The sequence below is a fragment of the Xenopus tropicalis genome, chromosome 6 (genome assembly GCF_000004195.4).
Source record: "Xenopus tropicalis strain Nigerian chromosome 6, UCB_Xtro_10.0, whole genome shotgun sequence".
Taxonomy (NCBI): Eukaryota; Metazoa; Chordata; class Amphibia; order Anura; family Pipidae; genus Xenopus; species Xenopus tropicalis.
Window position 1 is genome coordinate 147,115,840 of NC_030682.2, and position 72,089 is coordinate 147,187,928.

The window sequence follows — 72,089 nt, forward strand, 5'->3', positions numbered from 1 at the left end:
GAGACGGGTTGGCTAGGGGCCAGTGGCAGGCTGGTTAGGGGCCAGAGGCAGGTTGGTTAGGGGCCAGACACGGGCTGGTTTGGGGCCAGTGACGGGCTGGTTAGGGGCCAGTGACGGGCTGGTAAGGGGCCAGTGATGGGCTGGTAAGGGGCCAGAGGCAGGTTGGTTAGGGGCCAGAGGCAGGTTGGTTAGGGGCCAGACACGGGCTGGTAAGGGGCCAGAGACGGGCTGGTTAGGGGCCAGAGACGGGCTGGTTAGGGGCCAGACACGGGCTGGTTAGGGGCCAGAGACGGGCTGGTTAGGGGCCAGACACGGGCTGGTAAGGGGCCAGAGACGCGCTGGATAGGGGCCAGTGATGCGCTGGATAGGGGACAGTGACGGGCTGGTTAGGGGCCAGAGACGGGCTGGTTAGGGGCCAGAGACGGGCTGGTTAGGGGCCAGAGACGGGCTGGTTAGGGGCCAGACACGGGCTGGTAAGGGGCCAGAGACGCGCTGGATAGGGGCCAGTGATGCGCTGGATAGGGGACAGTGACGGGCTGGTTAGGGGCCAGAGACGGGCTGGTTAGGGGCCAGACACGGGCTGGTTAGGGGCCAGAGACGGGCTGGTTAGGGGCCAGACACGGGCTGGTAAGGGGCCAGAGACGCGCTGGATAGGGGCCAGTGATGCGCTGGATAGGGGACAGTGACGGGCTGGTTAGGGGCCAGAGACGGGCTGGTTAGGGGCCAGAGACGCGCTGGTTAGGGGCCAGAGACAGGCTGGTTTGGGGCCAGTGACAGGCTGGTTAGGGGCCAGAGACGCGCTGGATAGGGGACAGTGACGGGCTTGTTAGGGGCCAGAGACGGGCTGTTTGGGGCCAGTGACAGGCTGGACCTACCCATTAGAACCCAATATTCTGTTCAGGCTCCTTTTGGCAGTTGGCGATACCAACAGATGGAGCAGCCGGGGTTACGCTCACATTTATCCTGTTACACAATCAGTAAGGGCCCCTGCCCCTCAGACCCCCCCAAACTCCTGAGATTTCAGCAAGCAACGTGACCAATAAATGGGCCTAGAACATCATCAAGGGACCAGGTAGCCACTTGGGACCCCTTTTCTTTCTCTTTATAGGCCGCCGGTAAGATCCATTGCCAGAGACCAGTATTGCCTTGCCAATGGGCAGGGGAGGAGCCTATTAGGCAAAGGCGGAGTTAAAAACACAGTATACCTATAGCAGTAGAAGGCAGCTATGGACTCAGGGAATGGCGGCCTCTGACATATCCTCCCATAAACATGGAGGGGGTAAGGAATTTGTGACCCCAATTGAGAGAATATTCCTGCAATTGAACCATTTACACATCTGATTTCAACATTCTTCTGGGCCCATTAAACCCATTTCCCCAAACGATTTCCCTGTTGTTAAAGTCGGAACCCCGGCACCGCTGTCCCCGCTCCCCCCCAATATAAACAGAGGCACTAAGAACAGCAGGAGATAGGGATTATATAAATATCAGCGACTCCCGGGGCCCCCCCTTTGGCCGCCCCATTCCCTAGAAAGAGAAATTCCTCGGAAGCTTAGAAAGGAGGTTTCATGAGAGCAGACAATGGCGCCCATTGAGCCGCCAGCGGCCGTATTATTGCTCAGAAATCCTCATTTCCAGGAAGGATTGACCTCAGAAATTTACATTAACGCCTGCATAACTCTCCCCCCTCGGTAAGTGTGAGCCCTTGGGGTGGGGGGCAACATGAAAGGGGCAGATGAAGGCTATAGAGAGGCTGCTATATGGGGCTAATCTCGCCCGTAACGCTCACTTACATGGGAAAGAATGCGACTAAAGATTAAAAACGGGGCAAATCCATGTGATTTATGATTTTATATAAATATTTGATCCCACTTAGTACATCCCCCCGAGGGGCCCCCCAGGGGGTACGGCAAATGCTTGGTACCTGAGTTACACTGTATAGAAAGGCACAGCCGAGATGGAAAGGAGCCGGCACTCAATAGGAACATGGCAACTAACTATGGGGCCGGGCACTGTGGGTATTCGCCAATATACAGGCGCACTGCCAGCGGCACCCCCTTATGTGGGTTCTACTATCAATTATTGTGCCTATTCCCAACCTGGAACTCTCAAACCAATATCATCTCTCTGTACAGGCTATGAGCAAACTTAGGGGGCTGTTCCTGCTGAATTGTACTTAGTACAGGGGAATCCCTATGTGCCATAGTTTTATGGTATCTCTCTGTACAGGCTATGAGCAAACTTAGGGGGCTGTTCCTGCTGAATTGTGCTTAGTACAGGGGAATCCCTATGTGCCATAGTTTTATGGTATCTCTCTGTACAGGCTATGAGCAAACTTAGGGGGCTGTTCCTGCTGAATTGTGCTTAGTACAGGGGAATCCCCATGCTGCCATAGTTTTATGGTATCTCTCTGTACAGGCTATGAGCAAACTTAGGGGGCTGTTCCTGCTGAATTGTGCTTAGTACAGGGGAATCCCTATGTGCCATAGTTTTATGGTATCTCTCTGTACAGGCTATGAGCAAACTTAGGGGGCTGTTCCTGCTGAATTGTGCTTAGTACAGGGGAATCCCTATGTGCCATAGTTTTATGGTATCTCTCTGTACAGGCTATGAGCAAACTTAGGGGGCTGTTCCTGCTGAATTGTGCTTAGTACAGAGGAATCCCTATGTGCCATAGTTTTATGGTATCTCTCTGTACAGGCTATGAGCAAACTTAGGGGGCTGTTCCTGCTGAATTGTGCTTAGTACAGGTGAATCCCTATATGCCATAGTTTTCTGGTATCTCTCTGTAGAGACTATGAGCAAACTTAGGGGGCTGTTCCTGCTGAATTGTGCTTAGTACAGGTGAATCCCTATATGCCATAGTTTTATGGTATCTCTCTGTACAGGCTATGAGCAAACTTAGGGGGCTGTTCCTGCTGAATTGTGCTTAGTACAGGGGAATCCCTATGTGCCATAGTTTTATGGTATCTCTCTGTACAGGCTATGGGCAAACTTAGGGGGCTGTTCCTGCTGAATTATGCTTAGTACAGGGGAATCCCTATGTGCCATAGTTTTATGGTATCTCTCTGAACAAACTATGAGCAAACTTAGGGGGCTGTTCCTGCTGAATTATGCTTAGTACAGGGGAATCCCTATGTGCCATAGTTTTATGGTATCTCTCTGTACAGACTATGAGCAAACTTAGGGGGCTGTTCCTGCTGAATTATGACTAATACAGGGAATACCTATTGCCAGAATGTATCTGTGCAGGCTATGAACAAATTCATGGGGTTGTTCTAGATAAAGCTGTACTTTAAGGCACTGCCCGCCTGCAGTTACATTTGTCAAAACTATTAGCGCTCATTTTTGTACGCCACCAATTTTAGCAAACGTCAATCTTAAGTAATATAATAGTCTGAATGGACCTGATTGGGCTGAACTTGAGACTTCAAAATGGCAGCTTAGTCCATTGGAGAGGGGGTCGGGGACAAATCAATATTATTCAAATGGTCAAATGGTACAGGCAGGAACGTACCACTTACATCAGTTTAGCCCATAGCCTAAGGAGATAATAGCATAAATCAGACCCCTGCCCCTTATCTTCCCCTTTACAAAAAGAAAATAGATGTACCCCCCCCCATCCTTTGTATTTTCACAGTTATATTCCCCTGTTTAAAAAACACCCCCTAACATACAGGGTATATTTATCAAGCTGTGTAAAAAGTGGGGTGAAGCATTACCGGTGACGTTGCCCAGGGCAACCAATCAGCAATTAGATTTCGACCATTAGAAAACCAAAGCGAAGCATCCGATTGGCTGCTATGAGCAACATCACCGGTAATGTTTTACTCCCCCCTTATTGTATTTACTCTGCTGTACCCCCCCTCAAAGCCAAGAGAACATGACACCCCACTTATGTGACAATCACTCGTGTAAGAGACACCCTCGTTAGTAAGGCATAAGCAGACACTTTATTGGTTAGCTGGTTCTGCAATCCTAAAAAAAAAAAAAAAACAAAGGCTACGGTCGTAGAGCACATTGGTCTGACATTCGTACAGATTCCGTGCGCGATTCTTCACAACGTTGCGACTGACGGGGGCTGCGTAACCCTCTGCAGCGAGAGGTAGATCGGACCTGTTAGAGGCAAGTGCTTGACGCAGGTTCTACAGAATTCGGGCTACGTAGCCGCCATCAGGATATAAAATACAAAATAAGTAACCGGATTTCCCTTCAAGCCCACGCAGTCACCTAATGTGTAACGGAGAGGATTCAGCATGGAGAAATGATTTCTACAGTAGATCCCAGCGAGAGACACCAGGGGGGGCAATAACGTGCATTAATGGGGTTGTTTACCCTTTAAAATAACTTTTAGCAGGTTGGAGAGAGGAATCTTTGCAATTGGTCTTCATTTTTTTATTATTATTTGTGGTTTCTGAATTATTCAGCTTTTAGTTCAGCACCTCTGCAGTTTGGAATTCCAGCAGTTATCTGGTTGCTAGGGTGCAAATTACCTTAGTAACCAGGGAGCGGTTTGAGAGAGTGACTGATATATGAATAATAAAGGGGCTGAGTAGAAAGAGAAGGACTAAAAAGTAACAATAACAATAAAACTGGAGCCTCACAGAGCAATAGGTTTTGGCTGCCGGGGTCAGTGACCCCCATTTGAAAGCTGGAAACAGTCAGAGGAAGAAGGAAAATAATTCAAAAACTATAAATGATAAAAAATGAAGCCCAATTGACAAGCTGCTTAGAAATGGCCATTCTATAACATATTAACCTTTAGTTTTTGAATAATTTCAATTTTCGCTCAGCAGCTCTTCAGTTTGGAATTCCAGCAGCTATCTGGTTGCTAGGGTGCAAATTACCTTAGTAACCAGGGAGCAGTTTGAGAGACTGACCAATATATGAATAATAAAGGGGCTGAATAGAAAGATAAGGAATAAAAAGTAACAATAACAATAAAACTGGAGCCTCACAGAGCAATAGGGTTTGGCTGCCGGGGTCAGTGACCCCCATTTGAAAGCTGCAATGAGGCAGAAGAAGGGAAATAGTTCAAAAACTATAAACGATAAAAAATGACCAATTGAAAAGTTGCTTAGAATATTATATTAAAGGCTAACCTTTAGTTTTTGATTTATTTTAATTTTTGTTCAGCTGCTACCTGGTTGCTAGGGTCCAATTTAACCTAGCAACCAGGCATTTGCTTGAAAGAGAGACCGGGATTTAAGTAGATAGCAGCATTAACAATACAATTGCAGCCTCACAGAGGTCAGTGACCCCCATTTGAAAGCTGGAAAGAGTCAGAAGAGGAAAGCAAATAATATAAAAAATGAAGACCAATTGAAAAGTTGCTTAAAGTAGGTCATTATATAACACATTAAAAGTTACCCTGAAGGTAAACCACCCCTTTAATTAAAGGCATTGTTCATGCATCGTTATCACAGTCTCTCTCGCACAGGGCGGTACCGACGGTGCAGCTTTCACTGCGCAGTCACATGACTATATTGCATTATGACACACAAAGTCCCATTCTTTTCTGAAACCAGATACCTGGAAATCCCAGTTTGGGCTCCTCCGGGTGAAACCGTACGGCGCTGGGGCGCGAGCCCAGGGTTTGTCCCTTCTGCCTCTTTGTTACAATGCAATGAAAGCAAGCGGATCATTGGCTGGGGGGGGACATATAATAATGTTACACGCGGCACCGTCCGGCGCGGCTAATACGTTTCACCACTAGGAAATACACTTGATCCTGACTCCGCAAAAACACGTAACGAAGATTTCGAGAGAAAAAAAATCTTTAGAAAGAAAAGTGTGTATATATTTATAGAAAAAGGGAGTTATTTCCCCTCCTTTCGGCTCAATTTGGGTTCTTCTTCACTCGCCGCGTGGACGTCCAAACTGTTCCGTAGCAACACCGTTAGTAGAAAAACAGAAGGAACCTGATATAAATGGGGGGGTGCAGTGGGGGGGGAGTTGTGTAAAAAACAGAAGGTTTGAGCGGACAGACGCAGTCCTGCGCTTTATTTGTACGACATTGGTGAGACGGAGCCGGCAGTTTGTAGTTTCACCCAGTCCAACGACTTCATAGTAAAAACCCTGTGTTTGGAAGGAGGAAGAGGAGGAGGAGGAGTGGTGCCCGGGGTGCTGTGGCGCTTACATGATGCAGCATTTGTTCTTGTGATTGTGCGGATCCTTGAATCGTAGCCTCTGCTTCGGCCGGTATTTCTCCAGGTACGTCAGCTGCTTGCTGTTAATGGCCCCCCGGCGCTTCCTGCCAATGGAACAGAGAGACGGGGGGGTTACTGGGGTTCTGCACCAGGACCGGACGGGGGGCATTGGGGAATATTATATATACATACAGGTATGGGACCCATTATGCAGAATGCTTGGGACCTGGGGTTTTTTTCCGTAATTCGGATCTCCTACCTAAAGTCTGCTAAAAACATTATTTAAACGGTAATTCAACCCAATAGGACTGTTCTGCCCCAATAAGGGGTAATTATATCTTAGTTGGGATCAAGTACAGGTACTGTTTTATTATTACAGAGAAAAGGGAATCATTTAACCATGAAATAAACCCAATAGGGCTGTTCTGCCCCAATAAGGGGTAATTATATCTTAGTTGGGATCAAGTACAGGTACTGTTTTATTATTACAGAGAAAAGGGAATCATTTAACCATTAAATAAACCCAATAGGACTGTTCTGCCCCCAATAAGGGGTAATTATATCATAGTTGGGATCAAGTACAGGTACTGTTTTATTATTACAGAGAAAAGGGAATAATTTAACCATTAAATAAACCCAATAGGACTGTTCTGCCCCCAATAAGGGGTAATTATATCATAGTTGGGATCAAGTACAGGTACTGTTTTATTATTACAGAGAAAAGGGAATCATTTAACCATGAAATAAACCCAATAGGGCTGTTCTGCCCCCAATAAGGGGTAATTATATCTTAGTTGGGATCAAGTACAGGTACGGTTTTATCACTACAGAGAAAAAGGAAACTTGGATATTGGATCCGATACCTGTATGTATGTGGGGTATAGGTGGGGAGCAGGGATGTATATACAAGTGGGCAGGGGGGCACATATGCAACCAGATAGCACAGATACAAAATCATGCATAAAGTGAAAATGTCACTTTCAGTGCTGTATTTATTATTGGGGAGGGGAAGCCCTCGGGTGCCTATATTTACCGGACTCTACCACGATACTTACTGTCTGATGAACTGAATGGCATCTTCATATTTCATCCCACTCTCGATAAGTGCAAGAGCGACCAGGACCGGCGCCCTGGGGAGAAAGAGAAGCGTCAGCCCGCACTCCGGTAACACCGAATCCCAACATACGGACGGGAGAAACATTTCTACTTCACATTAAAGGGCAAGTAAAGCCGCAAAACAGCTGTGACATGATACCCTGGATACAGCGGAGGGAACTTACCTTCCCAAACCGGCCACACAATGAACAGCTACGCAGCAGCCAGGATCTTCACAGAATTTCGTCTTCAGTAAATTCAACCAATCATCGACAATTTTATTGGGAGGTGGAGCCCCATCATCGAACGGCCAGTCCTATAGGGACACAGGCAAAAATACCAATAAGGACACCGTCTGTAGATGAGAATGTTCAATGTACATTATTTGCAGCAAACTATCAGCATTTCCAGGTGCTTTTCCTACTAAACGGTCATTTTATTGGAAAGGAACCCCCCCCCGATAAATCATTTTCCAGCTTTTTAACATTCGCAGTGTAACCCCCACAGGCCTAAAATATTATGGAAAATGTTACTGTGCCACAAAAACAACTGGAAGACCCTCAGGTATTCCAGCACGGAGCATTATAACTTAGTAGTGAAACCTCTGCCAGGAAAAGTTCATGTCCCATGTGGAGATCTGCTCTATAGCCGGGGCGGCAGGGTACATTGAGCAATACAAACGCCAGGAGCGGCACAGTTGTTAAAAAGATAAATACCTCCCAATTCAGCAGGAACAGCCCTTTAAGTTTGCTCATAGCCTGTACAGAGAGATACCATAAAACTATGGCACATAGGGATTCCCCTGTACTAAGCACAATTCAGCAGGAAAAGCCCCCTAAGATTGCCCATAGCCTGTACAGAGAGATACCATAAAACTATGGCACATAGGGATTCCCCTGTACTAAGCACAATTCAGCAGGAACAGCCCCCTAAGTTTGCTCATAGCCTGTACAGAGAGATACCATAAAACTATGGCACATAGGGATTCCCCTGTACTAAGCACAATTCAGCAGGAACAGCCCCCTAAGTTTGCTCATAGCCTGTACAGAGAGATACCATAAAACTATGGCACATAGGGATTCCCCTGTACTAAGCACAATTCAGTAGGAACAGCCCCCTAAGTTTGCTCATAGCCTGTACAGAGAGATACCATAAAACTATGGCACATAGGGATTCCCCTGTACTAAGCACAATTCAGCAGGAACAGCCCCCTAAGTTTGCTCATAGCCTGTACAGAGAGATACCATAAAACTATGGCACATAGGGATTCCCCTGTACTAAGCACAATTCAGTAGGAACAGCCCCCTAAGTTTGCTCATAGCCTGTACAGAGAGATACCATAAAACTATGGCACATAGGGATTCCCCTGTACTAAGCACAATTCAGCAGGAACAGCCCCCTAAGTTTGCTCATAGCCTGTAGAGAGATACCATGCAATGATGGCACTATATGTAATCCCCCGTACTAAGCACAATTCAACGGAAATTAACCGATTAGCAGGCGGTTATTAATACACTGAGAAATGATATGTGACCCTGAAAGCTTCATCCTGCTAAAGCCTAAAAATGCAAACCGCATTTTAAAAAAAAAATGTATTTATGTATCAGTTACATTTGCTGAATGTTCTTGGCTGGTTTTCCAGAGGATTCCTCGGCTGAATAGATGCCATTTAGAGAGAGGGGGGGGGGGGGGGGGGCGCCTTCTCAGCGCTATAGTACATTGGCACAGAGAACAAGATTCCCCGTGAATTCCCGCTGCCCGTGGGTGTAAATAAATGGCAGCGTGTTTGCAGGCACTTTCTGTCATCTGAACCATGCTGGCGGCCAGGGCTGGCAGATACTTCCAGAGCGTACGGGCACCACCGCGCGAGGAGGATGGGAAAGGAGCCTCCTGATAGGAGCAGCTGAGGGATGGGTAGTCTGCGCCCCCCGCTGTATATATAGTGAATAGTAACCCCCTATTGTAACATATAGGGATATTATAAGTCACAGAGGAGTTCCTTATAATATATAGTGAATAAAGTGCCCCCTATTGTAACATATAGGGATATTATAAGCCCCCGAGGAGTTTCTTATAATATATAGAGAATAAAGTGCCCCCTATTGTAACATATAGGGATATTATAAGCCCCCGAGGAGTTCCTTATAATATATAGAGAATAAAGTGCCCCCTATTGTAACATATAGAGATATTATAAGTCCCCGAGGAGTTCCTTATAATATATAGTGAATAAAGTGCCCCCTATTGTAACATATAGGGATATTATAAGTCCCCGAGGAGTTCCTTATAATATATAGTGAATAAAGTGCCCCCTATTGTAACATATAGGGATATTATAAGTCCCCGAGGAGTTCCTTATAATATATAGTGAATAAAGTGCCCCCTATTGTAACATATAGGGATATTATAAGTCCCCGAGGAGTTCCTTACAATAGGGGGCACTTTATTCACTATATATTATAAGGAACTCCTCGGGGACTTATAATATCCCTATATGTTACAATAGGGGGCACTTTATTCACTATATATTATAAGGAACTCCTCGGGGGCTTATAATATCCCTATATGTTACAATAGGGGGCACTTTATTCACTATATATTATAACATATAGGGATATTATAAGTCCCCGAGGAGTTCCTTATAATATATAGTGAATAAAGTACCCCCTATTGTAACATATAGGGATATTATAATGCACCGAATCCACTATTCTGGGATTGGCCCGAACCGAATCCTGGATTTGTTGCATCCCTAATAATAAGTCACAGAGGAGTCCTATGAGCATATACAGGTCAAGGGAACTCCGAGGCGACTTCTAATATCCTCATATTTCACAACAGGGGGTCCTTTCTTTATTATACGTTTTAGTGAGTCACGTGACACGACACGACAATTATAACTGATCACTAAGCACCGTTTATAAGGATATAATTTACAGTTCCGTCCCATAAGGAAATGATCCAACTGTATATTATACATAAATAACAGTAACACTGGATACAGCCGTATCCCCACCCAGCAGGGCACTTCAAGGTGAAGGACGATTTTAATTAAAAATGTCTATTATTCCTGTTTAAAGAGGTGGCCCCTTGTCCTTGGTTACATGCCCCCCCCCCCAACCTTGTACTTATCAGCACTGAACCTCATTTGCCACTGTGTTGACCTTATAAAAAAAAATGGCTCTTAAATGTCAGCTCTTGGACCCGGGGTGCCAGGACATGCCGCTGGCAGCGTTCCTCCCCCTATTCAGAGAAGGCAATGCGCGGAGGCTCCAATTAGAAGGGATAAATATAGGGAATGTACTGAAGGCTACCAAGGACGGCTATATTTAGGGGAATGTAAACACAGCACCCGGCGGGGGGGGCGGGGGGGTGGTAAGGACGGAGCATTTCAAGCTCACGTTGGCAGCGGCTTCTCTGAACATTATTTTCTGAACTATATTTAAGAATCGACGGCTAAAATTAACACCAATCAGTCCATAAAGGGCAAGGCAAGGGGTAGAATATAGTTTGTGGGCACGCTAGCACCCAGCGCTACAGTATTGCCTGTATCTACCTTTACCCCTGCCAACTGCCACCGCCCCCGCGTCGTCCATGGAACGTCGGTGGTATCAGCGCCTGTTATCTGTGTTCCTTTAGCACAAGATCAAATACCCCTGAGCGGGCGAATCCCAGGGGCAGCGGATGTGCAGATCCTAAAATTTCCCTTCTGGCTCCGCGTGGGATATTCTAGATGTGTTTACAAAGCCGCTTGTTAAAGGTTAAAGGTCTACAACGAGCCACGAAACCGATATTAAAGGGATATCTCACGCAATTCAGTTTTCTTTAGGAGCTTTAAAGGTGTTTGTGAGAGCGGCTGTGATTGGACGCATTTATGGGTTTTAAAAGAGCAATGGATTTGTTTGCTCTGCTCAGGCCAAACTTTCTTATCCCTTCCCACTCAGTCAGTCACAGGCCTCTCCAGAAAGCAGCACATTGCATCTCTCTACCATTCTCTTTGATAAACCAGAGATATTTCCTGTACTGCTGCCTGGAGTTGGCCCTTAGATCTCACTAAGCAGCAGTGCAGTAAATGACCCTACTAAAAAACATAAGCAAGCCATTTGTAAGAGGAACGCTAGGGCCGAGGGGAAGAGGAACGCTAGGGCCGAGGGGAAGAGGAACGCTAGGGCCGAGGGGAAGAGGAACGCTAGGGCCGAGGGGAAGAGGAACGCTAGGGCCGAGGGGAAGAGGAACGCTAGGGCCGAGGGGAAGAGGAACGCTAGGGCCGAGGGGAAGAGGAACGCTAGGGCCGAGGGGAAGAGGAACGCTAGGGCCGAGGGGAAGAGGAACGCTAGGGCCGAGGGGAAGAGGAACGCTAGGGCCGAGGGGAAGAGGAACGCTAGGGCCGAGGGGAAGAGGAACGCTAGGGCCGAGGGGAAGAGGAACGCTAGGGCCGAGGGGAAGAGGAACGCTAGGGCCGAGGGGAAGAGGAACGCTAGGGCCGAGGGGAAGAGGAACGCTAGGGCCGAGGGGAAGAGGAACGCTAGGGCCGAGGGGAAGAGGAACGCTAGGGCCGAGGGGAAGAGGAACGCTAGGGCCGAGGGGAAGAGGAACGCTAGGGCCGAGGGGAAGAGGAACGCTAGGGCCGAGGGGAAGAGGAACGCTAGGGCCGAGGGGAAGAGGAACGCTAGGGCCGAGGGGAAGAGGAACGCTAGGGTTGAGGGAATAGGTGAACATGGGGGGGGGAGGTAAATACACACGGGTACTACAGTTTCCTCCCACACTGCCAACACACACAGGCAGGTTGGTTAAACTTAGCGTTGCTAGGCAAATGTGATTGGTTAATTACATAGTTACATAGGGTTGAAAAAAGACCAGTGTCCATCAAGTTCAACCCATCCAAGTAAACCCAGCACACCTAACGCACACCTACCAATCTATACACTCACATACATAAACTATAAATACAACCACTAGTACTAACTGTAGATATTAGTATCACAATAGCCTTGGATATTCTGATTGATCAAGAACTCATCCAGGCCCCTCTTAAAGGCATTAACAGAATCTGCCATTACCCCATCACTAGGAAGGGCATTCCCCAACCTCACTGCCCTCAATGTGAAAAACCACCTACGCTGCTTCAAATGGAAGCTCCTTTCCTCTAATCTATAGGGGGGACCTCTGGTGCGTTGATTGTTTTTATGGGAAAAAAGAACACCCCCCAACTGCCTATAATCCCCTCTAATGTACTTGTACAGAGTAATCATGTCCCCTCGCAAGCACCTCTTTTCCAGAGAAAACAACCCCAACCTCGACAGTCTCACCTCATAGCTTAAATCTTCCATCGCCTTAACCAGTTTAGTTGCAGTCTCTGCACTTTCTCCAGCTCAATTAGAATGTAAGCTCCATGGTAGCACAGACTGACACGAATGATTATTAATCTCTAAAGTGTTGTATAAACATCCCAGCACAATTTAAATAGATATCAGCTGATGGAACTGATGGGGGCCGGGGGGGCTCACCATTACAGTGATGCCGTCCTTCTCTAGGGGCGTCTTGTCGTACGTAATCTCGCACACCCTCACCACCGTGGTGGCGCCATATTTCTTCAGATCCTGGATGGAAAGAAGAAAAAAAAACAGTAAATAAAAACAAGATACTGGAGAAGCACAAATACAAAGAGAGAGATACCATAAAACTATGGCACATAGGGATTCCCCTGTACTAAGCACAATTCAGCAGGAACAGCCCCCTAAGTTTGCTCATAGCCTGTACAGAGAGATACCATAAAACTATGGCACATAGGGATTCCCCTGTACTAAGCACAATTCAGCAGGAACAGCCCCCTAAGTTTGCTCATAGCCTGTACAGAGAGATACCATAAAACTATGGCAGCATAGGGATAATATTTTAGACAACGACTCAATTAGATTTATAGGCAAAAGGCGACTCCATCTTTTGTGGTTTGAGGGATGACCCCCATTCCTGCACCCACCGGGTTTTCCTGTTCTGGTCTACCAACTGCGGTGGGATGACCCCCAAGTGTCCCTGGGCAGTCACTACCCTAACACCATGTCACGGGGCAGGACACTACAATAAATCAGATCACGTGATGCCCGGGGTGTAAACACATTTCTTAAATGTCTGAGTTGTGACTTGATGCTGCTTTATAAAGACACCAACAGCCATAAAGCATGGCAGGAATGCTGTTTTCTTTATACAAATAAAAGGAAGTAGAAAGAGCCTCAGGATTACCAGGAAACACATCTTTCCATACTCGCAGTATGTGCCCTTTTGCCCCGGTACCAAAGAATGCTTTCAGGCACAAACAAGTCTTGGGTTTGAGACACAATATCTGATGAGTGGGGCTTTAATGGGGTAAATCCCAATACAAACGCCTTAGTTTTGCCCGAAAACAATGTGCCGTATTGTGCAGCGTAGCGCTGAGCTGGGAAAAACACACTGAGCGTTACAGCTGGAAGGGTTATTAGCAGGTTAATGCTAGCGTGGAGGAAGCCATTTTTTAAGAGTCATGTGACTATTTATATCTGCATTCTGGAAAGCAGAAGCCCCATCTTTAGTGATACTCAGAGTTCCCTGTATAACTCAGCCTGCAGCCTTGTGCCTTTATATGGGCACAGAACCCCTCAGTGACTGCTAATATCCTTATCATTTACAGTAGGGGGTACAGTATCCCTTATAATACATGAGTGATACTCAGAGTTCCCTGTATAACTCAGCCTGCAGCCTTGTGCCTTTATATGGGCACAGAACCCCTCAGTGACTGCTAATATCCTTATCATTTACAGTAGGGGGTACAGTATCCCTTATAATACATGAGTGATACTCAGAGTTCCCTATATAACTCAGCCTGCAGCCTTGTGCCTTTATATGGGCACAGAACCCCTCAGTGACTGCTAATATCCTTATCATTTACAGTAGGGGGTACAGTATCCCTTATAATACATGAGTGATACTCAGAGTTCCCTGTATAACTCAGCCTGCAGCCTTGTGCCTTTATATGGGGGGCACAGAACCCCTCAGTGACTGCTAATATCCTTATCATTTACAGTAGGGGGTACAGTATCCCTTATAATACATGAGTGATACTCAGAGTTCCCTGTATAACTCAGCCTGCAGCCTTGTGCCTTTATATGGGCACAGAACCCCTCAGTGACTGCTAATATCCTTATCATTTACAGTAGGGGGTACATTATCCCTTATAATACATGAGTGATACTCAGAGTTCCCTGTATAACTCAGCCTGCAGCCTTGTGCCTTTATATGGGGGGCACAGAACCCCTCAGTGACTGCTAATATCCTTATCATTTACAGTAGGGGGTACAGTATCCCTTATAATACATGAGTGATACTCAGAGTTCCCTGTATAACTCAGCCTGCAGCCTTGTGCCTTTATATGGGGGGCACAGAACCCCTCAGTGACTGCTAATATCCTTATCATTTACAGTAGGGGGTACAGTATCCCTTATAATACATGAGTGATACTCAGAGTTCCCTGTATAACTCAGCCTGCAGCCTTGTGCCTTTATATGGGGGGCACAGAACCCCTCAGTGACTGCTAATATCCTTATCATTTACAGTAGGGGGTACATTATCCCTTATAATACAAGGAATAAAAACGCAGCTCTTACCTCTATGAAGGTATTCATTGTTGCATTGGTGGGATTGTGGGTGATCAGGAAGCGCATGTTCTTGTAACAAACCTCCACTGGAGCAGGACGATTGATGCGAGCCATGATCACACAGTAACAATAAAAAAGGTGAATATATATAAAAAAAAAAAACCCAAAAACACAAATATTGTGCAAAAATGATGTAAAGGGTCTGTACAGTATCAGCTCTCTGAAAACAGCAAAAGCGCAAAAAAATAAGTAAAAAATAATAGTGAACCACCACGTGTGCGTGAAACAAAAAATGCACTTCTTAGTAGTGAACGTTTTTTTCTTCGTAAATGTGTGCAAGTGGAGCAAAGGCCTTTGTCTTTAGCAACTTCCCACGCGCCGAGGGTCCTCCTTTGCTTTACATGGGGACGGGGGCACCCTGCAGGAGTTCCAATGACACAAAGGCAATGCTGGGGGGGCCCAATCACGTTACCCCATCAGGATAATCTATGGAGATTACAGCAGGGACGGAAAGGCAAAAAGAGCCAATGCTGGGCAGGCAGAACAGCGTCTGGGCGTAGATCCGGCCGCGGAGGGTTTTAATGATGGTGTGGCCTGGCGGAGATGCGGATCGTACGCCTCGGGCAGAGCACGTCCTTCATGCGCGGCGGCAGTGTTGAGCGTGGCAATATTCAAAGATGTTCTTCAGCAGCTCCATATGTCTGAGCAGTGACTGCTGCAACCAATGGGAAAACAGAAAGGTTAAACAAACGAGCCAATCACAGGGCATACATGCAAGGGCAGTACTGTACAGCTATACGGGTTACTTTGCCTTGAACAGTCCAATAAACATTTATTCAAAAAATATCAATGGTTTTAAAGTTATTGAGAGACGCATCACTTTCTGTTCTCTGGTTCTGACTCTTGAAACAATGTAGCCCACGTCATTCCTGCTCCAGATGGCTTCTGCTACAATGTTTCCCGACATCCAGGGCATGGAATAGAAAGGGAAAGGCATGTACTGCTCCTAATAGTAATTATATTTATAATTAATAATGAAAAAAAAACATAAAAATGCATAATAAATGTATATTGGAAAGTTGCCAGGAAGTGCAATGTCTTTAATTAGACAAAGTGTTATGTCGGGGGGTTTATATCCCCTTTAACTTATTGGATTTAAGTTTCCATGATGAGAACCATCCCACCCTCCTTGAAAAGAAGGGCCCCAACCAATATCTGAATCGGACAAACAGAAATCGGAGCGTTCCTAGGATTAAATTAAATGAGCACAGAAATAAATTGGGTTTTGCATTTAATAAAGAGAGAAGAAATGAGGAAAGACCTGGGCAATGACACCCCCTTAAGGTGGCCATACACGACGCAATCCAATTTAATTGGACCGTTTGGCCCTAGGGTGGGTATATTTGCTGTCGGATCAAGGGCCGCACCAATGAGCCGATGTGGTGCCCAATCCAACGGAAAACCAACCCTTCCTCGATCGAGATCTGGTCAATCTTAGGCCGGATATTGGCCCATCGGGGGTCCCATACACGCGCAGATAAGCTGCTGAATTGGTCTAAAGGACTGGAATCTAGGGATGCCCCGAATCCATGGTCAGAAACGTGGATTGGCCCCAATCCCAAAGCAGTGGATTTGGTGCTTCCCTACGGAATCTGCCCGTGTATGGGCACCGTCACAAGCGGAACGTGGCTCTGCGCCACTAAATAAAGCTGCTTATTATCACTCACGTGAAGGCACTGGGTGCTCCAAATGACAAGTACATAAAGGAATGAATGCTCTTCCCCTAACAATGGGAGGGTGCCCCCGGGGCACAGGGCACAGGAATGCGCCACACACCCAGCTATTTATAGGGACAGATACAATGGCACCGAGCGCTAATCAGTCATGTAATGGCACCCATCCCATCATTCCCTGTCCCTCAGCTTTGTTTTCAAACACACAGGATCATCGTCCCAAGTGTCAGCTGGAGAGAAAAAGCTATTTTCTGCCACTTGCTTTGTGCCAATCCCACTACAGCTCTGTTAAATCATATGACTGCTGCTACATTGTTGCAAGAGTGAGAACCAGGAGTGATGCCGAGACCAGATGTTGCTCTCAACAGCAATAACATTGGCCAATAACAATCCTGCATTGTAATCTGTTTTTCCCATGGGGCTAGCCATATTCTTCATTTCCCAGGGTGACACAGCCATGTGACCTGTGCTCTGATAAACTTCACTCACACTTTACTGCTGCGCTGCAAGTTGGAGTGATATCCCCCCCTCCTCCCAGCAGCCGATCAGCAGAACAATGGGAAGGGAGCAAGATAGCAGCTCCCAGTAGGTATCAGAATAGCACTCAATAGTAAGAAATCCAAGTCCGGCTTGGGACTCCTCCAGTTACATGGGAGTAGGAGAAACAATAGGTTAGCTGAAAGCAGTTCTAGTGTGTAGCGCTACCCTTCGGCACCCAATATTGCAGTTAGTTTTTGTGCAAGCCATTGGATATAAATTAAATTAAATAAAATGGAGCCACTTATTAATCTACAGCACTCACGGTGCTGCTTTTAATAAATAAATAAACTTGCTAAAAATAAATAGGATTTTAAATTAAAGGCATCCAAAGTAGTTGGTTTTTAGCCCCGGAATGATTCCCAAAGAATGGCAGCCTGTTTTAGGTTGCGACTGCCCAGACACATGTTTAGCATCTGACAGTCAGATGATGGAACACGGAAAGGTTATTACTGAGCAACATGGGCTTGTTTAGGTATTTTCCAATGGTAACAAGGCCAAACCTGACAAAACAGAGCACAGACCAATAACAAGACCTTCCTGTCTGACTGATAGAAGAACTTGCCAAGACCGTGGCCTTTATGCTGCAAACACAATGACCTCTGACTAACGCTCTGTACATAACCGGGCAGGGAGAGCTGGCTGGGCACACGTGGCTATTTCATCATCTGGGCATGGGCCAAACCTACCAAAACTATGGTCGCTCCATTTGGTGTCCGACCAGGGACCATTGTTACCCATCTCAATGGCTCCAATTTGCCAAAGGGTGAGGCCACTATGGGCTGTAGGTGTCCAACTTGGCCAGTCTACCTGGGCATAGGCCAAAACTACCAAAAATATGGTGTCTCCATTTGGTGTCCAATCAGGGACCATTGTTACCCATCTCAATGACTCCAATTTGCCAAAGGGTGAGGCCACTATGGGCTGTAGGTGTCCAACTTGGCTGGTCTACCTGGGCATGGGCCAAAACTACCAAAACTATGGTTGCTCCATTTGGTGTCCAATCAGGGACCATTGTTACCCATCTCAATGGCTCCAATTTGCCACAAGGTGAGGCCACTATAGGCTGTAGGTGTCCAACTTGGCCAGTCTACAAAGGCACCTCACCATATGAGCTATCCATATTCAACCATAGTCATGTAGAATGATCCATTCTCGATTTCCCAGTCAGTTCAAATGTGTATTTATTTGAACAAACATAGCAATTCAAAGCCTACAAATCATATAGTTAAAATATAATGCCCCCCAGCACTTATTGGCTTTACTGCGAGGCACATGATCCAAATTGGCTGGTACTGTGCCCTGCTACACACTGGCACTGCCCGTGACTGCAGGGATCTGGCTTGGTAAATAATAATACAGCACGATCCATGTCGGGCGGAAGTATATCGGTATTTCCCCCCCAGTGTAGACAAGCCATTAAAGAAAATACCTTAAAGTTTCAAGATTTTTTTAGAAAAAGAATGTGATTATAATCCCAGATATGTTACCAAAGTATTATGTTACTCAACACCAACAAAATATGCCATTAAGCCTGACTTCTCCCAGTGCCCAGAGCGGGGCAGTGATATGGGGAAGCAGGTAAATGGTTTAGGACAAGATCTCTGGAAACACAAGCACCTTGCACTGGTTTTAAGTTAAAAAAGGTATTTAACAAGGTTACAGGTATATAGAAATATTGGGGTAACAGTCACCCTGCTATAGTTCCAGGGGTACCCAGGGCACAAATAAACACTCACCCCAAATCCCCCCCTAACTGGCCTTCAGGCTGGGCCCCCTTAGCCCATAACAAGGTTACAGATATATAGAAACATTGGGGTAACAGTCACCCTGCTATAGTTCCAGGGGTACCCAGGGCACAAATAAACACTCACCCCAAATCCCCCCCTAACTGGCCTTCAGGCTGGGCCCCCTTAGCCCATAACAAGGTTACAGATATATAGAAACATTGGGGTAACAGTCCCTCTGCTATAGTTCCAGGGGTACCCAGGGCACAAATAAGCACTCACCCCAAATACCCCCCTAACTGGCCCTCAGGCTGGGCCCCCTTAGCCCATAACAAGGTTACAGATATATAGAAACATTGGGGTAACAGTCAACCCGCTATAGTTCCAGGGGTACCCAGGGCACAAATAAGCACTCACCCCAAATCCCCCCCTAACTGGCCTTCAGGCTGGGCCCCCTTAGCCCATAACAAGGTTACAGATATATAGAAACATTGGGGTAACAGTCACCCTGCTATAGTTCCAGGGGTACCCAGGGCACAAATAAACACTCACCCCAAATCCCCCCTAACTGGCCTTCAGGCTGGGCCCCCTTAGCCCATAACAAGGTTACAGATATATAGAAACATTGGGGTAACAGTCACCCCGCAATAGTTCCAGGGGTACCCAGGGCACAAATAAACACTCACCCCAAATCCCCCCTAACTGGCCTTCAGGCTGGGCCCCCTTAGCCCATAACAAGGTTACAGATATATAGAAACATTGGGGTAACAGTCACCCTGCAATAGTTCCAGGGGTACCCAGGGCACAAATAAGCACTCACCCCAAATCTCCCCCTAACTGGCCTTCAGGCTGGGCCCCCTTAGCCCATAACAAGGTTACAGATATATAGAAACATTGGGGTAACAGTCACCCCGCTATAGTTCCAGGGGTACCCAGGGCACAAATAAACACTCACCCCAAATCCCCCCCTAACTGGCCCTCAGGCTGGGCCCCCTTAGCCCATAACAAGGTTACAGATATATAGAAACATTGGGGTAACAGTCACCCTGCTATAGTTCCAGGGGTACCCAGGGCACAAATAAGCACTCACCCCAAATCTCCCCCTAACTGGCCTTCAGGCTGGGCCCCCTTAGCCCATAACAAGGTTACAGATATATAGAAACATTGGGGTAACAGTCACCCTGCTATAGTTCCAGGGGTACCCAGGGCACAAATAAGCACTCACCCCAAATCTCCCCCTAACTGGCCTTCAGGCTGGGCCCCCTTAGCCCATAACAAGGTTACAGATATATAGAAACATTGGGGTAACAGTCACCCCGCTATAGTTCCAGGGGTACCCAGGGCACAAATAAACACTCACCCCAAATTCCCCCCTAACTGGCCCTCAGGCTGGGCCCCCTTAGCTTAGTTTAAAGCCAATAGCAAGCCAACACTGCCACAGCAGCTACACAGAGGAGCGGATTTGCTTATTCGCTGTGCCTTACAGGCTAATCCCTATCACATACACATAATAGGGTTAATTGAATCAGGAGCCAATGAACCCCTTGGCATCTCGGAACCCCTGTGCCACCCATCTATTTCTCCTCTCACTGTAACTAGTTCCTATTATGTGAATGGGGTTCAATCTACAACACTGAATATATATAAGCTTTCCCATCACCCTCGCTTACCTTCCCACGGTGCCTCGTTAGCCGAGAGGAGCCCAGAGCGAATGGCAGCGGATTCCTGACCCCAATAATACCCTCCACTTGGAACCAGTCACGGCTGCTTTCCCTGAGCACATGATACAGGCAACACCGGCTGCTAATGGCACAAACAATTCCCTTCTAATACTCTTAGGGTAACTAAGCCGTATACAAATAAGATTTTCTTCCTCCTCCTCGGAGCTGATCCAGGTTTGTGGCCGGGGCGGCTGTGAGTCAGAGAGAATTGTGCCGACAGCAGCAGGCTCGCGGCGTGACAGAAAGCGCATTCATATGGCCGGTATGCACCATAGTACCAGAGGAATGACAACTATTTGTATTGTGTTTGGAAACTTCCATAGAAATTAAAGGGAATTTCCTACTGCACAAGAGCAGAAATAAATATTAAGCCTTCATCGGGTACAGTAGGTGCGGCAAGGAAGGGTCGGGGAAAAACTTTTTTGGGGAGCTTCTAAACAATGTAGCAGCCCTCCAGCTTGGAGTTTCAGCAGCTATTTGGTTGCTAGGATCCAAATTACCTTAGTAACCAGGGTGTGGTTTGAATGAAAGACCGATATACGAATAGGAGATGAGCGGAACTGAAAAATAAGTTATATATAAAGTAGCAATAACAATTAAACTGTAGTTTGGCAGAGCAATAGTTTTTTGGCTCAGGGGTCAGTGACCCCCGCTTAAAAGCTGCATAGATATAAGCTGGCCAGACACGGGGTGATTCTAGCTGCTGATAAGGGTTCTTTAGACTGATCCGACAGCTTATCTGCCTGTGTATGGGCACGAACGACAGACCTGCCAACTGACATCTGCCCGGGCAGGTTTGATTTTTCTGTTGGATCGGAGACCACATCGGTTCGTCTGAACCAACGGCCCTTATCCCTGCCATTCTAATTAGATCAAATTAGCCTGATATTGGCCACCCATAGGTGGGGATATCGGGAGAAAATCCGCTCACTTGGCGACTTTGACAAGCGAGAGGATCTTATTGTGTATGGCCAGCTTTAGGAGAAGTAGGCAAATAATTCAAAAACTATGACAAACAAATAATGAAGACTAATTGAAATGTTGCTTAGAATTGGCCTGGTCAGATGGTCACACCATTTACCCAGGGTGCATGAATCAGTTAGGCACAGGGCTCGCCTGGTGGCCTTTAGTGGCCGCACCTATGGAATGCGCCGAGCCGCACCTCACACAGCTGTGAATATACCCCCGGGTACCTAACCTGAGGTATTTAGCATTACTGTCAGCCCAATGTGGCATAACAGCAACAGAAGCCTCTTATACTAGTGTGCAGGCAAAGATGTACAGGGCTGGGGGGCAATACTAGTGGGGTTCAGTACCTTAAGGGACAATCTAGTGGGATGCAGGAGCCAGAATGTAGGCGCCACAACCCACTAGATAGACCCCTTAGCCTTAATGTACTGAGCACCACTAGGTTGCCCCCCAGCCACATTCTGGCTGCTGCATCCCACTAGATATACCCCTTAGCCGTAAGGTACTGAGCACCACTAGGTTGCCCCCCAGCCACATTCTGGCTGCTGCATCCCACTAGATATACCCCTTAGCCGTAAGGTACTGAGCACCACTAGGTTGCCCCCCAGCCACATTCTGGCTGCTGCATCCCACTAGATATACCCCTTTGGCCTTAAGGTACTGAGCACCACTAGGTTGCCCCCCAGCCTCATTCTGGCTGCTGCATCCCACTAGATATTCCCCTTAGCCGTAAGGTACTGAGCACCACTAGGTTGCCCCCCAGTGACATTCTGGCTGCTGCATCCCACTAGATATACCCCTTTGGCCTTAAGGTACTGAGCACCACTAGGTTGCCCCCCAGCCACATTCTGGCTGCTGCATCCCACTAGATATACCCCTTAGCCGTAAGGTACTGAGCACCACTAGGTTGCCCCCCAGCCACATTCTGGCTGCTGCATCCCACTAGATATACCCCTTTGGCCTTAAGGTACTGAGCACCACTAGGTTGCCCCCCAGCCTCATTCTGGCTGCTGCATCCCACTAGATATTCCCCTTAGCCGTAAGGTACTGAGCACCACTAGGTTGCCCCCAGTGACATTCTGGCTGCTGCATCCCACTAGATATACCCCTTTGGCCTTAAGGTACTGAGCACCACTAGGTTGCCCCCCAGCCACATTCTGGCTGCTGCATCCCACTAGATATACCCCTTAGCCGTAAGGTACTGAGCACCACTAGGTTGCCCCCAGTGACATTCTGGCTGCTGCATCCCACTAGATATACCCTGTAGCCGTAAGGTACTGAGCACCACTAGGTTGCCCCCGAGCCTCATTCTGGCTGCTACATCCCACTAGATATTCCCCTTAGCCTTAAGGTACTGAGCACCACTAGGTTGCCCCCCAGTGACATTCTGGCTGCTACATCCCACTAGATATACCCCTTTGGCCTTAAGGTACTGAGCACCACTAGGTTGCCCCCCAGTGACATTCTGGCTGCTGCATCCCACTAGATATACCCCTTTGGCCTTAAGGTACTGAGCACCACTAGGTTGCCCCCAGTGACATTCTGGCTGCTGCATCCCACTAGATATACCCCTTTGGCCTTAAGGTACTGAGCACCACTAGGTTGCCCCCCAGTGACATTCTGGCTGCTGCATCCCACTAGATATACCCCTTAGCCGTAAGGTACTGAGCACCACTAGGTTGCCCCCCAGTGACATTCTGGCTGCTGCATCCCACTAGATATACCCCTTAGCCTTAAGGTACTGAGCACCACTAGGTTGCCCCCCAGTGACATTCTGGCTGCTGCATCCCACTAGATATACCCCTTTGGCCTTAAGGTACTGAGCACCACTAGGTTGCCCCCCAGTGACATTCTGGCTGCTGCATCCCACTAGATATACCCCTTAGCCGTAAGGTACTGAGCACCACTAGGTTGCCCCCCAGTGACATTCTGGCTGCTGCATCCCACTAGATATACCCCTTAGCCTTAAGGTACTGAGCACCACTAGGTTGCCCCCCAGTGACATTCTGGCTGCTGCATCCCACTAGATATTCCCCTTAGCCTTAAGGTACTGAGCACCACTAGGTTGCCCCCCCAGTGACATTGTGGCTGCTGCATCCCACTAGATATACCCCTTGCCCTTAAGGTACTGACCACCACTAGGTTGCCCCCCAGCCACAATGTGACTAGGAGGAGGAAACTAGTGGGATTCTGTAGACTGATTATGGCTAAAGGTGGCCATACATGGGCAGACTTTAGCTGCTGATTTGGGTCCCCCCAACAGGCCTACCGAAGTGATATCTGGCCTAAAATTGCCCAGATAAGGCAGGTTTTCCATCGGCTATTGATGTGGTCCTTGGTCTAATGGGCAAAAGGGGCATTTGCTCAGGGCCCAGCAGGATAGGGGGCCCACTAGCTCAATTTTGTCTTTTTGCTGCTCCCAGAGCTGTTGCCCCAGAGCGGCACACCTTCAGATCAGGTCTATTTTATTAAGGGCAGACAATTTCTTCACTGCCTCCCTATATTGAACTTCAAGTGAGTGAGGGTTATTCTGGAAAAAATGACTTGGGGCAGCGGGGGCCCAACAATCAAATATTGCCCAGTGCCTTCTGGTACCTTACAGTGGCCCTGAGGGGTCGAATCAGGAAGATGCAGCTCGGGGGGAGCAATCTAGTGGGTTTCAGCCCCCAGAAGCAGCACCCATAATGTGGCTAAGGGGGCAATCAAGTGGTGTGCAGCACCCAGAATGTGGCTAACGGAGCGATCCAGTGGGGTGCAGCACCCAGAATGTGGCTAAGGGAGCGATCCAGTGGGGTGCAGCACCCATAATGTGGCTAAGGGGGCAATCAAGTGGTGTGCAGCACCCAGAATGTGGCTAACGGAGCGATCCAGTGGGGTGCAGCACCCAGAATGTGACTAAGGGAGCGATCCAGTGGGGTGCAGCACCCAGAATGTGGCTAAGGGAGCAATCCAGTGGGATGCAGCACCCAGAATGTGGCTAAGGGAGCAATCCAGTGGGGTGCAGCACCCAGAATGTGGCTAAGGGAGCAATCCAGTGGGGTGCAGCACCCAGAATGTGGCTAAGGGAGCAATCCAGTGGGGTGCAGCACCCAGAATGTGGCTAGGAGGAGCAAGCTATTGGGATGCAGCATCTAGATTTTGGCTAAGGGGGCAGTTTAGTAGGATGTGGCACTTGGATCATGGCTATGGAGTTATCTACCCCCCACAGATAGGGCAACCCCCACTACTACAGTTGCCCACAAACATGTCCGACATGAACTAACAAAAACTGACCCTGACCAGTAACCCTTAGCAACCAATCATCTAGAGACCTGCATGGGCCTGGATTGGACGATATGTGCCCAACATGAAAGACTGATATTATAAGACCACCAAATGGCAAGGTCAGGAAATGGCAGCCTTTAGGGGCCCCGCTTACCCAAACCTCTCTATACTCTGGGCAAAGAGCTGGCGGTGCCAGGTTAAACAGGTCTTCAGGCGCAGCACATCTGCGGCCCCCCAGCTGTATATGGGGAAACACTGGCCCCACGCCCTGCCAGTACCCTATATCCATGCACAGCGGAGGCAGCACGGGGCTCGCCAAGAGTTAATTGTGCAGAGAGGCCACCGCTTACCCGCTCCATCATATCCCACGGCACATGGTGTCAACAGCGCTCAGGTTGCTATGGCACTAGTAACCATGTTTTGGTTTATTAAAGTTTGCTTGCTTGTTGTTTCTCCAAAAGTACAAGCCAATTAGTTGGTATCAAGTTCCAGAGCTGGAGGGAAGAAACATTCACAGGTGGAGTAAACAATAACAACAACAACGACAAGGTGGCTGAACTTCAGCCCTCACCTCCCGACCCGCAGCGATTGTGCCCGGCACCGACTGCAACACAGATATGGGCACAATCCTGTATAGGCTCATACCGGGGAATAGCCTGCCAGCCTGGGCCAGTGAGGGTGTAGGGTACCGCTGGGCACTAGGTGCATTATTATTATTGATATAAGCCTAAACAATATTATGAGATTCTACCTGTATAACAGAGCATTCTGTCACAGTGGCACAGATCCTATCTGATCCCCCCATTGTAAGCAGCAGTCCTGCCCTGCTTTATGGCTGAGATTCTAGCTATCTGTATAACAGAGCATTCTGTCACAGTGGCACAGATCCTATCTGATCCCCCCATTGTAAGCAGCAGTCCTGCCCTGCTTTATGGCTGAGATTCTAGCTACCTGTATAACAGAGCATTCTGTCACAGTGGCACAGATCCTATCTGATCCCCCCCATTGTAAGCAGCAGTCCTGCCCTGCTTTATGGCTGAGATTCTAGCTATCTGTATAACAGAGCATTCTGTCACAGTGGCACAGATCCTATCTGATCCCCCCATTGTAAGCAGCAGTCCTGCCCTGCTTTATGGCTGAGATTCTAGCTATCTGTATAACAGAGCATTCTGTCACAGTGGCACAGATCCTATCTGATCCCCCCATTGTAAGCAGCAGTCCTGCCCTGCTTTATGGCTGAGATTCTAGCTATCTGTATAACAGAGCATTCTGTCACAGTGGCACAGATCCTATCTGATCCCCCCATTGTAAGCAGCAGTCCTGCCCTGCTTTATGGCTGAGATTCTAGCTATCTGTATAACAGAGCATTCTGTCACAGTGGCACAGATCCTATCTGATCCCCCCATTGTAAGCAGCAGTCCTGCCCTGCTTTATGGCTGAGATTCTAGCTATCTGTATAACAGAGCATTCTGTCACAGTGGCACAGATCCTATCTGATCCCCCCATTGTTAGCAGCAGTCCTGCCCTGCTTTATGCCTGAGATTCTAGCTATCTGTATAACAGAGCATTCTGTCACAGTGGCACAGATCCTATCTGATCCCCCCATTGTAAGCAGCAGTCCTGCCCTGCTTTATGGCTGAGATTCTAGCTATCTGTATAACAGAGCATTCTGTCACAGTGGCACAGATCCTATCTGATCCCCCCATTGTAAGCAGCAGTCCTGCCCTGCTTTATGGCTGAGATTCTAGCTATCTGTATAACAGAGCATTCTGTCACAGTGGCACAGATCCTATCTGATCCCCCCATTGTAAGCAGCAGTCCTGCCCTGCTTTATGGCTGAGATTCTAGCTATCTGTATAAAACTTTACAGTCATACACTGGTCTAGTTAGAAGGGGCAATGATATATAAAGCAGCAGAAACAACAAGGTAGTGTTTAAATATGATGGATAAGCAAACGGGACAACAATTGTAACCAATCATCTAGAATAAAGGGTAAGTGGAAGGACCGGTACCAAGTTATTTACACGCAGCAGTCTCATACCTGTGGAGTTCAGCCTTTAGTTTGCATGTCACATGGTATGACAGAACTGGGCTAGGCCCAACAGAAGCAGTTTGCAGGTGTTCCAGAGGGCCAGACTGATTAAGGGTAATGTCCCACGGAGAGATAAGTCGCAGCGATAAATCTCAGCTACTACGGGCGACTAATCTCCCCAAAAAGCAATTACACCGGCAATAAAAGGGACCGCCAGTGGAAAGGCCTACACGTTACTTTTTGCGGTTTTGCAACAAAAAAATGGCACATGGCACAACATTAGTGTATTAAGGACCTCGAACGCCCGGGATGATTTACATTTACATTGGCCAGGGCCCCTTAAGGGGGCCCCAGGGCCCGATTCTCTTATTGCCCCAGTATCTCTGCCTCCTCCCTTTTCAGTGGAATCCAACAGAACTCCTGAAACTGACATTCCTACTATTGCACTTATATTCCCTCCCATAAAGTCACTATTGTGCCCTCTATAGATAAATATGTGTAGTTGCACTGGGAAGTGCGTATTTCATAAAATAAACAAATATGTTATTTTCTCTTTTCCTTTCATTTTCCTAACCTCTAGTTACTAGGAAGGTATAACGACACTGCTTATAATTAGAACTTTATTTAAACCCCCACTTTAAAGAGAGATACCATAAAGCTATGGCAGCATAGGGGTTTCCCTGTACTAAGCACAATTCAGCAGGAACAGCCCCCTAAGTTTGCTCATAGCCTGTACAGAGAGATACCATAAAACTATGGCACATAGGGATTCCCCTGTACTAAGCACAATTCAGCAGGAACAGCCCCCTAAGTTTGCTCATAGCCTGTACAGAGAGATACCATAAAACTATGGCACATAGGGATTCCCCTGTACTAAGCACAATTCAGCAGGAACAGCCCCCTAAGTTTGCTCATAGCCTGTACAGAGAGATACCATAAAACTATGGCACATAGGGATTCCCCTGTACTAAGCACAATTCAGCAGGAACAGCCCCCTAAGTTTGCTCATAGCCTGTACAGAGAGATACCATAAAACTATGGCACATAGGGATTCCCCTGTACTAAGCACAATTCAGCAGGAACAGCCCCCTAAGTTTGCTCATAGCCTGTACAGAGAGATACCATAAAACTATGGCAGCAAAGGGATTCCCCTGTACTAAGCACAATTCAGCAGGAACAGCCCCCTAAAATTAGTTTTCCCTTTAAACATCCAACATGTGAGCATCGCTGTGCTTCTCCCACACACATTCCTGGGCATTGCTACACGGAGTGCAGAGTAGGTGAGAGAGCAGACAGCAGGTAGGTCGCCCTAATGAAAGGGACCCTAATCGGTCAGGGCTGTGAATGTCAATATGGCAGCTTCAGATCTGATTTGTTATCTGACAGCGTGGGAAGGGGAGGTCAGGTTCAAGGAGAGACTGGCAGGTCAGTAGCAAATAAACCCCGTGTTTCCCAGAAAGCACTCTGCTCTCTTTCCCTGAAATCCCCCAATCATGTGGCTTGGTGCTACCGTGTCCCCTGTACGGTGCCCACATTTGTCCCTAAAGGGGAGACAATCCCTATTTATAAAAATAGGAGTTATATTGATTGGTCCTTATTTACTATGTGTGTAAGTGGGGGCTGCCATGGTCGCTCCTTCCCTTAAGCCCCTATTGAACCAGCGACCTCTGATGGAAATGAGCTAATTACTTGGCTTTCCCAAGCTGGAAGCCTGCCCCCCGTACAGCGGGATGGGAAACATATGCCTAGTAATCATGCTCAGAATTAAATGGGGGGGAAAAAGTGCTGGAAGAGTTCCCCTTTAATGAAGGCCACACCCCTCCCCAAGTCCACTAAATACCAAAGCAAAAAGAATAGTTACTAGCTGTAGTTTTAATGATTATATATATCTATATCTATATATCTATCTCTCTAGCTATATCTATATCATCAATATATCTATATCTCTATCCATCTATCTATCTATATCATCTATATATCTATATCTCTCTATCTATATCTCTATATATCCATCTATCCCTCTCTCTATCTCTCTATATCATCTATATATCTATATCTATCTATATCTCTCTATCCATCTATCTATATATATCTATATATATCTATATATATAGATAGATAGATAGTAGTGCTGGGCGGTATCACCAAAAATTTATATCACGGTATTTTTCAAAATTATATCGGTATCACGGTATTTGACGGTATTTTTTTTTCCCCATGCATGATTAGGTCACCACCCCAAACACCCCCCCATCCGCACGCAGCCCCCCCACCCCCCCATCCGCACGCACCCCCCACCCCAAACACCCCCCATCCGCACACACCCCCCAACCCCACCCAAACACCCCCCCATCCGCACACACCACGCCACCCCAAACACCCCCCCATCCGCACACCCCCCCAACCCCACCCCAAACACCCCCCCATCCGCACACTCCCCCCCAACCCACCCCAAACACCCACCATCCGCACACACCCCCCCACCCCAAACACCCCCCCATCCGCACACCCCCCCCACCCCACCCCAAACAGCCCCCATCCCCTTCACATAAATATAACCCCCCACCCCACCCCATCACAACCCCCCAAACACAACCCCATCCCCTTCACATAAGTATAACCCCCCCATCCCCTTCACATAAATAACACCCCCCATCCCCTTCACATAAAATATAATTACTTGCCAGGCACCCCCACCCCCGACAGCTCACATTGGTATCCGACTCTGAATGCGATGGCGCTTTTGTAGAGTGTGCGCGCTGACGTCACGTGCGCACCCGGAAGTATTCAAGCACACCGGTATGGGGGTATGTCAAAAAAAACACCGGTGATCGGTTTTTACCGGTATACCGCCCAGCACTAATAGATAGATATAGATATAGATATATATATATATATATATATATATATATATATATATAGATATATATATATATATCTATATCTATCTATATGATAGATAGACAGATATATATAGATTTTAATTAAATGATCCATACCTGTTATAAATGTATTTAAAAATCTGAGCTGTCAATCATATTGCCTGCCCTGCCTCTATGCCGCAGGCATAGAGGCGGGGCAGGCAATATGATTGACAGCTCAGATTTTTAATAACAATTACTTAACTTTCCATTCGGCACTTCCTAGATATCACCTAGATGCCAAATGCATAAGATTTGGGGGGGATACAAAGCTTTGCCTTAATAACAGTAGTTACAAAATGGCGCCGGCCTGCTGGCTGCGACTGTAAACTCCAAAACTGAAGGGAAACAAATATAAATACTTTATACAGCGTAAGTAAAGTTTATTTTGCTCATCTAACATGATAGAAAAGGATTTGGAATTATTTCTTATGGTGACAGTTTCCCCTTTAATAAAAGAATACCTGATAGGTGCCCACGGTAGCCGCACATACCCTCCATCCAATGGCAGCTCGCAGCCACAATACTTTCCTCGAATCCCGCTGCCGCAGTTTTGCCGGAGCCGGAGTGGGACCCTGACTGTAGAAGTCGCATCCCCCCCCCATCGCTCCTTTTTGGCTGGGGATCTGGGATTCCCTTCCTATCAGCAGCTGGGAACTTTCAAACGTTTTACTAACGTCAAGAGGCTTTTTTTTGGACTTGGATTCGGAGAAGAATCAATAAATCTTCCCGAGGGAAGGCAAATAAATAAATAGGCGCAGCTGTGAGAATCCCTAAATACGAAAACACACAGCGCTCGCTCCTCGCCTCCTGCTCTCATGTTCCACAAGATCTGCCCTGATGGGTTCCAGGCCCAGACGGAGCGTAACCCCTTGAGTCTAGGCCGACCGCACTTCCCCTCTCTGCCGGACGCTTGTGACATACACAGACAGTCCTACCGAATTGTTCCCATGCTGCCCTGCTACATGCATGCTTCCACTGTCTGAAACAAAGGCCAAGTAACCCCAAGCTGCATTTTTACATGCTATGACTTTTCAATACACATTAAAGGAAAAGTAACACCAAATAATGAAAATATAGTACTGCCTTATACTTTATATAAATACCCCGCTGTGTAGCCCCGGGGGCAGCCGTTCCTGCACTGGTACAGCTGGGGTGTTTGCTACAGAAACCCTACTATAGTTTATATAAATACCCCGCTGTGTAGCCCCGGGGGCAGCCATTCCTGCACTGGTACAGCTGGGGTGTTTGCTACAGAAACCCTACTATAGTTTATATAAATACCCCGCTGTGTAGCCCCGGGGCAGCCATTCCTGCACTGGTACAGCTGGGGTGTTTGCTACAGAAACCCTACTATAGTTTATATAAATACCCCGCTGTGTAGCCCCGGGGGCAGCCATTCCTGCACTGGTACAGCTGGGGTGTTTGCTACAGAAACCCTACTATAGTTTATATAAATACCCCGCTGTGTAGCCCCGGGGGCAGCCATTCCTGCACTGGTACAGCTGGGGTGTTTGCTACAGAAACCCTACTATAGTTTATATAAATACCCCGCTGTGTAGCCCCGGGGGCAGCCATTCCTGCACTGGTACAGCATGGATACGGCCGAATCCCGAACCAAATCCTGGATTTGGTGCATCTAGTTATTACTAGTTTTTATTAATTGTATTTCAATTAAGCCCCTCTCCTGTTGAAATCCTAGTCTCTCACTCAAACCACTGCCTGGTTGCTAAGGTAAACAAGACCCTAGCAACCAAATAGCTGCTGAAATTCCAAACCGGAAAGCTGCTGAACAAAAAGCTAAATAACTGAAAAACCACAAACAATAAAAAATGAAAACCAATTGCAAATTGTCTCAGAATATCATTGTCTACATCATACTAAATAAATGTAAAGGTCAACTACCCCTTTAACAGCCAGGGGGGCTCTTTTCGATTCAGTGAATGCCGACTCGGCCACACCGTTCTGCTGCGAAATATCCAAAATGACAAAGCCAAGCGCTTGGGAGCAGAACGAGGGAAAACCAAAAGCATTTCCGGATGATACTCATGAAGCCGCCTGGATTTAATTAGCCGGTTTCAGTGCCAGCGCCGAGGGAAGAGATTATGTCCAGTGGGGAAAGGATGATATAACAGCCGGACAGCTGCTCCGCGAGCTCAAATGGAACCTACAAGGGAGAATGGCAACCCACGGCTACAAGGGGAAGTAACCCGGCTAGCTACAGAAACCTGGGGGGAAGTTAAGAGGAGGAAGTCGGCTTGCCATTAGTTTAAATGGATACAGTTACTAAAATGCTCTATTTCCTATACTGAACTGACTACACTAGCCCAAAGGTTCAACTGCCCTTTAACAGTAATGCCTCATAGCAGCCCCCCATCTTGGATCTTGTTAGGCCAACTTGTGTGTGTCAGTGGCACTGCACGTGCTCAGTAGGTTCTGGACGAATCCCTAATCTAAAGGTGCCTGTACACCTTACGATCCGCTCGCTAGGTGATGTCGCCAAGCGAACGGCTCTTCTCCCGAAATCCCCCACCTACGGGTGGGCCATATCGGGAGAATCCATGCTAATTCGATCGAATTACAATGACAGGCATAGGCAAAGTCGGTCCGGGGACTGCATCCCCAATCCGACTAGATTTTTAAACGTGCCCGATTTCAGGCCATATATCGGTCGGGCAGGCCCGTCGGTAGAGCCCATACACGGGCCGATTAGCTGCCAAATCCATCTAAGGGACCCATATCGGCAGCTAGAATCGGCCTGTGTATGGGGGCCTTTAGGGGTCACTGGAAACCATCAAAACCCAAAGTAATGTTATGGCTATCACAGAAGCTGATGCTACAGGGATGGTTATTCATCAATTTGATGTGGACTGCATTGGTTTCTAAACTGCCATGTAATGTGAATCTGAATGAATGACTTATCAGCCTTGTATTGTGAATATTATATACAGTAGGTTATGGATCAGTCGGAAGGCTGAGGTGACAGGAGCAGAGCATGTGCTGGGAATCAGCAGAAAAGATGATGGGAAACTACTGGGGGGTCTTTGATCTTCCTACATAATGATTGAGCCGGGACACTTCTCATTATTTTGATGCTTAGGGTATCAAAATGGCTGCCTGAACCAGCAGCTCCCTCGCAGTGTGGTGGGTACAGTGCTCGGTAGGATTCAGTTCGGTTGAATCCTTTCCGAAGGGTTCGGCCGAATCCAAAAAAAGTGGATTCGGTGCATCCCTACAAGCAATAACCATTTTCTGTGCTCACAGATTTCCTTCCCGCTTGCGAGCATAATTATAATTAGGGAGGCACCAAATCCACTATTTTTGGATTCGGCCGAACCCCAAATCCTTTGTAAAAGATTTGGCCGAATACCGAACCCTAAGATTTTTAACTTCTGTGTTTATGTGCCAAAAAGTCATTTGGATTCAGTTGGGACAGGAGCATGGATTTGGCTGAAACAGGCCGAATCCCAAACCGATTAAGGGCCCCCAATAAACGTGCCCTTAAACTTCCAGCCCACACACTCCGGGCAAAGCCCCAGGTATTACGGTACCTGCGTCGCCGTTCCGTACCCGAAGCACAAATCGAAAGAACGTGTTGCTTCTCCTGGCACGGAGAGACGGCAATGTCAGCATGAGAGCGCATTAATTAAACCTATCTGTACAGAGACTTATTGTTGTGCTTGTGCGGAAAAGCAGTTTTTAATCACCGGACCACCCGGCAGAACTGCCTGGCCCGGGATCAGGGCGCATAACTGACGAATGTCCTTCCAGCAAGTCGGAAAAAAACAAAAAAAAACAAGAACGGAAAGATGAAGCAGCCACTGGCAAGGCTTAAATCTCCTTTGTTAATGAAGCAGAGCCTGGGAGGGTATTACCAACGGCTACGTAGCACAATGCACAAAGAATTCCATCTGCCGACTTTCATGTCTGCTATGGGGGGGCAGCTTTGGTGCGGGCAAAAAGGGGCATTTTATTGGACTCCCCTCAAACTTAAGGGGGCCATACACTGTAAGATCTGTTCTTTTGGCGAGGTTGCTAAGTGAGCGGATCTTCTCCCGATAGCCCGATATCTCCCACCCGTAGGTGGGCCTAAAGGTCCTCATACACAGGCCGATAGTACCTGCCGATATGGGTCCCTTAGACAGATTCGGCAGCTAATCAGCCCATGTATGGGCACTCCTGACAGGCCTGCCCGACCGATATCTGGCCTGAAATCGGGCAGATCTCGATCGGGCAGGTTAGAAAATCTAGTCGGATCGGGGACCACATCGGCTCATTGATGCAGTCCCCAGACCGACTTTGCCTATACCCATCCTTATAATTCGATCGTTTGGCCCCAGGGCCATCAAATTACCCTGGATTCTCCCGATGTCGCCAAACGAGCGGATCTTATGGTGTATGGGGACCTTAAGTTGGTAGTTTGGACCTTCCCAATCCAGATCTGCCCAATTTCAGACCAGATATTGGTCGGGGAGGCCCATCTGTGTTCCCCATACACGGGCAGATAAGCCACCAAATTGGTCTAAAGGACTGATATCGGCAGCTAAAATTGTCCCATGTATGGCCACCTTAACTTCGTGCCAGTTGCACCAACTCACTCAATCACAGACCCACAACGGCCCATTACCATTGTAGAAAAATAATTGGGACGATAATTCGGAGCCCCCACATGGCCCCAAAATTGGACTTTTGCATTTCAATGCTTCCATGGGCACCGGAAAAGTTTTATTGTGCAATATTGCTTTAAAAATACAACCCCGGTGTTTCTGGACTACATCTCCCAGCATGCCTCTCTACTTCCACTACCAATGACCCATTTACAGATAAACTGCAGACAAATACATTTCAAAATGGCAGATATCTGGAGCAGACTGATTGGGCAAGGCTCCGCTCTTGCGGGAAATGGAAGCCTGGGCTGTCGGCCCTGCAGAACTCTTCTGACTTAAGGTTTATATTCCCTTTACTGTAAATAAAATTGGCTTATAATATCCACTTGAAAACATATGCCAACAGCAGTTGGGAAATGGTGGGTTCTGCTCTAGTGATCTGACCCGTGCAGAACCTTTGCTTACATCACTGAAGGTCTAGTTCACACACAGGCCCTGGGATAGGGGTAAGCTCTTAGGGAGCGAAGTATAATTACCCCCCTCTTTAACCCACCCACAACATCCTAAAGGTTAAGGAAACAAGAGCATTTTGTACCAAAATAAACGCAGGGCAACTCGCAGACTTTTCCTGTGCAAAACAAACAACTCCGCGCCGTGCTACCCGGGTACATAGCTGCGCAGAAAGAATTATATCAGAAATGCACAAAAATCTCACATCCCCCCCAACCCCATAGCCCTTTCATAGTAAGGACAAGGGCCCATATATACATATACATAGGAACAACCGGTTCCTCTGCCCGCGAGCTCAGTGACATATTGAGACAGGGTCGGACTGAGGGGGTGAAGGGCCCACCGGGGCTCCTGCCCCAGGGGCACCCCACCCGATGTCCTACCCCGTGCGCGCAAATTTAACACGTATGGGGAGGTGCGGTTGGGCAGCGGAAGCGCTGCAAGAGTCGGGTCTGGGCCGCTGGGGCCCACCAGGATTTTTCCCGGTGTCCCGGTGGCCTAGTCCGACCCTGTATTGAGAAGTTGGTCCCAAACTATGAGATCAACAGCGGGACAATACATGGGAATCAAAAGCCACAATCACAAATAAAAGGCTGTTCCCGCTGAGCTATTTACCAAACAGAACACACATATTTATCACCTTAGGGTGTGACAAGGTTTCACAATGATGCAATAGGCACATTTCTGTGGTTTCCCCCTGTGCTGCTTCCAGTAAATGACAGCACCTGGTTTAGGGTGACTATTCCTAGTTAAAGGAGATCCCTATTTGACACTGTTACACAACAAATAATTCCCTCTGCCCTTTAACCTTTTATTCTTGAACCAACAAATGTATTTGTAGCTGTAATATTGGTGTGTAGGCGCCATCTCAGTGCATTGTGCCTGAGTCTGAGCTTTCAGCCAGCGCTACACATTAGAACTGCTTTCAGCTAACCTATTGTTTCTCCTACTCCCATGTAACTGGAGGAGTCCCAAGCCGGACTTTTTCTTACTATTGAGTGCTATTCTGATACCTACTGGGAGCTGCTATCTTGCTCCCTTCCCATTGTTCTGCTGATCGGCTGCTGGGGGGGGGGGGGGGATGTCATTCCAATTTCCAGTGCAGCAGTAAAGTGTGACTGAAGGTTATCAGAGCACAGGTCACATGGCTGTGGCTGACCAGGGCCAACAACTAGATTAAACAGGAGACCTGGAGGATGAGGATTGCATCAACGCCCCAGCATGTTAAGCACATCAACCCCACCCAACAAATAGGTGGCCAGATACTGTTTGAGTGGGCCCTTCTGAGCTGCCTACACATGAACAAAGAAGCCGCTTACTCAAGTAAATTAAATAGTATACCCTAGCACAGTGCTGTCCAACTGGCGGCCCGCGACCCCCCTCTGTGTGGCCCCCCACCTGTCTGGCTGCTTTGATGGCTTACTCTTGTGTAAGCTTTAAATGGTATCAGTACTGAGATTAACTGGCCCCCTGCATGGTTCTCACCTCAGATTCAGGCTGTAATCCCTCTGTATTGTTTAAATATGTAATCCCCTGTGTTTTTCACACCTTTTAATCTCTGCATTGTTCAACCCCTGCAGTGTTCACACCTCAGGCTCAGACTGTAATCACTCATATTGTTCCCCTGTTCACACCTCAGGAGCAGTAGAAACCCACAAATAATCCCTGCACACTACAAAAAGAACATATACTGAGGTAGTACTGCAATTAAAAAGTTTTTTAATATATAGTTATTGTGCAGACTGTAGGAGCAGTGCCAGCATTGTGTCACTGTAGGCTGCCTGTGTGTGCCATACACACAAGCATCATTGGGCAAGCAGAGTATGGCACACACAGGCAGGGTAGGGAAGGCAGAGTATGGCACACACAGGCAGGGTAGGGAAGGCAGAGTATGGCACACACACACAGGCAGGGTAGGGAAGGCAGAGTATGGCACACACAGGCCAAGTATGGCACAAACCAGCCAAGAATGGCAAACACAGTGAAAGTATGGCACATGCAGGCAGGGTAGGGAAGGCAGAGTATGGCACACACACACAGGCAGGGTAGGGCAGGCAGAGTATGGCACACACAGGCCAAGTATGGCACAAACCAGCCAAGTATGGCACACAGGCAGGGTAGGGAAGGCAGAGTATGGCACACACAGGCAGGGTAGGGCAGGCAGAGTATGGCAGGTTTTTGCTGTCCTACAACCATTAATATGGGTATGGTCATGTGATAACATGGGTGTGGTTTCAAGTGGGTGCAGTTTCAAAAAGGGGAGTATTTAAAACTGGCTTCCATTATCGGCCCTCCACCATGTAGGTCGGAAAAATTCCGGCCCTCGGTACCACAGAAGTTGGACAGCACTGCCCTAGCACATTTAACAGGTATATTAAAAACCAGGCCTTTGAGCACAATATACTCAAATGCAAGTGTCTGTTGTGTTACAAGGATCAGTTTACATTGAATTCTTTTAACAGTCCATTTGGACCAAATGGAGTCCAGCAAAAACGTATTTACCTGTTCCAACGCAATCTACTTGCCAAGTTCCCAAGCTCCACAGTGCTATCCCTCCTGGGTGCGCCCCCTGGAGACCAACCTCCTTCCCAACTCTGTCAAAAGAAAACAAAAAACACAGTTTAAAGGGAGTTTTGTTATGGTAAGAGCTGCGGCTAAAGTCACAGAGCAGCCGATGTGCACCCACACCCACTTGTGCGACCCGCATGTTACCGATGGGGAACCCACACCCACTTGTGTGACCCGCATGTCAGCGATGGGGAACCCACACCCACTTGTGCGACCCGCATGTTAGCGATGGAGAACCCACACCCACTTGTGCGACCCGCAGGTTACCGATGGAGAACCCACACCCACTTGTGCTACCCACAGGTTACCGATGGGGAACCCACACCCACTTGTGCTACCCACAGGTTACCGATGGGGAACCCACACCCACTTGTGCGACCCGCAGGTTACCGATGGAGAACCCACACCCACTTGTGCTACCCACAGGTTACCGATGGGGAACCCACACCCACTTGTGCTACCCACAGGTTACCGATGGAGAACCCACACCCACTTGTGCTACCCACAGGTTACCGATGGGGAACCCACACCCACTTGTGCTACCCACAGGTTACCGATGGGGAACCCACACCCACTTGTGCGACCCGCAGGTTACTGATGGGGAACCCACACCCACTTGTGTGACCCGCATGTTAGCGATGGAGAACCCACACCCACTTGTGTGACCCGCATGTTAGCTATGGAGAACCCACACTGCTTGTGCGACCCGCAGGTTACCGATGGAGAACCCACCCAGAACAGCGGGATCCCCAATGGTAAAAGGAAAAGAGCAACAGCCAATGAATGATAGTAATGTGGCGTGATACACCCAGCTGCAACCAATGAAATGGTCGGCACCTCTACGGGGAAAGGTGCGCCCCCCCCCTGAATTCTTAATACCTAGAAACCTGTTTCTAGGGATTTCTTTCTGATTCGGCCAAATCTTGCTCTGTGAGGCTCCAGTTTTATTGTTATTGTAGCTTTATATCACTTATTTTTCTATTTAGTATTCATACACCAGTCTCTCGTTCAAACCACTCCCTGGTTGCTAAGGTAATTTGTACCCTAGCAACCAGGTAGCTGTTATAACTCCAAACTGGAGAGCTGCTAAACACTCAAAAAAAACTAGAAATAAAAAATGAAGACCAATTGCAAATAGTTTCAGAATATCACCCTCTACATTATACAAAAACTCAAAGGTGAACAACCCCTTTAATATTTAGTTCATTAGTCACTTAAATCTTTTGTGAAGGATTTGGTACCCAGAAATTATAGAGTTAAAGTTAAAGGCCCGGAAAGCAGTGTTGGGCAGATTCGGCAACCGTGGTCCCATAGGAAACACCGGGCAGCAAAGCCTTGGGGCCATACTGACAGAGGGGGTGCTATGGCTACTCGCAGTAAGCGCTTGGCACATTTGCTAGAGGATTTCCCAACGGTGGCCGCAGGGATTAATCACTTGCCACAGAATAACAGCAGAACAGGTTTCGGGCATCTGCCCAATGAGCCAAACGCTAGGATACAAACAGACACCCAACCCTGCTGTGATTTTTCCATTGTGTGTCCTTGTGTTCCAAAAGATCTTACACGGGGCCAAAATGCCTTTTATTTTTTTTTTTTTGGTGCTGGGCAAATGATCCAAACCACAACTCCTGTACTGGGCACCCGTCCCAAGGTTCCTGGCAAGGCCCGACTAGTCACTTGCCAGGGCGCTGCGTACTTACTCACCGATCCTATTTAAAAGCCACAATAACCACCTTTTAAATTAGTTTTCCCTTTGTATTTCTCTAATGGAAACATTGGGATACGAGGGCTCTGATATTCCCATTGAAGTGGTTGCCTTTCTAGTACAGTGTTGGCCAACAATGACTTCTAACTTGGCCAACCCTGACTGCCGATTTCATATATTGAATATGGGATGGTGGAACAGCTGATTGCAATTGGTCTTCATGATTTATTTCTATAAATTATTTCTTCTTCTGACTTTTTCCAACTTGTAAATGACCCGGCAGCCAAAAAACTATTGCTCTGTGAGGCTACAATTTTATTGTTATTGTTACTTTTTATTACTTATCTTTCTATTCAGGGCCTCTCCCTATTGTTCTGCCCCCAATAAGGGGTAATTATATCTTAGTTGGGATCAAGTACAGGTACTGTTTTATTATTACAGAGAAAAGGGAATCATTTAACCATTAAATAAACCCAATAGGGCTGTTCTGCCCCCAATAAGGGGTAATTATATCTTAGTTGGGATCAAGTACAGGTACTGTTTTATTATTACAGAGAAAAGGGAATCATTTAACCATTAAATAAACCCAATAGGGCTGTTCTGCCCCAATAAGGGGTAATTATATCTTAGTTGGGATCAAGTACAGGTACTGTTTTATTATTACAGAGAAAAGGGAATCATTTAACCATGAAATAAACCCAATAGGGCTGTTCTGCCCCAATAAGGGGTAATTATATCTTAGTTGGGATCAAGTACAGGTACTGTTTTATTATTACAGAGAAAAGGGAATCATTTAACCATGAAATAAACCCAATAGGGCTGTTCTGCCCCCAATAAGGGGTAATTATATCTTAGTTGGGATCAAGTACAGGTACTGTTTTATTATTACAGGGAAAAGGGAATCATTTAACCATTAAATAAACCCAATAGGGCTGTTCTGCCCCAATAAGGGGTAATTATATCTTAGTTGGGATCAAGTACAGGTACTGTTTTATTATTATAGAGAAAAAGGAAATCATTTTTAAAAATGTGAATTATTTGATTAAAATGGAGTCTATGGGAGATGGCCTTTCCGTAATTCGGAACCTTCTGGATAATGGGTTTCCGGATAAGGGGTCCAATACCTGTATTCGAGTTTAACCAAAGGAGTTTAGCGCATTAATAAATAAGCGAGGATTCGATATGCGAGTTTATTTGATTTAAAAAAAACAAAATCAAAGTCACGAACACTGATAAATAAACCCATAAGTGTACAGCTCAAAAAAAAAAAAACGAAATAAAAACAAACGGGCAGGTTATGGGACGTCGGTAGCCTTTTACAAGTCTGGGAAGAGACAATGGCAGCAAAGAACAGAACTCCCTGCTCCGCTAGAGGGGAAAAGTGGCAGCGGCAACTGATTTGGACCTTTCCGTCTATGGAAAAGCTGACGTGCGCGGCTGGGAAAATAAGCTCGCGTTTTCCCTCGGATAATAGCAGGTTTTACTCTATTAGCGCCGTATCAACCCAAACTGTCTGCACGGAAGGTCTGAGCCCGGTATTTATAGCCGCTCCGTGCAACATACGGAGCGACATCAAAGGCCCGAGAGCTTTTTCCATGGCTTGAACCGTATGATAAGCGAATGGAAACAAAATGAGCGTTATCAGCCGCTCGCAACGAGCCACGAGGAAGGGTTTCAGGGCCCCACAGAGGGAACTGACTAACGAGCGCGTGTTCCCTCCCTCTATTAATATCTCAGCTCTTCTATAATTACCGGCCTATAATTACCCGGCCGCGCTGCGCCCTCTCTGCTCTACAGCCGCTTCTCTCGGATTAGTGGAAAGCCTGCTGCTTGTTAGGCGGCTCATCCTATCATTATCTGTGGCCTCCGAGGCGCTGCCTATGGTACATACTGGCACGGTCAGGCAGGGACGGCTCTAATACATTCACTCCGATTTTTGCAATTGTTCAGGGTAAGGCAGTAAACCAATATTCCAAACTGTAGCAGTGTGTCTGTGACAATGACTTTGTAAGTCTACTAGCAAATATCAGCTGGTAGGAGTTATGTAAAGCATTTTAGTATTTATCTGTAGGCTGTTCCTGCTGAATTGTGCTTAGTACAGGGGAATCCCTATGTGCCATAGTTTTATGGTATCTCTCTGTACAGGCTATGAGCAAACTTAGGGGGCTGTTCCTGCTGAATTGTGCTTAGTACAGGGGAATCCCTATGCTGCCATAGTTTTATGGTATCTCTCTGTACAGGCTATGAGCAAACTTAGGGGGCTGTTCCTGCTGAATTGTGCTTAGTACAGGGGAATCCCTATGTGCCATAGTTTTATGGTATCTCTGTACAGGCTATGAGCAAACTTAGGGGGCTGTTCCTGCTGAATTGTGCTTAGTACAGGGGAATCCCTATGTGCCATAGTTTTATGGTATCTCTCTGTACAGGCTATGAGCAAACTTAGGGGGCTGTTCCTGCTGAATTGTGCTTAGTACAGGGGAATCCCTATGTGCCATAGTTTTATGGTATCTCTCTGTACAGGCTATGAGCAAACTTAGGGGGCTGTTCCTGCTGAATTGTGCTTAGTACAGGGGAATCCCTATGTGCCATAGTTTTATGGTATCTCTCTGTACAGGCTATGAGCAAACTTAGGGGGCTGTTCCTTTAAGGTACTATGAATAGCTGGCACTGACTCTAAAATCTAAAAATGAACAGGGCCAACCAAATCAGTCCATCAGGAACTGGCCCCGGTATAAGGCCCTATGAGAAGCCGAGCAGTGTCTGCCTGCCAAGTACATGTTACGTTGCAAAGCTGTTCCCAGGGACCCGGCAGCTCATACAGCACAAAGGGGTTGTTGACCTTTGGGTTAACTGTTAGTATGGTGTAGAGAGTGCTATTCTGAGACAATTTGCAATTGGTCTTCATTGTTTATTACTGGTAGTTTTTTTTTTATTGTTTTACCATTTGTTCCGCAGCTCTCCAGTTTGGAATTTCAGCAGTTATCTGGTTGCTAGGGTCCAATCTACCTTAGTAACCAGGGACTGGTTTGAGAGAGTGACTGATATATGAATAGCAGAGTGACTGAATAGTAAGAGAAGTAATAAAAAGTAGCAGAAAGCGGCAAATAATTCAAAACTATCAGTGATAAAAAATGAAGACCAAATGAAAAGTTGCTGAAAATTGGTATATTAAAGCTACCGTAAAAGTGATTCCACCTTTAAGCTTTGGTAAAAACTACAACTAACCTGGTTTTTCAGATCATATCCTATTCATTGCCCAGTTCCTTAATTCAAACAGCAAACTGGTTGCTAGGGTCTCAGGGATCCTAGCAACCAGCAGAGTTTAAACAGCAGAAGAATTAAAGTAGACAAACTGCCGACACGGAGCTACTAGTAGCAGCTACTTGTCACAGCTACTAAAACAGACAATGCTGACTGTTTCCTGATAATTGACTGTGTGTTTTAGCAGAGGCAAATCTCAGTATTGTCTATGGCGGGGTATTTTCTGGAGTTTAGTAGCTGCTACTAGTAGCCCAGTGTGTCTTAACCCTTAGAATTCAACATGTCAATGTCACTCTGAACATTAATTACAAGGTAAAGTTGGTCACACAAGGCCAACATGCCCAACCAATCAGGCCTATTACAACACAAAGACTGGTCAATAATGGAGCCGACCAGATAACACTGGATGTCTGGCTCCTACAGTGGTTGGGGGGGTATTAGTCAATAAATTTCCACCCTTCCTGGCTCAGACATTGGCTGCTTAAGGCCATCAATTTTATCTTGCAAGAAAAAAAAAATGTCAATCACCATGTTGCCTAGGAAACCAATTGTTGCTGCAGCACTACATATACAATACCCCTCTCCTCCAATGCAATGGAGACTGATACAATATATCAATTAGTTACATGCACAGAAATAACCATTAAACCCAACGTATAGGAACCCATTTGGCACCATTAACATGTAAGTGGGGGGGGGGGGACCTCACAGGAATCTGTCAGCCCTACAGGGGAATGAGCGTTTCATGTGGGAGCCACAGAGAAAGGGGATGGATGGGATCAAAGCATTCCAGGCAGCTGTTAAATGATGTGGAGGGGGAGCAGGGGCCACAATGGGCTCCCCTCACAGCGGCAGCCGCTTCTATAGAAATCCCAGGGAAAAGCACATTCCAGACAAGCTGCCTGCGCTCAGTACAATGGGCCCCCCCACTTACGTTTCTCCTGTTAGGTATAGCTTCTCTGAAGATCTCCCATTCATAATTAAGCTTTAAGGTCCATTAAATGATCCTTGGGCCCGTTGGCTCACACAGCACTTTGTGGGCCTTATGCGGAGAAGCCACAGACCAACTGCAGGGTTGGCATTAGCACACAACAAGGAGGCCACATAGGAAAACTGCCTTGAAACAAGAAAATAATGTGCAATCTCAATTGCATATTAAAATTGGAGGGAAAAAACAAGTGATCACATTCCACTGTCCATAGTGTAAGGGCAAAGACACACAGAGCTACTTAGTAGCAGCTACTTGTCACGAAAATCCCCTGCCATAGACAATACTGAGAAATGCCTCTGCTAAAACACACGTAGAGACAATTATCAGTAAATGATCAGCATTGTCTATTTTCGTATCCGTGACAAGTAGCTGCTACTAGTAGCTCCATGTGTCTTCATCCTAAAGGTTGTATACTTTTAAGGGTGAAGACACACAGAGCTACTTAGCAGCAGCTACTTGTCACGGATACTAAACGCCAGAAAATCCCCTGCCATAGATAATACAGGTATAGGACCCGTTATCCAGAATGCTCAGGACCAAGGGTATTCCAGATAAGGGATCTTTCCATAATTTGGATCTCCATACCTTAAGTCTACTAAAAAAAATCAATAAAACATTCATTAAACCCGATGTTTTGCATCCAATAAGGATTATTTATATCTTAGTTGGGATCAAGTACAAGGTACTGATTTACTTCTACAGAGAAAAAGGGAATCATTTTTAAAAATTAGAATTATTTGCTTATAATGGAGTCTATGGGAGACAGCCTTTCCGTAATTCGGAGCTTTCTGGATAACGGGTTTCCGGATAAGGGATCCCATACCTGTACTAAGAATTGCCTCTGCTAAAACACACGTAGAGACAATTATCAGTAAATAATCAGCACTGTCTATTTTAGTAGTCGTGACAAGTAGCTGCTACTAGTAGCTCTGTGTGTCTTCACCCTAAGGGCTCTGGCACACGGGGGAGATTAGTCGCCCGCGACAAAACTCCCTGTTCGTGGGCGACTAATCTCACAGAGTTGCCTTCACCTGCCATCCCACCGGTGACAATGTAAGTCGGCCGTGGGTTGGCACATGCGGCGGCGCGATTTCGCGCAAAATCGCGCTGCCGCGTGTGCCATCCCAACATTACATGTTCGCCGGCGGGATGGCGGGTCATGGCAACTCGGGGAGATTAATCGCCCGCGAACAGGGAGTTTTGTCGCAGGCGACTAATCTCCCCCGTGTGCCAGAGCCCTAAGGGCTCTGGCACACGGGGGAGATTAGTCGCCCGCGATTAACTCCCTGTTCGCGGGCGACTTAGCTCCCCGAGTTGCCTACCCCTGCCATCCCACTGGCGAACATGTAAGTCGCCGGCGGGATGGCAGACGCGGCGGGGCGATTTGCGCGAGCCAGAGCCCTAAAGCTACTAGCAGCAGCTACTAAAATAGACAATGCTGATCATCTACTGATAATTGTCTCTACATGTGTTTTAAGCAGAGGCAATTCTCAGTATTGTCTATGGCAGGGGATTTTCTGGAGTTAAGTTGCTGCGACAAGTAGCTGCTACTAGTTGCTCGGTGTATCTTCACCCTAAAAAGATTTTTTAAGATGAAAAAGTCAGTTTTTCAAAGCTTCACACACCCTTCCCAGCACCGGCTTGCCTTCTGGTGTTCGCACAGACGGCCTGTGGGCCGACATGACAAGCTTCTGCCCTGTGTTGACACTTTGCCCACAGCTAAAAGGGAAGTAAAAGAACGAGCCGACAGTTACGGAGAGGACATTGGGGCCCCACATTGCACAAGGCTGCAGCATATTATGGGAAATGCCATCAGTGCAAGGTAAAACCCAGCCAGAAAGAAAAAAACTTGCTAACGAGGCAACAAATGGAGATAAACACTATAAATTTCACATTTCTACACACGTGGGCAGAAGCGTTGCCTATCTAGAACAGAGAAGGCCTCTGCCATAGCAAAGGGTATGGAACTCCCACCGAGGCATGTACATATATACTGAGAGGAATGTTCCGTGCATAGGATAGTTTGTATCTGCTAATTGCTTTCTATAAAGAACAAACTGATTACACAGAACCTGCGATAAGGCAGAAAGTACATACAGGCGTGATCAAATCCCTGCGAAAAAAGGGAACCGCATTCTTTCACTAGCGATGCAGAAATGCGACGGTGGCGTCCCAGCAGCCTCCTGCCCCCCAGGCTCTCTTTTCTACAGAAACCCTCACTCCCCGCTGTGAGAATAATCACAGAAAGGAACCGGCTGGAATAACAGGTCAGGTTTCGCAGTGAAAAAAAAAATGTAGCGCTTCCACTTATTTCAGGAACACACAGGCAGCGGATGCACTACAACTACAGCTACAAACTGCAACTGATCTTTGTAGTCGGAAAGGGGTAGTTTACCTTTAAATTAACTGTTGGTATGCTGTAGAGACTGCTATTCTGAGACAATTTGCAACCGGTTTTCATTTGTTACTTAGCTTTTTGTTCAGCAGCTCTCCAGTTTGGAATTCCAGCAGCTATGTGGTTGCTAGGGTTCAATTTAACCTAGCAACCAGGCAGTGATTTGAAAGAGACAGGAATATAAATAGAGGAGGGCCTGATAAGTAATAAAAAGTAACAATGACAATAAAAATGGAGCCTCACAGAGCAATAGGTTTTTGGCTGCCGGGGTCAGTGACCCCCATTTGAAAGCTGGAAAGAGTCAGAAGAGGAAGGCAAATAGCTCAAAAACTATAACAAATAAAAAATTAAGACCAATTGGAAACTTGCTAAGAATAGACTATTCTATAACATACTAAAAGAAGTGAAGGTGAACAACCCATGGCAACAACAGTGCAAAATATTCTCTCAACGTTCCAGAAAATGTCATAACATCTACAAAATGCAAGGCCAGGCAAAACCAATGAAAATCTCTGCGACAGCCAGACACACCGAGAGTATTGGTCCATATTGCCCATGCACATACTGATAACATTATCCAAAATGAAGACTAATTTTCGGTAAGTTTATACTGGCTATACAGTGCCCCCAAACCAGGGAGTTATTTTTGAATTCCTGACTTGGGGGCAAGTTTTGGTTGAATAAAAACAAGATTTCCTACCAAATAAAGCCCCTGTAAGCTGATAGGGTGCATAGAGGCTGCCTAATAGCCAATCACAGCCCTTATTTGGCTCCTCCATGAACTTTTATGGTGCTTGTGTTGCTCCCCAAGGCTTTTTACATGTGACTGTGGCTCACAAGTAAGAAAGGTTGGGGCCCCCTGTCCTACACAATCGCCCTTTGTTAACCCTCCTAAATAAAGTGCTGCCCATATTGGCCCCCAAGTTTTAGAAGAAAAAGCTGTTTAAAATACCTATCATGTGCTGGGGAACTATTTTAAAGTATAGTTGGATCCAATAAAGGTGACTTAAGTGGAGTGGGTTAGTTTTAGAAGATGAAATAGGTACCATGTAGGCGTTCCAAGCCATACCGACTAGTTCCAGATAAAACATGTCTATAAACATAAGTCTCATCTTGCTTTATGGCAAGGTTTTTAATTACACACACCAGTTACCGCACTGCTAACTGTAGGTACCCGAAACTGACGCGGGGAGAGTCAGAAATAATGATTATGGGGCAGAGCAGCCAATTGGGCCAAGTGCCATACCCAACTACACCTCATTGCAATTCTTAGATGTTTCACTTCATTTTGTTTGTCATTATAAGGTTGGCGAAGATATTGGGGAAAAGGTTTGTGCCCCTTAAGGTGCCGATATGCAGAAATGTGCTCCACCAAATATAAATATTATTATTCAGTTATGCGCAAAGACTTTTTGCTACAAGTGCAAACATGGGCAGAAACGATCTATACAAGGTGTGCGGATCCATTCATAGGTGCCTGTCCATAGGTGGCTATACACTGTAAGATACGAAGTGGGTAAGAAGCGGATCTTTTCCCGATATGCCAACCTACGGGTTGGCAATATTGGGCTAATTCGATTGTTTGGCACCATAGGATGTGGGACTGTATCAACAAGGCGATCCAAATTAAACCTGGCCGACTGAGATCTGCCGGATTTCAGGCCAGATGTCGGTCGGAGAGGTCCATTGTTAGTGCCCATAAACGGGCAGATAAGCTGCTGAATGGGTCTAAAGCAGGGGTTCCCAACCGGCGGTCCGGGACTGCTTTCTAATGGACCGCCTCTGTTCGCGGCCGTGGTGAATATGCTGCGTACGTGAAGCACCGCCGGAAGAAAGGAGCATAAAAAAACGCCATGTCTTTATAGGCACAACGCTTTTATAAGCGCCTTTCTTCAGGCATCGCTTTGCGTACGCAGCATATTCACCTCGCCCGGGAACTAAATGAATGTGCCGGGGGTTTAGAGGCGCCGCTCAACGTGACGCACATATAGGAGGCATGGAGGAATGAAGCAGATGAATGCGCCGCACATATAAAGGCGCAGATGGATGCGCATATGAATGCGTTGCTCCCCGGTCCATGGAAAAATTTGCGTGCTTGACGAAGGTCCCTGTTGCAAGAAAGGTTGGGGGCCACTGGTCTAAAGGACCAATATTGGCAGCTAAAATCGGCCCGTGTATGGGCACCTTTAGCAGTGCTGAAGCAAAAGCTGCATGGGGTGATGGGTTTACTTTGTTCCAGAAAGATAGAAATGTTAGAAACGCATTATTCATAGAGACACAGGTATGGAAAGATCTGCATAAGCTGGGGCAAAGGGTGTCGCTGGATACCGAAGGTAAAAACAATGGTGAGAAAGTAATTGGAGCTGGTTTACACTTTCAGCTGCACATCGGCTCTATAAACAATGCACAGTTTCAACAGGAGTGTCCAATGTGCCCCGGCTTTCACTAGCCTTTAATTAACCCGCCCAAGCACTCCGGTGCGTCGCTATATATGGAGATCTTTAAAGAATAGCTTCTTGCAAAGTCAGGGATGTTCCAGATGATGTGCAGTCCGATCTGTCACTGGAGCCGACTAATTATATCTAACCTCTCATGCCCAGGTTTGGCCACGCGGGTCAGGTACGGAGCCGAAAACTCCATGTCCTCTCTATATCTAGGAGCTTGGAAAACACTTGGGCAGCATCCAAGGCAGGACATTAGCCGAGAAGGACGGAGACAGCTGGATATGTGGGACCCGCTGGTCGGTACTTGGGCAGCGCATACAAATCAATCTTTGCCAGAAAACACACAACTACAAGGTCGGGAGAGACACAAGGTGGAAAATACGTTGCTTGCATCCACTGCAGGTGCTACAAATACATAAACACAACAGTAAGCGGCATATGTTGGGAGAAAGAAGGCTGTCCCAAAGAGCTTACAATCTAAACAGATCATATACTCTGACCATAACAGATAAGCTGTGTAGATTTGGTGTTACTGTCCCTTTAAAGTCAGCTCTCCTCCAGCCAAGACTCCATTTCCCACAATGCTTTGCATGTTCAGAAGGACAGAAGTATGCAAGGCATTGTGGGAACTGGAGTCCTGGCTGAAGGGGAGCAGAATTCAGAAACATTGCTTAGAGGGCAACAACACAAGCTGCTTTCAATAGCCATTTGATTTACAAGGAACATTTTTCAATGATTTTGCTGAAAATATATTGTAAATATTTGCTCAGAATTTCACTTTTCTTGTTTATGCAAAGAAAAATTTGTTTGCCACACACTGCAACAGCCACTTTCTCCCAACGAGTTTGTAATCCTGATTGCGCCCTGGGTAACTGTAGCCTCATTAATTATTAGTGTTTATCAGTGTTGCTACATGGACCTCAGTGACATGTGAAACTCTGTTTTGTTCACTGATGCTGGCTTTAGGATCAGATTTTCTACTAGTCCCCTCTAAGTAAAAAAGGGAGACCATAAAACTATGGCACATAGGGATTCCCCTGTACTAAGCACAATTCAGCAGGAACAGCCCCCTAAGTTTGCTCATAGCCTGTACAGAGAGATACCATAAAACTATGGCACATAGGGATTCCCCTGTACTAAGCACAATTCAGCAGGAACAGCGCCCTAAGTTTGCTCATAGCCTGTACAGAGAGATACCATAAAACTATGGCACATAGGGATCCCCCTGTACTAAGCACAATTCAGCAGGAACAGCCCCCTAAGTTTGTTCATAGCCTGTACAGAGAGATACCATAAAGCTATGGCACATAGGGATTCCCCTGTACTAAGCACAATTCAGCAGGAACAGCCCCCTAAGTTTGCTCATTGCCTGTACAAAGAGATACCATAAAACTATGGCAGTATAGGGATTCCCCTGTACTAAGCACAATTCAGCAGGAACAGCCCCCTAAGTTTGCTCATAGCCTGTACAGAGAGATACCATAAAACTATGGCAGCATAGGGATTCCCCTGTACTAAGCACAATTCAGCAGGAACAGCCCCCTAAGTTTGCTCATAGCCTGTACAGAGAGATACCATAAAACTATAGCACATAGGGTGCTGTTCCTGCTGAATTGTGCTTAGTACAGGGGAATCCCTATGTGCTATAGTTTTATGGTATCTCTCTGTACAGGCTATGAGCAAACTTAGGGGGCTGTTCCTGCTGAATTGTGCTTAGTACAGGGGAATCCCTAAGTTTGCTCATAGCCTGTACAGAGAGATACCATAAAACTATGGCAGCATAGGGATTCCCCTGTACTAAGCACAATTCAGCAGGAACAGACCCCTAAGTTTGCTCATAGCCTGTACAGAGAGATACCATAAAACTATGGCACATAGGGATTCCCCTGTACTAAGCACAATTCAGCAGGAACAGCCCCCTAAGTTTGCTCATAGCCTGTACAGAGAGATACCATAAAACTATGGTGTATAGGGGTTCCCCTGTACTAGGTACAATTCAGCAGGAACATCCCCCTAAGTTTGCAAATATATGAGGGGACATTGGCCCTATACCATTATGCACCAGGAAACCACAAGGCACTCGGCAAGCAGATGGATGCAGAATATTTTTGGGAAGCAGCGAGTGAGCTCGGCCCAGACTAATCCTGAACAGAAGACAAAGAGGAGAGCTGTCAGTCTGACTCATACATACGAATGCATCCAAATAGCAATAAAAAGCAGCGCGATTTCCACACAGATGCACTCACTCCGATCCTCAAGGTTTAACCTCTTTGTTACATGATGGGCGTCTGCTTACAGTGCGTTTTGCTGCTGCCTGACTCCTAGCTCGCAATCGGCTCAGAGATTATTGCCCAAATGCAGAGCTAATCACCTGACCTGCAAATGCACTGGCAGATTTAGGGCAATTACCATGACACTCTATAGAGTAGATATCAGAACAGCACTGAATAGTAAGAAATCCAAGTCCGGCTTGGGACTCCTCCAGTTACATGGGAGTAGGAGAAACAATAGGTTAGCTGAAAGCAGTTCTAATGTGTAGCGCTGGCTGAAAGCTCAGACTCAGGCACAATGCACTGAAATGGCGCCTACACACCAATATTACAGCTACAAATACATTTGTTGGTTCAAGAATAAAAGGTTAAATGGCAGAGGGAATTATTTGTTGTGTAACAGTGTCATTTAGAGATAAAAAGTGCCCCATAAATATCATGGCAGTGCCCCTTTAAATAGCATCCCGAATAGGGCACGGAGTACCACAAAAACACGAGGAAAAAGAACAGAGCTGATGACACATTCTTCCAATTAGAACACATTTGTCCCATTGTTACTGCTCATTAGGAACAATTAAGGGTAATTAAGACCATGTAGGAAAAACCAAAAAGTATCAATTAAATGTTAATTAGGAGATGCCCTAAGAAGTATTGATTGGCACCAAAGCAATGTAGACGTAACAGGCGCTTGCAGATGTATTAGCGGAAATATTGTGTGTCGCGCTTACACACAAACCCACAATACAAATCAACCATTCAGTATCCTCAAAGGGCAGAACCAATCATTTTGTATGAAACTGACATTCATCGGGGGGGGGGGGGGGGCAGCGCTATACTGCTGCCATTGGACAGTACAATAGGATTGTAGATATTTATGTATATATGTGTGAGCGAGAGCTGCTATGTCTCTTGGACAGCAATCTATCATGATCATCAGGCTGGAAGACAGGAGAAAAGGCACAGGGTACATAGCAGATAAAACACCATTGTATTGTACAGAGCTTATCTGCTAAGTAACCTGTGCCTTTTCTCCCTTGAATGGCTGCCCCCGGGGCTACACAGCAGCTTTGTTTACTAAACTATAGTAATGTTTATTATACCAGTGTTACCAGTACATTATATTGTAATTACTTTTATACACCTATTCAATTGGACTTAATAAATTATTTGCCTTCTTCTTCTGCTGACTTTCAAATGGGGGTCACTGACCCCGGCAGCCAAAAAACTATTGCTCTGTGAGGCTCCAGTTTTATTGTTATTGTTACTTTTTATTACTTATCTTTCTATTCAATCCCTATTCTCTTCATATTCCTGTCTCTCGTTTCAACCACTCTCTGGTTGCTAAGGTACCTGGAACCCTAGCAACCAGATACCCGCTGAAATTCCAAACTGGTTGCTGAACAAAAAGTGAAATTAAAAAAACTAAAAAATGAAGACCAATTGCAAATTGTTTCGGAATCAAGAACCAAGCAGGACCACGGTCCGATTGTCACAGCTCCATGTGGGTCAGTCCAAACCCTTTTCACTGAATAACATTACATGCAATGACAGGCGGTGGCATTTCGACCACTCTGGACGAAAATAAAAAAAGGTTATATTGGTTGTTCACTTCGGAGTTAACTTTTAGTATGATGTAGAGATTGTACCGTAAAGGTCCCCATACACGGGCCGATAGTAGCTGCCGATATGGGTCCCTTAGACTGATTCGGCAGCTAATCAACCCGGCACTACCGACGCACCTGCCCGACCGATATCTGGCCTGAAATCAGCCAGATCTCGATCGGGCAGGTTAGAAAATCTAGTTGGATCTGGGACCGCATCGGCTCATTGATGCGGTACCCGGACCGACTTTACCTATACACGTCGTTACCCAGGATTCTCCCGGATTTTGGGAGAAGATCCACTCGCTTGATGACATCGCCAAGCGAGCGGATCTGCCAGTGTATGGGGACCTTAAGTAAATTTGCAGTTGGTCTTCATTTTTTATTCTTAGTTTTCTAATTGTTTCACATTTTGTTCAGAAGTGCTCCAGTTTGACGTTTCAGCAGGTATCTGGTTGCTAGGGTCCAAATTACCTTAGCAATCAAGGAGTGGTTTGAATGGGAGACTGATATTTAAATAGGAGAGAACCTGGACCTGAATAGAAAAACAAGTTATAAAAAGTAACAATAACAATAAAACTGGGGCCTCACAGAGCAATCGTTTTTTTGGCTGCCGGGGTCAGTGACCCCCATTTGAAAGCTGGAAAGAGTCAGCAAAAGAAAGCAAATGATTAAGAAAACTCTGTAAAGGTGTACTGCCCCTTTAAAAGCCCCCTGTGGCATTAACCTGTGTTGTGCCGACTTCCCCTTATATCACTTTCTGAGAAATCAAAGCCAATAATGAGGAATCCTTCAGAGAAATATTTCCATGGGATTTGAATGTGATTCACGCATTGATAACTTTTCAAAACACATGTAAAATAAATCTGTCCGCCAAGCTCCATGCAAATGCCAGTTCCATGCAAATGCCAGTTCCATGCCACACGAACACCACCAAAGTGCAGACGGCTGGAACCCTGCCCACGGTACCGGTCACTGCACAGCCGGCTGCCCGAGGCTCATCGTTCCCCGCCCCAATCGGAATGGTCCGACCAAGTCCCCGAGGCCAAAGGGGATGCAGAGTTTGTGCCCTCCCCACTAACCCCGGGCAACTTTATTGCACTCACAGAAAACAAAATGCTGACGACTTTTAACGGCACCGCCAAGTCAGCCGTTACTTGGCTAATGTGCACAATTATAATAATGTCACCGAAGCAGTCTCGCCACTGCAAAAGTCACAACAACGACTTACCTACAAACACAGCTGCAACGAGAGGTTTTAGGGGCACAGGGCGTTATTTTATTTTAATGGAAAGAGCTATTCCCTCCGTTTACCATCGCGGCAATGTGTTGGAACATCCGTGCCAGATCACTCATTCATTCCTTGGAGAATAGTGCCACCAACCCAATCAACTTGCTTCTAATCTGCACACCATCGGGTCCAACTAATTTAGGTGCCCAATATATCCAGCGACGGTAGTTGGAAGCAGCAAACTACGGGTGAAACACCTGTCTCCCTTCCACTGTCATATAATCCCACAACAAAGAGCCGGTGGAAAGGCTCGATGCCTGGAGAGGGAATGATCACACAGACCAATGAGCAAGCGGCGTGAGTCACACACGATGATATAAAGTTTAGGTCACGCCGCACAATTAGAAGCTGATTGAACCACAAATGCATAAGGGACACGTACGTGGTTATACCCGTCATACACGGCACACGTCACTTACTGATAATGAGATTTATATCAATATATATACAGTCTGGGGAGGGAAAAGGGAACGTGCCTACAATGCCAATGAGCTTCCGCGTCACAGGAATACCATGAGAGCGGCAGGCAGTTGGCCGGTTAGCCGGACGGGGACTGTAGGATCTAGTGTGTGTGTGTGTGTGTGTGTGCCGCCACTGAATATGCCAAGCTTGTGTGAGGGAAGCCAAGGGGGGGTAGATCACAATGGGAAAGCTGACCCTCATTCTTCCCTCCTGTGTGTAACTGTGTCAGTATGTGTGTGTGTGTGTATGGGGGATGCACAATGGCATGGCCGACCCTATATTAACCGCGCTCAGCACTGTGTAACTGCCAGTATGGCTGCTGGGAAAGCCCAGGGACGAGAGTGCACAACTCTGACCCCCTGATGCGAGAGTGTCAGTCAAACACAGTTGTGCCTATGTGTGCGTGTGTGTTTGTGTGTGTGCCGGGAAAGCCCAGGAAGGAGATGCAGCATCGAACCACTGCCTCCCTATCCCCAGTAGTGTGGGAGTGTGTCAGTAACACACCCCTGTGTGCGGGGAGAGCCGACAGTAGCACAACTGCTGTTCCACCCCCCTAGTGCGAGTGTCCACAATACACGGTTGTGCGATGGGAAACAGAAGGCACAAAAGCATAACTGATGCTCCATCCCCCCCCCCCCCGTGTGTGTGAGCGTGTCAGTAATGCATGGTTGTGCATGAGTGTGAGTGTGCCAGGGAAGCCCAGGGAATGCAGAGTAGCACAAGTGATGCTCCATCCCCCCCCGTGTGTGAGCGTGTCAGTAATACATGGCGGTGCGTGTGCGCAGGGTGAGCCCAGGGAGGAGAGTGCACAGTGGCACTGGTGATACACTCACACAATAGGGAAGGAGTGTCGGTGCATGTATGTAGGGGAGGCACCCCATGTGTGTGTGTATATACAGCAGTGTGAGCACATGGGTGTGTGAATCTGTGCACGGCTGGTTGTGCATACGAGCAGATATAGGTGTGAGTGTGTCAGGGCACGGTGTGGGGCAGTGTGACAGCTCCCCCATGTACATATGTAGTGTGTAAGCGCACACTCAGGGGCTACTGACCCCCACTCATTCATGGATGGAAAGGGTGGGTGATTGGGAAGGTGGGGGGCAGGTATGTGGGGGGGGGGCAGGTATGAGGGGGGGCAGGTATGTGGGGGGGACAGAGTGAGTGTGTAAGGGATGGGGCAGATGGAGGGATGGGGTAGGTTGTGAGACATAAGGGCACAGAGTGAAAGGGGCAGAAAGGGAATGGAGCAGAAATGTTAGGTGGGGATGTGGGCAATTGTTGGGGGGAATAGAGATGGGTAAATGTAGAAGGGGTAATTAGTGGGGGGAATTGGTGGGGGGAATAGAGATGGGTAAATGTAGAAGGGGTAATTGGTGGGGGTAATAGAGATGGGTAAATGTAGAAGGGGTAATTGGTGGGGGTAATAGAGATGGGTAAATGTAGAAGGGGTAATTGGTGGGGGTAATAGAGATGGGTAAATGTAGAAGGGGTAGTTAGTGGGGGTAATAGAGATGGGTAAATGTAGAAGGGGTAATTGGTGGGGGTAATAGAGATGGGTAAATGTAGAAGGGGTAATTGGTGGGGGTAATAGAGATGGGTAAATGTATAAGGGGTAGTTAGTAGGGGTAATTGTTGGGGGGAAGAGAGAAGGGGCACATAGGGAACACATGGGGGGGAGAAGGGGAGCAGTAATGGGCAGGCTGGGCTTGGGATGGATGGTTCCCGGCCCCGCAGGGCAGCACGGAGCTAAGCCCACACACACACACACACACACACACAGCGACCAAAGCAGAACAATCTAGTCCGCCGCCTCCCGACTACAACTCCCAGCATTCCCTCACAGCCATCTTAAGGCCAACGACTGCTCCAAGGAGAAGCGAAGATGAACCCCCGACACGGCGACTCCATCACGGCTTGGACTCGTTACCTACCGGTACGCACGGCTCCCGCCGCTCCAACACACGGACAGCAGCTCAGCACTTAGCGCACCTCAAGCCCGGCTATGGAACACTGCCCTCCCCGCCTATCCACCCCGTCACTCCGGCCTCTAGCCACGCCTTTTCCGGGGACTCCGCCTCCTCTCGGTCACGCCCACTTACTCCTACACACTACGCTGGAAATCCGGGAAACCCCACCCTTCCCGCTCTACACGCCACAAGTACTCTAACCTGATGGGCGGCACCTTCTACATAAGCCCCGCCCCACGAACTCCTCACGACGCGCCTCCTTTTCCCACAGCTTAGTGAACGCTGGAGGCCGACCACGCCCCGCCTCCTAGCCCGCCCACAGTGATGATTCTGAGGCGGGATCCCGCCCATTACACACCAGCTGCAACTCCAAATGCTACCGCCAGAGCGAATGGGGCTCCTCCATGTAACCCTACCGACCCCTTTAGCGGAATTACTCGAAGTCTAAAGACACTGCCCTGACACTTTCCCGCCTCTAGTGCGAGTCACGTGGTGCCCATGCCTGGCTAGCGGGACGCGCTGTGTGTCCTGAGGTGACCTGGGCCAGGGAAGGGGGGAGTCGGCTAGGAACTCGCTCTGCTACTGGCTGGGGCGTTTCCTGAGGGTCTTAGCGGGGCTTGGCTATAGGTCAGCTGCACTCCCACCATAAATACAGGGGAAGTGTGTCACCCTGAGGGAGACTCTCCCATTCTATTAGGGGATGCTGGGACTTGTAGTTCAGCAGTGAAAGTACAGGGCCAGTGGTTCTACAGGTTGGCTATAGGTCAGCTGCACTCCCACCATAAATACAGGGGAAGTGTGTCACCCTGAGGGAGACTCTCCCATTCTATTAGGGGATGCTGGGACTTGTAGTTCAGCAGTGAAAGTACAGGGTCAGTGGTTCTACAGGTTGGCTATAGGTCAGCTGCGCTCCCACCATAAATACAGGGGAAGTGTGTCACCCTGAGGGAGACTCTCCCATTCTATATAGGGAACAGCTTGGGGCCCCAATCATCTTACATTGCCCCTATAGTTTAATTGCCCTGGTGCCCAGTAACTGGCTGCATGAGGGGTAGAAGGAGCAGCAGCACCTCAGGGCACCCTGAGTCCTGGTCACTCTATGTATATATATTATATAAAAGCTCCCGGCAGGCCTGTGTATGGGGGCCTCTGAGGGACCTCTCTCAACCATATCTGGCCAAAAATTGCCTAGATGTCAAAGGGGCAGGTTTAAAAATCCCATTGGGGCAAAGAAAGTATCAGCTCATCAGTCCTTGCCCTGACTGCCTGTTGTACTGCATTGTGATCTGACCATTAGGGCAATATAACATCAAGGTGGGCGTGTTGGGAAAATCACCGATTGGTAAAATGCGATTGCATGGTGATCTCGCCAATAGAATGAGCCTTTCCATATACGGCTTGGGGCTCAGCAGAACTGCAACACAGCTTCTCAGGGCCCTATACAAGGTGTCGTTTCTGAAAACCAGGGGTCCCAATAAGGGGTGTAGCTATCAGGGAAGATACTGCTAGTAATGTGTGGATTCTTTTTAAGGAATCAGTGTACCCATAGTGAGGGTGCTGCTCTGATACATTTTGCAGTTTACATTCATTAGTGGTTTCTAAGATATAAGCAGTTTGTGACTGCTACAGGCAGCCTATCCGCTCTCCTTGATGGCCCAGAGTGTCAGCCACAAATGGACAGGGCCAGATTTAAAGATAGTGCAAGTTGCACTATCGGTGGCTTGCACCATTTGCCCCCTCACACCCCCACCCACTCGCACACCCCTCACCTACCTGCTGCTGCAGTTTCCTCTGTAGCAGACACTGGAGCCTGCAAATGAAGGGTGGTTTCTAGATTGGAAATCTTTCAGCCTGTGCCAACCCAGCCTGCTGTAGCGCTCTAATTTATATACTGGCGCCCATTCCCATCTCTGACATTACTGGAGGGGGTGGGATGACTGGGAGTATAGTAGCAGTGGCACAGTGCCATAAGAGAGGCAAGGAAGAGGTAAGGGAGCGGCTGGACTGGCAGTAAATATGGCCCACCCCCTGCCACTGGGGGAAACTGATCGGCCTAAGCGCACCTGACCCGCACATCACTATTAAATAAACAAAAAATAGCCCATGCTTGGCCTAAAGAAAAACTTTTAAAGGGGTTGTTTACTTTTGAATTAACTTTTATTATGATGTAGAGAGTGCCATGAAACAATTTTAAATTGGTCTTTATTATTTATTACTTTTTGTTCTGCAGCTCTCCAGTTTGGAATTTCATATCTGGTTGCTAGGGTCCAATTGACCTTAGTAACCAGGGAGTGCTTTGAGAGAGTGACTGCTATATAAATAGTAGAGGGGCTGAATAGAAAGATAAGTAATAAAAAGTAACGATAGCAATAAAACTTGAGCCTCACAGAGCAATAGTTCTTTGGCTGCCGGGGTCAGTGACCCCCATTTGAAAGCTGCAAAGAGACAGAAGAAGGTGAAGCACCCCTTTAAGCAGAGCCTCAACCACCCCTTATGGATGCACTTATTACCCTTACACAGGGATCCCCAACATTTCTTACTCGTGAGCCACAGTCAAATGTAAAAAGACTTGGGGAGCAACACAAGCACCATAAAAGTTCATGGAGGAGCCAAATAAGGGCTGTGATTGGCTATTAGGGGCCTCTATGTACCCTATCAGCTTACAGGGGCTTTATTTGGTAGGAAATCTTGTTTTTATTCAACCAAAACTTGCCCCCAAGTCAGGAAAAATAACTCCCTGGTTTGGGGGCACTGAGAGCAACATCCAAGGGGTTGGGGAGTAACATGTTGCCCTGAGCCACTGGTTGGGGATCACTGAATGCTGTTTTGCCTAGCACGTCTTTTTCATTTTACTAGCAGTTTGTTACATTTTTGGTCGTGGTCGCATGTTGCACAATTGCCACTCAGATAATAGTGAGCTGTGATTTGTGTTATTGCCCTTAGGTGCCTTGATGCCAGTACAGTAAGTTAGTAAAGCGCTGGTTCTGTTTGCTGCATAAACACTGTTTTATTTTTCCTTTTACCTATAGGAAGCTGGAGAGATTCACCGGATCACTAAGTGCAGTACAAGGCCGCTGACGCAGGCATCATATAGCCAGAATCCACAATATTATGGAGTTTGAAATCGGATCCCTTCAGGGGGCCAAATTTCCCAGGAAAACAGGAAATTTCCCAGCAAGTGGAAACAGGTCAGGGAGCTTCATTGATGAAGCATTGGGATGGTATGTGTGTGTGTGTGTGTGTGTGTGGGGGGGGGGGGCAGGAATCTTTTCTGGAAAGCCTTAAATAAACGCCACTGAGTCCAGCAGGTATCTGCGGCACAGCCTTTCCCTTCTGGCCCCCTGCAGTAACATTTCCCAGCGTTCAAATTTGCATCTGTGTTGCTGAATTAAGCCTGGATCCCGAACCTCCAGGAAAATTGTCTGAGCAGATTCCAAATTCTAGTTTGTATTTTTAAATCCACAAAAATTGTATCTATATACAAATTTGTCCTATCAGGTATCATGATTTAAGGGTTTAGGCTAAGGACTCACAGAGCAAGTTAGTCACCTGCAATAGACATCTGCTACTGCAGTCGACTAACCACTCCGGGATCAGATAGGATCTGTGCCACTGTGACAGAATGCTCTGTTATACAGATAGCTAGAATCTCAGCCATAAAGCAGGGCAGGACTGCTGCTTACAATGGGGGGATCAGATAGGATCTGTGCCACTGTGACAGAATGCTCTGTTATACAGATAGCTAGAATCTCAGCCATAAAGCAGGGCAGGACTGCTGCTTACAATGGGGGGATCAGATAGGATCTGTGCCACTGTGACAGAATGCTCTGTTATACAGATAGCTAGAATCTCAGCCATAAAGCAGGGCAGGACTGCTGCTTACAATGGGGGGATCAGATAGGATCTGTGCCACTGTGACAGAATGCTCTGTTATACAGATAGCTAGAATCTCAGCCATAAAGCAGGGCAGGACTGCTGCTTACAATGGGGGGATCAGATAGGATCTGTGCCACTGTGACAGAATGCTCTGTTATACAGATAGCTAGAATCTCAGCCATGAAGCAGGGTAGTACTGCTGCTCACAGTCAGTTCTAGATAACTTCAGCAACCAAACTCAAGAGCTTCAGAATAAAAAAAGTTTATCAAACCACAAACATAAAAGATATATAGATTAAAACTGCCTGTAAACAAGGTTACATTTATCTCCCTTTATGGAGAAGCAGTTGCTGAACTTGCAATTGATTAAGAAGATACAGCGAGATAAAAGACACACACAAAGCTGTTCCCTTCACTTTCTGAAACGTGGTACATGCAGCGTTATTTATCTTCACTGCTATCGAGTCAGAGACACTTTCCCATACACTGTGTATCTGTGTTCCAACATGCCGGTCACATCTCAGCCTGTTTCCAAGCATTACTTATGTTCCCTGTTGGCTGGAAGCTGCTGATATTTCATTTAGATCTTATCTGGTCTTGTTAGGGTACAAACCTTCCTGCTCTGGGCAAAATATGCTACTGTGCTGCGGTAAATATAATTGGTATGGTCCAGAAGTCCCCCAGTTAAACTTCTAATATAGACTATTATTATTATTATTATTATTATTATTATTATTAACATGTATTTATAAAGCACCATCATATCCAGCACTGCCGTACCATAGATGGGTGTAGAGATCAAACATACAGATTAACATGGCAAAATAGAAATGATAACTAGGTTATGGTGGATTCATGAGGTGAACTATATCGCAAAAGCCTTGGATATCGGTATTTTAATCGGGCGCTGTTGAAGGCGCCAAAGCAAAGGCAAGCGTTTAGGGCTGAATCGTCAGATAAGGGTAGAATTTCTGTTTCTACCTCCATATCTGACGATTCAGCTCTGAATGTTAGTGGAGGATACAAGCGAACTTTAAGATTGTAATTGTAACGTGTATGGCCACCTTTAGGCTGATGTCCCAAAGAGCGATTTAAGGTCCCCATACACGGGCCGATATGGGTCCCTTAGACCGATTCAGCAGCTAATCGGCCCGTGTATGGGCACTGCCGACGGGCCTGCCTGACCGACATCTGGTCTGAAATCGGTAAGATCTCGATTGGGCAGGTTAGAAAATCTAGTCAGATCGGGGCCCGCGTCGGCTCGTTGATGCGGTCCCCGGACCAACTTTTCCTATACCTGTCGTTATAATTCGATCGTTTGACCCAATTATCCTGGATTCTCCCGATATCGCCCACCCGTAGGTGGGGATATTGGGAGAAGATCCGCTCGCTTGGTGACATCTTTAGTTGCCCGCGATAGATGTCTGCTATCACAGGCGACTAACGACTCCTATTGTTGCCGGTGGAAAGCCCTTTGCATCGCTTCGGTTTTCCGAAGTTGCCTGCACGAAGAAACTTTGCACGATTTTGGAATACCAAAGTGATGCAATGGCCTTTCCACCAGAATCACTCCGTCGGACATCAGCCTTAGCCTCCTGGTGACCAGGCACCTAGTGGATAGTGGGTGCTGCCAGTAGTAGAATGGGGCTCCACCCACGCATGATTTGCCAACAACACCACCTTATGCCAGAGCTCCACCCGCTCCTCCACATGTCACAAGATTTGTTCCTTCATGTTTCTGCTATATATCTGCTCCTTAGCTGCTTTCCCCCTACCTCCTGTTCCGAATCGAGTGCTGCTGCTCCTATTGGTGCAGGGAAACCCCGGTGCTACTGCCATCTCCGAACCAGGTGGTACCTCCAGGGTTTCCTGCAGCGCTAGGCGCAGCACAGATGTTGCAAAACAATCATTATTCTTAAGATGAACAACTACTGGACTTTTCGTCTCAGTTGCATCCAATACGTGCTGATGTGCGAGCATTTTTGATGCATTTACTGCAGTTGCATCAGATGCAAGTCTGCCTGGTGACTGCAATAATGCAGGAATTCTAGAGAAAAATGCTGCATTGTGGGTTAACCATGGCCATTGGGTATAGAAGTGCACTTTGCACATTATGTCTGCAGTAAGTATATGACCCCTATTATTTTTGTGTAGTGGAGCACAGGGATCCTGGATGTGTCATTGCTGCCTTCCATTTACTTGCCATAGTGCTAGTATTTTCCATATTAGTGGAACTCCATTATTTCTTTAGTTAAAGGGGAACTACAGCCAAAAATTTTCTTTTGCATAATGAATGAAATGTAATTCAACCTCTCAATATACATTGATTAAGAATATCAGTGGTTATTAGCATGCCCTGAATGGTATTCCTTCTGCCCGTATCTGCTAAGCCGCCAATTTTCTACTCCTCTTAAAATTATATTTCATGTCTTTTCTGTAGAATCCGCAGAATCTGCTCTGGTTTCTACATCCACGCTCTTAATGCATCTTGGCAGCTTTAATTGAGGTCTTTCCCAGACTCTCTGACAATAAGAGACATTACTCATAATGAATATGGTTAGGATTAGGTGTACCCTCCCAAGCCACGAGTCACGTTCAGGGTCACTGCGTCCATTAGTGCACGCTTGGGCCTCGTTAGGAATCAAATTGTATCTGCTTCTCCACAATGCCGCAATGGTTCCGCATGGTGTCAATAAACAAATAGCTGAGGGAAGTCGGAGTGGAATATTTTCTAGTAGGGTTGGTTTTACTTATTCAGAGAATTAACAATGCTAGGGTCAAAGTTGGGGTGAAAGAAGGCTTTAGGACTGTGTCCCACTGTGGGGCCACTGGTAACCTCACTGCAAGGGCCCCCACTCTTGCCACCCATCTCTGTTGCCAACCCTGCTTCAGAGGCCTCCAACCAAATCACCAAGCTGATTATAAGGACCCCCCCATTGTGAAACCGCAGCTGAGGCTGCTCACCCCCATTGTGAACCAGTGCCCCCTTCTTCCCGCACACATATCTTCCTGCCCCAAACATGAAGGAAATGCTCCCCCTGCTCTGCAGATCCTATGCTGCGCAGATCCTTCTCCCGGTTCCTTGGTGGCCCAGTCCAACCCTGCTTTAGGACCAGAGTAAAGGTCCCCATACATGGGCCGATCCGCTCGCTTGGCAATGTCGCCAAGCGAGCGGATCTTCTCCCGATATCCCCACATACGGGTATTGGCCCTGGGGCCAAACGATTGAATTATAACGACGGGCATAGGAAAAGTCAGTCCGGGGACCGCATCAACGAGCCGATGCTGTCCCCGATCCGACTAGATTTTCTAACCTGCCTGATTGAGATCTGGCCAATTTTAGGCCAGATATCGGTCGGGTAGGCCTGTTGGTAGTCCCCATACATGGGCCGATTAGCTGCTGAATCGGTCAAAGGGACCTATATCGGCAGCTAGAATCGGCCCATGTATGGGGACCTTAATTGTAGAGAAAAGTCCTTTCTGTGCATAAATTATTTCACACTGATGAGGGTGGGGGTAGTGCTTTAAACAGTAAACAGACAAACATTGGTGAGTGAAGTCTGTTTACATTGGACAGAGCTGGTGTAGATTCATTAAAGACCAAGTCAGCAACTTATTGGTTGGTGCATGGGGCCCACTGATGGGCCGGCCTGACTGATATTGGGCTGAAAATTAGCCAGAAATCAATTGGGCAGGATTAAAATGTATATGTGGCTTGATGTAATCTTTCTCCAACGGGTCTCATAGGGCCAATGATGGCATCAACCCCATTTGGCCACCAACATGCTGGGCCTAATTGGGCTAATGTCTTGCCAGAGGAGTTGTTCTGGCTGGGTATGGCCAGTTTAACAGCTTCTCCCTCTGTAAGCCTCAGTCAGTGGCCATGTTTGATTAATTCCCCACCCACAACTGTTAGATTGCTAATGGGTGATCCATGGATAGGGTGCATGTTGGACACCCAACTCTAATTACTGAAACCCCACCTTGCCTTACAACATGCAACTGAACAGGGAACATTTTCACGCAGCACAGTTAATGAGCGGATGAGTTGCCCTTAACGGAGACATTCTAACGCTGCCCAGGAGCCTTAGGAATGGTAGTTAGTAGGCCTTTGCGAGAGGGAATTATCTTGACATGACTTTCTATCTGTAGCTCACATGCTATTGAGGAATGTTCCAGCTAGCTCAGGAATTCACATTAAGCATGCTAAGCCAGGGCATGTTTGGCTTTGGAACAAGCTGTTAGACTCCCTGGGAAATCAGATTAGTAATAGGACAGAGACCCCCTGTTCCATGGGAAGCTGCGGGGAACAGCGAGAGGCACTCGGGGCCAATAATCAAAGAGGTGCGGCTCTAACACTAAGTTCAGCCTTAGTAGCTGCTAATATATTGCAGTCCGAACACCCGAGGCCTCCATGCAATCTGTGTGAGCTTTAGCAGGTCATAGAAAAGTAGATATAAGGGCACGGGGTTTTCAAGTCTGACCATTCCAAAGAACTATACCGACACTCCAGGTGGCAGTTAGGCCTTCCAAGCGGGGGATCTGAAAAGGACAAGTTCAGTATCTACTGAAGATCATAACTATGTAAGCCCTTGACTGCCCTGCTGGAAAAGAACCCCTTTCTTTATTTATGACGATTTCTCCTTTCCTCCAGTCTCGGCAGAAATCTTCTTTTCACCTGCACTGTTGCCCTTGGCTATGGGGTGCCCTTTAAATAGTGGAATAAACAGCCAGCTCCACTGTTTGGGAGCCGTTGCTGTAAGCCCATTGATTGGCTACTGTGTTATTTTATAATGGCCAGATGAGAAGTGACCCTAAAGGTAGCCATACACTGGCTGATTTCAGCTGCCAAATATCGGTCCTTTAGATTGATTCTGCACTTTTCTGCCCATTCATGGGCACCACCGACGGGCCTCCCCGACCGACATCTGGCATGAAATCGGCCATATAAACCATATATACCAACATCAATACTAACTGTAGATTTTGGAATCACAATAGCTTTGGATACTATACTATATATGTATGCATATAGTGTGTGTCTCCTAGACCAGAATCAGCTTCAAGATTTCACCGACTAATATATATATATCTACCATCAATTGCTCTGAATGCACCAAGGCCTCAACAAGAGGCTTACAGGATAATTATTACATGTGGCCCCCTATGGGCTTCTACTGAAAGCAAACAAAGGGGTCCCTCGTACTGTGTGTAGCTTCTGCCTTCCAGAATCTTGTTACCATGGCAACTTGAAAATGGCATCCATCACTTCCCACCTGGTTGCTCGTGCAGCGCGGCGGAGATTTGTTTATCTTTCCTATTAATGACGGTTTTATAGTGTGTGACAACCAGTATGTGTCAGCCACTAAGTGGCATGAGTCGGGCCGAACCATATAATTACCCCTGTGCCAGTCATGTACATGCAGTATATATTGTTATTATGATCTACTAATCTTAAATCATCTGCTCACCGGGCAGTGTGATTGGGTCCAGGCTCGGACTTCTAATCTGGTAGTTGGGAAGGCGTTAAACTTAGGGCAAACTCCACTGACTCCCAATAAACTGAATGACTTATTAGAATGTTAATCAATGGAACTCTTTATATGAAGAGTCAAAATGTTGGTACTGTGGGCTTGTGTTCATGGGGGGGGGGGCATATAAATAACTTGTGCGGGGCCCCAAAGTTCAGATGGCAGCCCTGGCCAGAGGGACTGCTGTAAGATGCCACAGACTGTTTGGGCCTCTGTGTTCCTTTAATGCCAGGGCCTGTTTGGAATGCCAGTCTGGGCCTTATATGGTCCCAATGTATACGTGGCGAATTCACAACCTGATATTACCCATTGCTTTTGCCAATAAGATACAGACTTGTTCTGGAGCAGATGAGCTGTCGGCCAATGGTGGCCCATGCATGGCCAGCTTAAGGCACGGGACCCGCATGTTATGACCATAAAATTAAACTGGATTTTTTCCCAGTCTGACTCTGCTCATGAGAATGCACATTAATACAACATTCATTAACGCTATACACAGAGGAACTGGCTTCCATATTTGCTCTGAAGTCCGGCTGGGTTTTGAGCAGAAAGTCCCCAATTCCCCGATTGTGTTGGTAGTCCATGGGTACCTGGCTAAAGTGTAGCAATGTTTCCTTCCTCCCAACCCTGAGAATAATGCTATTTTTTCCCTTACCTGGTTGATCTCCCCTGTGGTTTCACAGGTCCCTGGGTCTGGAGGCAAGTTAACCCATTATGGATAGGGTTGGGTAGTGGGTCTGCATAGGGGGTATATGGTGGTGGGTTTGGTCGGGTTGCGGGTCACTGGGTCCCAGTGGGGCATGGGTCTGCCTGACCGGACCTGCCCAGGCCTATAATTTGCTCCTTAGCAAGTGATGGTGAGCCCCAATGTGCCCACTCTGCCTGCAGGGTCCCCTTAGCCGCTTGCATCCATAGATTCAACTGACTTTGGCAAGTAAATTCAATCTCCATTGTTAAATCATAATGTGCCGAATGCTACACCATCCCCACTACAAAAATATGTGCAGCAACTCACGGGCCATTTACCCAAATGGATGCTGGTTTGCATCCATATTGGTACATTATTTAGAAGTATGGGCCAGTAATATTTAGCAGCGCCCGGCAAGTTACCACGGGCGGCAAACAGCCTCTCCTGGAAACTGAAATTCTGATTTATTGCCCTCTCTGCAAAAGCAATGCAGCCCCCCTTGCCCCTATACATGGGGGAAGTGGCATCAACTTGGCCGCCTCAGACGGCTAGGACCCCAAGGCGGCACTGATTGGCAGTTGCCTGGAATAACTATGGGACTTTGGGCAATCATGCTGCAATATAGGAAAAAAGCATGGCAACTGCATTCAAATTTTGCAAAAATTAAAAAAGAATAAAATATGTTTTCTGCTTCTGTTATTAGTGAGGTTTTTTCTTCTCTTCTGAGGCAAATTGGAGACGGCTTCAAAAGTCTTTTTTTCCCCAGCCTCATGTACCATGCACCGGCAATAGGTTTTGAGCAAACACAGAATTTGTATTGGTGAAGGGTGTCAGCATTTATATAAATGCAAATAAAACCCTTTTTATTTTATGGTGTTAATGGTCCTTTGAACTCTAGGCGTGGGCTGGGCACATTTTATTTCTGGAAAGACTCTCAGTGACACGAAGTGAGAAGAATTTGCCAGTTTTGTATTTATCTTACTAAGAGCTGCTCTCATACAGCTCCGCCGGGCCGGCACATATTCCCTGTATTTACTGCTTACCGGGAAACTGTTCTGTATATGAATCAGGCAGAGCAGGTACTCATGGTGCCAATGTGATGCCAACAGCTGATCGGCAACATTCAACCTTCAGATTAGATTTCTTTTATTCATATCTATTTTTTTTCCAAAATATTAAAATTATCCTTTTTTGTTATAACCTTCATATTTTTTTTGTTTGGGTATTTTGTGTACCCCAATGTTTCTATATATCTGTAACCTTGTTATGGGCTAAGGGGGCCCAGCCTGAAGGCCAATTAGGGGGGATTTGGGGTGAGTGCTTATTTGTGCCCTGGGTACCCCTGGAACTATAGCAGGGTGACTGTTACCCCAATGTTTCTATTTATCTGTAACCTTGTTATGGGCTAAGGGGGCCCAGCCTGAAGGCCAGTTAGGGGGGGATTTGGGGTGAGTGCTTACTTGTGCCCTGGGTACCCCTGGAACTATAGCGGGGTGACTGTTACCCCAATGTTTCTATATATCTGTAACCTTGTTATGGGCTAAGGGGGCCCAGCCTGAAGGCCAATTAGGGGGGATTTGGGGTGAGTGCTTATTTGTGCCCTGGGTACCCCTGGAACTATAGCAGGGTGACTGTTACCCCAATGTTTCTATTTATCTGTAACCTTGTTATGGGCTAAGGGGGCCCAGCCTGAAGGCCAGTTAGGGGGGGATTTGGGGTGAGTGCTTATTTGTGCCCTGGGTACCCCTGGAACTATAGCAGGGTGACTGTTACCCCAATGTTTCTATTTATCTGTAACCTTGTTATGGGCTAAGGGGGCCCAGCCTGAAGGCCAGTTAGGGGGGGATTTGGGGTGAGTGCTTATTTGTCCCTGGGTACCCCTGGACCTATAGCAGGGTGACTGTTACCCCAATGTTTCTATATATCTGTAACCTTGTTATGGGCTAAGGGGGCCCATCCTGAAGGCCAGTTAGGGGGGGATTTGGGGTGAGTGCTTATTTGTCCCTGGGTACCCCTGGAACTATAGCGGGGTGACTGTTACCCCAATGTTTCTATATATCTGTAACCTTGTTATGGGCTAAGGGGGCCCAGCCTAAAGGCCAGTTAGGGGGGATTTGGGGTGAGTGCTTATTTGTGCCCTGGGTACCCCTAGAATTATAGCGGGGTGACTGTTACCCCAATGTTTCTATATATATCTGTAACCTTGTTATGGGCTAAGGGGGCCCAGCCTGAAGGCCAGTTAGGGGGGATTTGGGGTGAGTGCTTATTTGTGCCCTGGGTACCCCTGGAACTATAGCAGGGTGACTGTTACCCCAATGTTTCTATATATCTGTAACCTTGTTATGGGCTAAGGGGGCCCAGCCTGAAGGCCAGTTAGGGGGGGATTTGGGGTGAGTGCTTATTTGTGCCCTGGGTACCCCTGGAACTATAGCGGGGTGACTGTTACCCCAATGTTTCTATATATCTGTAACCTTGTTATGGGCTAAGGGGGCCCAGCCTGAAGGCCAGTTAGGGGGGATTTGGGGTGAGTGCTTATTTGTGCCCTGGGTACCCCTGGAACTATAGCAGGGTGACTGTTACCCCAATGTTTCTATATATCTGTAACCTTGTTATGGGCTAAGGGGGCCCAGCCTGAAGGCCAGTTAGGGGGGGATTTGGGGTGAGTGCTTATTTGTCCCTGGGTACCCCTGGAACTATAGCGGGGTGACTGTTACCCCAATGTTTCTATATATCTGTAACCTTGTTATGGGCTAAGGGGGCCCAGCCTGAAGGCCAGTTAGGGGGGGATTTGGGGTGAGTGCTTATTTGTGCCCTGGGTACCCCTAGAACTATAGCGGGGTGATTGTTACCCCAATGTTTCTATATATCTGTAACCTTGTTATGGGCTAAGGGGGCCCAGCCTGAAGGCCAGTTAGGGGGGATTTGGGGTGAGTGCTTATTTGTGCCCTGGGTACCCCTAGAATTATAGCGGGGTGACTGTTACCCCAATGTTTCTATATATATCTGTAACCTTGTTATGGGCTAAGGGGGCCCAGCCTGAAGGCCAGTTAGGGGGGATTTGGGGTGAGTGCTTATTTGTGCCCTGGGTACCCCTGGAACTATAGCAGGGTGACTGTTACCCCAATGTTTCTATATATCTGTAACCTTGTTATGGGCTAAGGGGGCCCAGCCTGAAGGCCAGTTAGGGGGGGATTTGGGGTGAGTGCTTATTTGTGCCCTGGGTACCCCTGGAACTATAGCGGGGTGACTGTTACCCCAATGTTTCTATATATCTGTAACCTTGTTATGGGCTAAGGGGGCCCAGCCTGAAGGCCAGTTAGGGGGATTTGGGGTGAGTGCTTATTTGTGCCCTGGGTACCCCTGGAACTATAGCGGGGTGACTGTTACCCCAATGTTTCTATATATCTGTAACCTTGTTATGGGCTAAGGGGGCCCAGCCTGAAGGCCAGTTAGGGGGGGGATTTGGGGTGAGTGCTTATTTGTGCCCTGGGTACCCCTGGAACTATAGCAGGGTGACTGTTACCCCAATGTTTCTATATATCTGTAACCTTGTTATGGGCTAAGGGGGCCCAGCCTGAAGGCCAGTTAGGGGGGGATTTGGGGTGAGTGCTTTAGCTAATGTTTCTATATACCATATAGCTGGGCCAATAAACAGAGCCTGGAACCAAAGAATTGAGAGAAGTCATGCTGTAGAGTTAGCTGCCTAACAGAGCGCCTAGCATGGGAATACATATTGTGAAGGTCTGGCCGCGCTGTACTCGTATGCATATATTAAGTCGGTTCCTAGGGGACTGATGTCTGGTAACTCAAAGACATGTTTTTCCAGATGTGGCCCAGGTGCACAGGAAATAATAAGGAAACGGCACCTCGGTGACTTCGCATATGATCACATACCCATTGGAGAACAATGCCTCATATTCTGCAGATGATTCTGATGTATGAGACCAGCAGGGCCATATTAGCGATTGGCATTCCTACTTAGCAATTATTTATTTAGATTTTCACCTCTCGTAATAATGTTTGTATGTGCTCTCTGCTTGCGGCATTGTTCCTTGGGGCAGCTACCCCCCCAGAAACCCTACATATCTCTGTTTTATTGTGGGTGGGACTGATACAGCCCTTCGGCAAAGTGGGCTTTGTAGTCATATAAAAGATGTGTGGCCTGGCTTCAGTAACATCTATTGCATGATTGGGTAAGCACCCTAAGGTTGGTCCTGGGGTAGCACAGCCGGTTTGGTGGTCACCATGTTTGGCTGTAATATATCTGGCATGCAGGCTTTCGGCACTGACTTCCAGCGCATATGCTCCTTTTAGGGAACAATGCCCAGGAGCTAGCACATTGGACGCAACACACCAGACATGGCTTCCACTAATCCCACTACATGTAACTGGAGGAGTCCCAAGCCGGACTTGGATTTCTTACTATTGAGTGCTATTCTGATACCTACTGGGAGCTGCTATCTTGCTCCCTTCCCATTGTTGTGCTGATCGGCTGCTGGGGGTGAGGGGGGGGGGTGATATCACTCCAACTTCCAGCGCAGCAGTAAAGTGTGCCTGAGTCTGAGCTTTCAGAAGGAGCCGTTGCTACACATTAGAACTGCTTTCAGCTAACCTATTGTTTCTCCTACTCCCATGTAACTGGAGGAGTCCCAAGCCGGACTTGGATTTCTTACTACTGAGTGCTATTCTGATACCTACTGGGAGCTGCTATCTTGCTCCCTTTCCATTGTTCTGCTGATTGGCTGCTGGGGGTGAGGGGGGGTGATATCACTCCAACTTGCAGCGCAGCAGTAAAGTGTGCCTGAGTCTGAGCTTTCAGAAGAAGCCAGCGCTACACATTAGAACTGCTTTCAGCTAACCTATTGTTTCTCCTACTCCCATGTAACTGGAGGAGTCCCAAGCCGGACTTGGATTTCTTACTATTGAGTGCTATTCTGATACCTACTGGGAGCTGCTATCTTGCTCCCTTCCCATTGTTCTGCTGATCGGCTGCTGAGGGTGAGGGGGGGGGGATATCACTCCAACTTGCAGCGCAGCAGTAAAGTGTGAGTGAAGTTTATCAGAGCACAGGTCACATGGCTGTGGCACCCTGGGAAATGAAGAATATGGCTAGCCCCATGGGAAAAACAGATTACAATGCTGGAGAAGCTCTATTAACTGATGGGTTTTTAAAAAACATTATGAGGACCGCTCAGACGAGGTGCCCAAAGGGTTAGACAAGCTCATAGACCTGATGCAGGCAGCAAATACTGTAGCCAAAAACAGGCAGAGAGTCAGGAAAACTGAATAATAAGTAATATAGAGAATTAACACCAACAGTCGGGCCTTGAACCCCAGCCCAGATGTGCCTTTTACATAGAGTTTCTCAGCGATTGCCTACACGGTGCAGATAGCAGGACTTGCATGCAACACAGTTACGTCACTGGGTCTCCCCATTCTCCAATCGGCCTGATCTCACTTTAAGTGAATTCGTTTCATTGTTGAAGCAATAGAATTTCCAGGGACTCAGTGAAGTGGGTGATCTTTTTGTCGTAACAGACAGTAAGCGAACGCTCAATGCGCTGACCTTGTCGTGCGTAGCTTACTGATCATAATGTACCCAGCGCTGCTACACTGTACTCTCACTCCTCTATAAATGAGGAAAAGAAATCATTAAAGGGAAACTCAACCCTAAAGGTCCCCATACACGTTGAGATTCGCTCGCTTGACGAGATTGCCAACCGAGCGGATATTCACCCGATGTCCCTACCTACAGGTGGGCGATATTGGGGAGCGTGTAGATAAAAATAAAAATAATGAGATTGTTTGGCCCTGGGGCCAAACAATCGAATTATATTGGCGGCAATGGGGCAGTCGGTTAGGGGACCGCATCGGCTCGTTGATCCGACTGAATTTTCCAACCTGGCCGATCGATATCTGGCTAATTTCAGGCCAGATATTGGTCGGGCAGGCCGCTCGTTTCTGCCCCTACACGGGCCGATAAGCTGCTGAATCTGTCCAAGGGACCCATATCGGCAGCTACTATCAGCCCGGGTAGGGGGACCTTTACACAAAGATAAAGAGAAGAACTGATTTGCAGCTGGATTTCAGCATATAAAAATGGGATTTATTCCTACGTTTTGATTACAGGGATTAAGCACATTTT

General features: G+C 47.2%; 1 protein-coding gene across 5 annotated transcripts; it reads right to left on the reverse strand.

The window, feature by feature from the left end:
* Positions 1-3,934: 3,934 nt before the first annotated feature.
* On the reverse strand, positions 3,935-57,684 carry ptp4a3 (protein tyrosine phosphatase type IVA, member 3). Of its 5 annotated transcripts, none has more exons than XM_031903261.1 (7): positions 57,623-57,684; positions 37,397-37,488; positions 14,882-15,587; positions 12,752-12,844; positions 7,430-7,560; positions 7,205-7,279; positions 3,935-6,253 (listed from the first exon to the last, which is right to left on the reverse strand). In XM_031903261.1, the coding sequence occupies exons 3-7, from the start codon at positions 14,984-14,986 to the stop codon at positions 6,136-6,138; spliced, it is 522 nt and encodes a 173-aa protein (XP_031759121.1). In that variant the 5' UTR covers positions 14,987-15,587; positions 37,397-37,488; positions 57,623-57,684; the 3' UTR covers positions 3,935-6,135. The 5 variants fall into 5 exon arrangements, with proteins under 5 accessions (XP_031759121.1, XP_012819830.1, NP_001135480.1 ...); XM_012964376.3 differs by lacking the exon at positions 57,623-57,684 and adding an exon at positions 55,814-56,008; NM_001142008.2 differs by lacking the exon at positions 57,623-57,684 and adding an exon at positions 55,814-55,864 and having other exon boundaries at positions 14,882-15,584.
* Positions 57,685-72,089: the final 14,405 nt, after the last annotated feature.

Coding starts and splice junctions, on each gene's coding strand:
- ptp4a3 (XM_031903261.1), bottom strand. CDS start 14,986: ATGGCTCGCATCAATCGTCCTGCTCCAGTGGAGGTTTGTTACAAGAAC. Junction 7,561..12,751: donor AGGACGGCATCACTGTAATG/GTGAGCCCCCCC, acceptor GTGTCCCTATAG/GACTGGCCGTTCGATGATGG. Junction 7,280..7,429: donor TGTGTGGCCGGTTTGGGAAG/GTAAGTTCCCTC, acceptor CTTTCTCCCCAG/GGCGCCGGTCCTGGTCGCTC.